General features: G+C 36.9%; 1 protein-coding gene across 1 annotated transcript; it reads right to left on the minus strand.

The window, feature by feature from the left end:
* Positions 1–1,628: 1,628 nt before the first annotated feature.
* TER94 (Transitional endoplasmic reticulum ATPase TER94) lies at positions 1,629–36,675 on the minus strand. Its single transcript, XM_083132177.1, has 15 exons — positions 36,538–36,675; positions 32,760–32,865; positions 24,656–24,909; positions 22,962–23,154; positions 21,408–21,642; positions 20,061–20,194; positions 19,242–19,490; positions 13,400–13,564; positions 12,649–12,771; positions 10,366–10,578; positions 9,515–9,698; positions 8,643–8,767; positions 5,932–6,093; positions 4,718–4,872; positions 1,629–2,407 (listed from the first exon to the last, which is right to left on the minus strand). The coding sequence occupies exons 1-15, from the start codon at positions 36,552–36,554 to the stop codon at positions 2,308–2,310; spliced, it is 2,415 nt and encodes an 804-aa protein (XP_082988303.1). The 5' UTR covers positions 36,555–36,675; the 3' UTR covers positions 1,629–2,307.
* Between the last annotated feature and the right edge of the window lie 13,876 nt (positions 36,676–50,551).

Genomic DNA, 50,551 nt, shown 5'->3' on the forward strand with positions numbered 1-50,551 from the left:
TCCGTCAGTGCCGCCCGCCACGCTTCTCCCGATCTCTCGGCTGCAGATCGAAATGGACGCACGGTATTTAGAGAATGAAACATTCGTTTTACACAACATTGAGGTGTTCAAAATAAATTTCTTCATTCCTATTGTTTTTAACCAAGAGATGACACTGATCAACTATGATCTTGCAAATTTGGAAGCCATGTTTACACACACACTATTTGCAACTTGATGCAGTTGTCATGGAAGATGGGGGCAAAGAAAGTGAGACTTTCCAATATATGATGTTGTCAACACAGTGTACATACTTTCAATTTCTCCCCCCTCCAGCCTTTCAGTATTTAAAAGAAAATTAAGTATGATCAAGAATGCCAACTTCAAAACTAATGTAAAGGCCTCTAGAAAGAATGAATATCAAGGCTTGCATTCTTGAGATAACTTATACTTTATAAATATGGAGAATACTAATACTCCATTTATCAGCGAAACTGTTTTTTTCCCTTCATTCTATGCCACCATCCTCATTGGAACTTGTTGTACTGTTGCTTGGTTACCTACATCCTTACTTGCCCGATTTTCGAAAATTTAGCATTTTATTACTCGCACACTTTCAAACTCCTTTTTTGTTTTAAAAATTCACTACCAAAATGAATTATTAGTTAGTTTCAATGTGAGGAGGATGCTGAAACAAACTTTTAGTGACTTTAAAACCCAAGAATGTCTTCGAAAGAGACAGAAAGCATCCTTGTCCATTAAGATGGAAGAGTTTCATGGCACTTGAAAGCTTATTTTGGTGTGGAAGTATGGTTCAATGTCTTCATTCAAAGCTTGATGGTTTCACAGTTTGCAGCAGCAGCTCCAACAGTGAAGGCAAAATAAAGAATTAAATAGATCAGAACATGGGCCATTTTCACCTTTCGTAACATCCTATACTTCATTGTCAAATTCATTTATATAATCTCATATTTGCGGTTATCAAAAAGGTGACCTTAATTATAACTTATTAAAATGTGAAAATGTTTAACCTGGGATCAAACCAGAGTCTAGATTTACTGTGCAAATGGTCCACCACTGGGCTACCATGCCAAATCTAGATTGCTATGCACATTATCTTCCCGGAACACACTACATTTTTTCAATGCATTAACTATACATCAAGCATAACCTATTTCATATGATTAAGTTACCTAGATATTTTATTACATTAAGATTGGGCACACACAGGAGATGCACTACGTAAAAATTTCAGTGAAAAATGCAGGCTCGACTAGGATGAGCCTGCTATTTATTGCTGATATTTCTCCGTAGTACGTTTCCTGTGTGCCAAATTTTATTGTAATGTACATCTCTACGCTGGGAGGAACCAGGCGATGTCTAGCGTTTCAAAGGCAACAGATCCTGTTGCAGTAGCACTGAAGACTATTCCACTCGGGTAATATAGCGATAGCGAAAAATCAGGTGAAGCCAGGCCAGCTTGGTATGCCAGAGACCTGGGTTAGTATCCTGGTCGAGCCTGTATTTTTTGCTGACATTTCTACGTAATACATATTTTATATTTTTAGTATTGATATGAATGGACATCATCATTTTCAGGTTTTACAAATGACAGCAGTCTGGGAAAAAGTAATTTGCTTTATATTCCATTCCTTTCTAGCAACAAACTCAATTTATTTATCATTTCAATACAAGCAGTAGAAATATTAGTAACCGTAAAACACAACACATCTACTTATACTTCAAAAACTGTTGCACAATTTTACCTGCACAGTATCACTTTTGTTTTTTAAATATTATATATATATAGATTACTCACTGTTACAAACGTAAACAAAATAAGTTAAGTATCTAACATGGCCATGTATAATGAACTCTGAGATAAAAACATAATTTTTTGTGTAAATTTATTTGACAGAAGTGCAATACAGAACCATTCCATTCTTGAAACCAACTGCAATATATAATTTATGTTCAATGAACAGCAGAACTTGCTTGTTAAAAACTACTCCGACAACTCTTCCCACAACATTGCATGATTATAAATTTAAAAATAAAACTTTCCTTCAATGCAAATATGATGAATTTCGTATTCTTTTTTGTTTCAATATCAGTGCAAACACACACTCTCACACGCATACGTACACTAAGCCAAGTCCTCAACACTAACAGAATCTTGAAGTCTTCAATCGAAAAATTTACATGCCTCCTCTTCACTTATTCGCAATGAATCTTAAAGAAAAAAAAACCTCTCGAGGCATTCCTTTATCTTACTTCTTCTTTTTCAACTTGAATTTTGTAGAAAGCCATGTTATGTACTTGCAGAAATTAGCTATAAAGATCATCATCCCCATCATCTTGGAAGTTCCCCTGATCTGCTCCGCCACCACCCTGAGACGAACCACCTCCTACTCCAGCATTAGGGAATCTGTAAGTTGTAAATAGAAAATTGTAAAGAATAACAAAAATATGGATACTCCACAATACACCTCTTAAAAACCAGATTCAACTAGACACTTCCTTGACATTGACAATTTAAAGTCTCAGCTCTGTAACAATAGTCACTAAACTCGTGGAGCAATTCTAAATTTTCCCATATTCTAAGTATACAACCCTTTATGTTCACCAATTGTAAAATTGAAAAAAATGTTCAAAAATAAAGATAAAATTATACCTATGCAATTTACCATATCATCGTTAAGTCTAGTACTTTTTATTTATGAAGTAAAAATATTTATTGTATAAACTAAGTATGATAATTAATACTACCATGAAAAAGCAATCAACAATAGAGTAGAATGCTAATGCCAATAAATTTCCCCCCTAGATCCTGTTATCAGCATGGCCAAATTTTAATTTGAGTTTTGGAAGGCAGGGATATTATTTTTGTTTAGAGTAGTAGTACACATGGTAACACTGTTTCAAGCTACAGTGAGTGACAATGTGCTTTGGAGGAATCTTGTTTGATTCGATTACAAATACTTTTCTTCTGAAACCTAGGTCAGTATATTGTTTTCACTAACATCAACTAAGTATAATTAAGCAGATTAATAAAATTATAACAATATTAGAATTTACTTGATGAGCATGATTTAAAATCAGAAGCTCAAAGCTGGTGGCAATTCAACCAACATTCTAAAGGATAAAATATTAGCATCGAGCATGATATTTTAAATAATTAAATAAAAAGTTATTTATGAAAATTCAATTGCCTACGTAGCATCAAAGTATTACACATCTAGTAGCAAGAAAATAAAATTCCCAACTTTTTCATATCCCTAATTTTTTCCCCTAAGCCAAAAGTAGAACCACCCAAATGGCTGAGAATTGTGCAGATGTCATAGGGAAGGTTTAAAACAGTGTAGTGGCAATCCCCAACTTTCCTATTTTAACTTTTTGAACTTTTTACCTTTCTGTTTTCAAACTTGTCATTTTTATATGTTTTCAACTCCTGGAAAAAAGACCAAAAGAAAGAAAGAAATTTCAGTTCAGAACAGTAACCATTTAAATTGATTGAAATGGGAAGCGCAGCAACTGAATCCAAAGTTAACCCAATTTTGAGCAACGAGAGTTACAAGTTATGCATATAGAGGAGGGTGAACCTGTCCAAATTTTTCCAGGCTTGTTCTTGCATAAAGGCACTCTGGGGCTCACCCAGCCTCAAATAAATGGGTACCTGGGGGGCAAAGGCAGAGTGCGTAGTGCTGATCACATCACCTCCAAAATGGCAGAGATTGAGAATGTGAGGGGCTGTACCTCACATCCCCTAAATGTACCTTCATGGCATTACCATTGTATAGGAGTGTAATATAAAGCTAACAGCATTAAACCATTCTGCTTCACATTCTCATCCAAACATACAGGAGCATTCCACAATCGGAATTTGGGACTCGCAGAAAAAAAGTGTTCAAAAAACAGATTTTAGCTTATTCAATTCTGTGTTAATATATGGAATTGTTTTCGAGTATGTCTCCAATTTTTTATCATTGTGTGAACAAAAAAAGGAGCGGTTATTTTATTTTCCAAATGACAACTCTCTCTTTGAAATTCTATAAACGGAAAACACGTGGACTGATCATGATGAAATTTAAATACAGTGAAAGTAGAAAGGTAATTGGCCAAAAAAATGTTACCAATTTTGTGAAACAACTTATCAGCAGTGGATAACCCTACAAATATAATCTTGGTCTTGTCATGAAGCTCTTTGCAGCTGCTTTTAAAAAGGGTTTTAAAAACCCATTCATTACCACTGTAAACACATTGTGAAATGGATTTCATACAGATTAATATTCAACGGAGTAGCATTGTAAGTTGAACTATGGAATATGCATATGTCTCCTCCCTCCTGAGTGTTTAAGTCCCCCACTTTAGCATGTTAATCAAATGAATCAAGTTTATTCAACACTGTTGAAAATGAATGAACTATGGATTTTATGTGAAATATTCATGCAAAAGAAACCAGTTGGGAGGAAAACATAAAATGTGTTGAGATTCTAATCTTGGTAAAGAAAACTTAACTTTCCTCACTTTTCCAGGATTTCAAGTCTGTGAGCCACGAGCTATATTTGCATTATTCACTGAATATGTTAGGTTCTTGTTACTACATCATCTACATTGTTAATGGCTGAAGTGAACTAATATGCAGGAATAATTCATCCAGTAAGAGCAGAGACTGCAATTCTACACAAATTATTGTAAGCCTTAACAAACACAGGCCATACTGCAGAGAAACACTTACCTAAAGTTTGTGCCGAATCCTCTCGATTGTTGTAGCGTCTGAGCAAACATTTCATACTTTCGAATGTCATTATCTGAAACTGACCTACGAGCAAATCTCATTGCTTCCTCAAAATGTGCTCGTGTGATTTCAGGAACTGGATCTTCTTCGTCCATCTGCGAAGTAAGAGAAGACAGTCACATATTTGTATATGCTGACCCATCATACAAAACAGAATTCTTTCATTCATTCAAAAATGTGTACAATTTGTAATATAAAGCTACATATACATAATTTTGCACTCAATTTCAGAAATAATGAATCATTAAAATTTTAATATATACATGAAATGTGCTTGACAGTGTTCACCGAAATTAAACAAGTTAAATAAAAAGGTAGGAATGGGACAGACTAATCGGTACTCTATCTACTATTCACAGACCAATTGGAATTTTATATTGGATTGATAAAACGTTGGCTTTCAATATCGGTATATTTTATATCGGCACTTTATCAGTATATTTTAGGGATGGGTTGATATGAAATTTTGGCAGATACCGATAAAGTACAGATATAAAATTAGAAATGGGTCCTTAATAAATGTGTTTCAAGGTTACTTCAGTGCAAAAGAAATTACATATTTAGATATTTACTTTCTTTTAGAAAGTAGGGCATGGAGATTATCTATAAAAATTACAACAAAATGGCAGAATTTTGCTTGGTCCCATCCCTAGTATATTTTATATCAGCACTTATCGGTATTAGCCAAATTTCATATAGTTTCAACCCTACAAACACGTACTTGGATACACAAGCACATTTCGTGTATACAGTGGAACCCTGATTTTACGTTCCCAAATTTTACATTTTCCCCCATTATACATTCAATCTTCAGTCATAGTTCCAACATATAGCAAAATGTTATAAAATTTTCCCAGATTTTACATTTTCCCGCATTTTAAGTTCTTCAGCTTGGTCCCCTGAAAAACATAAAATCGAGGTTCCACTGTATATTAATGTCTTACTGTGTCTAAATTCCTGTAACATTAACAGGAAAATTTTATTTTTCATTCATAACTTGGTCCAACATGACAAAGATGAATGAAGATTTGATGAAAGTGCACAAAGCAACATTCAGCCCAGGCAGACTTGAACCCAAAAACTATAGTGACAGAATGATTCATAAGCCCCCTTTCCCCTAACCTAAGAACGACTACAGGCAATTCCGTACATACCTCCATTGCCTGATACTGATTGTTCGCTCTCTCTCTTTCACGGTGAAGCTCGGCCTCGATGGACTGCCTGATTGCAAGTTTGCAAGCTCGCTGGCAGACTTCAGTGAGATCAGCACCAGAGAAACCATGGGTGACTTTGGCAATGTATGTCAAATCAACATCCTGAAAAATAAGCAAAAATCATATAAAAGCTGACTTTAGAATGAGAATTATACATGCTGTAATGAAGTTGCTTTGAAAAAAATGGGTATGCAACACCAAGAGACTAGAAATTTTAGGCTGATCCTCCAGAATCATCATTACACAGAGAAAGATCAAGGGATTTAGATTCTGCTGAAATGGGTTTATGATGACTGATGTTCACCTGTAGGACATGGGGGAAGAGAAACTAGTACAATGTTTAATGCACATACATGAAAAATTTACACAAATATTGCACTAATTTGATGATGACTGATGGGTTTCGAGTTAGAAAAAGAAATTAAAAAAAAAAAAAAAAGAGTATGCAATAATTTTGCGTTTTTGTTCGCAAGGTCAGATAAGGCAAGAATATGGAATTAGTGGCTATCTATCTGGCTTGGCGCAAAACCACTTACACTGTATTGCACTGCAGCCATGTCATATCAAAGCAGCAGTTTTTATTTTAAAATAACTTTAATTTAACTTATCAAAATACTTCGGCACACAGTTTGGGTACAAAACACATCCAAGGCACAACTGTGCATTTTACACATTTTCCAGAATATTTGAATAACGTGAACATCGTCAGTCAGCATTTTTTATTCTCTGAAAGATGCTTGAACTATGGAAAAATATCATACATCTGGAAAAATGTGATAAATTTGAATTTATACTTTATGAGACTAACCTCACACACAAATATATTGTGTAACTAAATCCCATCTTCTATCAACCAATACTAATACTGTAGATTAATATTCATACTTCAGGTTTGTGCGATTTACTCACTTCTATATATATATTTTCTTTCGTATTTCTAAAAATTAAAAATACAAAATTATTTATTACTCATGTAAAATGAGTATCAATTTTGTACACCGACAACGTTTTGGGAACCACTGACTTTTCCCTTCTTCAGGTCCTATATTTCAGCTATCCGAAAATCACCATAGCCTCGTCAATTCATACTCTCGTGAGGACTTAACCTTTTGAGTCCCAAGGCCATTTTCACATGTAACCCTGGTCCCGATCCGATTTTGAGCAAAATGCAGAGTTTCAATTAAATGAGTGTAGATCGGAGGCTAATTGCCCTAGACAGATGAGTGATATACGGTTGTACGCGGAATGAACCAGATTCAGACTATATGAAATTTATGCAAATTCGGCGTATATGTGGTAAGGGGAGAGCTAACTCTCAAAATTCCAAAATTTCGGAAAAAAATGGGGCCCCCCTCCCCCCAAAGAAAAAAGTACATGACAGTGTCAACATGAACATGGAAATGATTGCTGACATTTAAGGAGCACAAAAAATATTTGCATTATTATCATATGATCAATGTAACGTGAGTTGTGCCCCCAAAACGGATGGTTGACACGCCACTGATTCAAGCTTCAAAATGCAGCGGTACCTTGAAATTACTTTAGCTCAGAGACTATTTGCCCTGGAGATATGAACGATATACAGTTGTACGCAGAATGAACCACAGATTCAGACGATATATAATTTTTGAACATTCGGCGTACATATGGTGGGGGAAAGGGGAGAAATTCCATGAAAAATAGTTTTTTTTTAAAAAAATGGGATTTCCCCCCCAAAAAAAAGGATATCAAAATGCACAATTTATGCAAATGCAGTGTATATATGGAAGGGGAAGGGAGGAAACCCCCAAAAATAATTTTAGAAAATTATGTCACTTGATTAAAAAAAATATCCTCACACTTGGGCACAAAACTACACACACCTAAGCACAACTTTCTCGTCGAAAAGCTAGAACGGAGTGAAAAATGAACGCCGATTCTTGCAGCTGCTTGAAATTCTATTTTTAGACAATGCGCGGTAACCTGTGTTGCAACTTGTGCTCAAAAATAAAGGTTTCCTTCGGCGTGACTCGAAATTCCATTCTTACAACGCAGATTCAACAACCAGTCTCCCCCCCAACCCCCTGCTTGCGCCAGCACGGAAAACTTTCATTTTGACATCGGATACTAATAAACAAGCTTCCTTCGAATGCAGTTACCAGGCAGGAGTAAAAAGCATTGCTTTAGAACAACACAGCAGGTCTTCCTTTGTCGGCAAAAAATTTCTCTTGAAAAGAGACTCAAAAGAGAAATCCCTTTTCCCCTCCATTTTCATGAAGAAAAAAAGTGCAAGAAAAATTTCTGTTAAATACATGTGTTAGGAACAATATATATAAAAAATCTAAATTCTAGCAAAAAATCAAAAATTTATAACTTAAAAACTACGAACTTGACACAGCGTCTCGATCGAGATGCTTGGGACCGCGAGGGTTACATTTGGGTACCTCGACTGAGATGCTTGGGACCCAAAAGGTTAATATAGCATTGTTTAGTTTTATGTTATTCTTATTATTTTTACATTCTAGAAACAATTCTAGTACCTCTGATAAAAGGAATTTACCTTCTGCACTAATATTAAACATTTCTCATTAAATTATATTTAAAAAGTTATTTAACACTGCATATAGTTAATAAAACTTGCACATGAACTTTCTTATTACGTTCATACTTACCCTAGACACTGGAGATTTTCGGAGATTTGCTCTCAAAATAGCTTCGCGGGACTTTTCATCAGGTAGAGGAATGTAAATCAACTGATCCAATCGACCAGGTCTGAGAATAGCTGGATCAATTATATCTGTAGGAAACAATGAAATTAAATGTGTTAAGAAATATGTACCTATTTACAAATATAAACGTTGCAAACTTTACTAAAGCTATCAGACTGAAAATGATTCAGAGTATTGCACATCTTCATTGTGATAATTAGAAAAGATGGTAAAAATGGATAGGAGAATGACCATGACCACAGGATGATTTGAATTTCGAACCCTTGCAAAGCATTGATATACCTACTACACAACCGTCAGTGGCAAAGTGGTGTGCATGAATTTCCTGGAGAGAGTGTTCCCTGCTTTGATTTGATGCAAGACATTAATAAAAATAACAAATATTCTAAGCACTAATAAATGCTGGTAATATAAAATCTACTACATTCATATACACCTCTAATGTTGCACATAAATTACAGATATCGATAAATCAAGGCACATAAATTACAGCTATCGATAAATCAAGGCACATAAATTACAGATATCAATAAATCAAGGCACATAAATTACAGATATCGATAAATCAAGGCATCTTTTTTTATTTTAAAACTACATGGTCATTAAATGCATTTGAAATGTGCACACTTAGTAATATCCTTTTCATGTTTACACTCAAGAAAAAATACATTCAATCAGGAAGACTGATGGGTGTAAGATCAGTCTCATGATTTTCTTTCTTTGCAAATTAATTTTAAATCTTGGATGTATATGTGCATAAAGGTACACTCAACATGATATCTCAACAGAATAAACAATAAGAATGCTATGCTTACCTGGGCGGTTTGTTGCTCCAATGATGAAAACGTTCTTTTTTGTTCCCATGCCATCCATTTCAGTTAGAATTTGATTTATCACTCTGTCGGCTGCTCCACCGGCATCTCCTACATTCCCTCCTCTAGCCTTTGCAATTGAATCTAATTCATCAAAGAATAATACACAGGGGGCAGCAGCACGGGCCTACAAGGAAACAAATTGAATGGATATTAAGGCTGAGCCAATATTACTTTGAAGCGATGGTGATTATTTTACAGATACCGAGAATGGAGAATTGCTGTGTCATATACATAACTGTATTTATGGATTTTTTTTGTACCTCTGGTACATATGAAGAAAAGGCTTAATTTATGTAAGAAATTGTACTTTATAACACAAGTGTACAGTGTGTATGAGGAACATGCCAGAGAGGGGCAAGATAGTCTTTTTGCCCCTCCACCCCTAGTTGCATCCCAAGACATCTTTTTCAATGAGAGAGATTGTGTCTGTCTCCCTCTCTCAAGTTGTTCAAAATATTGATCAATATTGGCATGTAAGTATTGCATTACAATCATCAATATATCAATTGCATCAGTTTTGCTTCAAAACATTTTAAAATTACATCAGAATACAGTTTTTGCTCAATTTTGGTGCAAAATAAACTAAAACTACGAATTTTACATGATTGACACGATAATTAATACAGCACAAAAATATTGTGCAGAAATTTTGCACACCCTGAGCAAGACCAAAAGGGTGAAAAAGTATTAGCTCCGCCCTATTCTTGCATACTACAAATTCTAAAATATATTACTGGGAACAGTTACTTTGGCTAATGTACAGTATACACACAACTTGCACATACACTTACCTTATCAAATACATCTCTAACATTGGCTTCAGATTCACCGAACCACATTGTCAGCAGTTCCGGACCTTTGACTGATATGAAATTTGCCTGGCATTCATTTGCAATGGCCTTTGCTAGCAAGGTTTTACCACAGCCAGGCGGACCATAGAACAGAACTCCCCTTGAAGGTTGCATACCGAACTTCAGGAATTTATCTGGATGTTCCACTGGGTACTGCAAAGAAGAAGAAAAATTAACTATCAACCTCTAGGGATGAGCCTAAATGAGATAAAAAGGCTCGGAACTGTCTTGTATTGTGTAAGTACATTTTCTTTGTCCTTAACCTGTAAAATACCATAATCCTTTCAGAGTTCTTTAAATCTACCTTACTAAATTCAAAATTGTCTCAAAATGACCTGTAATAACAAATCCAAAATTCTTGACTTTTCCTTAATCTTTCTAGTTTCTTTTGAAACTTTATTTAATCATCCTCTAATTACATAAAATTGGAAATTAGCAATTAAGATTTTTTTATTGACATTTAATGAAAAACCCCTACCAAACTGAAGCTGTATTTTAACGTGTGTGTTAGACTTGGTTTATCTATGAATGTATGTAAAAATTAAGGCTTCAGACTTCATCCTGGATGGGGAATGGCCATATTACAGTGGAATCATGATTTTACATTCCCGGATTACATTTTCCCACATTACACATTCAATCTTAATGGTCCCAACATAACAAAATGCTAGAAAATTTTCCTCGATTTTCATTTTCCCGCATTGTAAGTTTTTCCGGCTGGGTCCCCTGAAAAACGTAGAATCGAGGTTCCACTGACCCGGCGTTGCCCGGGTATTTATTTATCTCAATCTTCTATTAGACAGGAAAATAATGAATTCTAACTACAGTGTAAAATGAACTTGTAGAGTTGAACAGCATTGGGAGTGTCACTATTGATCTTAGCGACCCAGAAAACTATGGATTCCACACTAATATTGGGTCGTTTTAGATTACTTTTACGTAACCCCATTCCCACCTCCCCCCTAGTGGTGCCAGGGGTGTCTTACCCCCCCCCCCCCTCCAGTATTTCTTTCCAGATTGTAAGTCATATGTGTACCAAGTTTGGTCATCATGAATGTCACCAATTAGCTTAGCAACTCCGGAAACTATGGATTCGACACTAATGTAGGTCATTTTTCACCCCCTCTCACCCTCCCCCCTTGCCAATAGGTGAACTTGGGAGCTGGACGGCATTGGGAGTGTCACTTCATCTTAGCGACCCCGAAAACTATGTATTCGACACTAATATTGGTTGTTTTAGATTATTTTTACATGTCACCCCTTCCCACACCTACCCCTAGGGGTGACAGGGGTGTCTTACCCCCACAGTATTTCATTGCAGATAGTAAGTGATATGTGTACCAAGTTTGGTTGAAATTGCTCCAGGCGTTCGAAAGTTATGCCGGAACAAACATACATACATCCATATGTATATATTTAAAACTAAATACAATTTTACATTTCCAAATATTGATAAAAAAAAATTCTGGGAAAGCTTGCATAAAATAGGATTGGTGCGAATTTGAAAATAATAAGGCAAGGACATCACTCAGTACACTGCTCAAATTATCTTCATAAATTAAGAATAAGAACAATTCAGCTGGTCATTATTGTAATAGTGGGGATTAGGGGGTGACCCCTTCCAGACACACAAATGTCAGCCTTGCTTACACCCTGGACTGCATTTGGCAGACTAGAAAGGCTTTGGCATCTGGACCTAGAGAGAGTATAAACTTCTCTGGGGCTCGTATTGCATCCCATGTTTGAGTTGCGTCGTAAGTCCACTTTATGCACAATAAGGCTAATCGGGACTGGACCTACAGTTTTAAGTGGGATCCGAACCACTTGTGCCTCCACTGGGTATCAAACCCGGGACCCCTTGATTACAAGGCAATGACTACCAATGCACCATGGGGGAGGCCCTTGCACTGTCCCTTCATATACCGGGTGAGGCAAATAAAAGTGGCCCAGAGAACACAGTTCCATGGTACAATCTCCGGGTCACTTTTTTTTTGCCCCACCCGGTATATATAATCTCATGACCATTAATAGTCATCTTCGCAATGAGCCAAAAGGGGCAGGAAAGTAAAGAACATACACTAAATCAATCATACACCCTGCATCATTAACATTAAATACAATATGTTACTTCTTGTCTTCTATATATACACAATGTCTTTGAAGTATGCCATATGCAAGTCCTACAATAAGTATTGTATACAGATTTACTTATGCAAAACTCACCTGAACCAATTCTTGCAGTTCTCTCTTGACATTCTCCAAACCTCCAATATCATGCCATGTGACGTTGGGTACCTCGACAACTGTCTCACGAAGAGCACTTGGGCTGCTCTTGCTCATTGCATACTGAAATATAGAAGTAACAATTGTCAGTCAACTAATATTTAAATTCATTCACTTCAGTGCACTATTAAGATGATACAATTACAATAGAACCCCCACTATACATCCAATGTTGATGGTCCCAACATAGCAAAATATTATAAAATTTTCCTCAATTTTACATTTTCCCACATTAAAACGTAAAATCGAGGTTCTACTGTAATGAGTTTTTAATTTCTATACATTTGAATAAAGTTACATGTTTGAACAACATACATTTTTTTTTGACAGTGTAAAATACGGAATGTAAAATTGAGGTTTACTTTATTTGTTTTTATTCACTAGTTTCTGAGAAATGCATCGCTGCAAAACTCCAAGAAAAAAATTGATATGGTTGTGCAGTACTGTGGCACGAATGTTTTCATTATCCTGTGCATTGTAACCATGATTGGTGACCTAGCAGTGTATTAGGACCTGAAATTAAGCTAGCAATAGAAAATATTTTGTATTTTTTAAAAAAAATATCAGTGTACAACTGAGAATATTTAGTTGTGTTTACACTAACTTTTGAACCACCTCTTTTAATTATGTAACCTGCAAGTGAAATTAAAGCAGATTTTAAGTAACTAGTGAAATATGTTGCAATTCTTACTCTAAAGTTATCCATAGTAACAGCCAGCGAACTCAGCACTTCAGCATCAATCTGATCATCTTCCAAATCAATCAAATCCATCTTCTCACGAATCTGTTGGAGAGCTGCTTCTGAGCACAGTGAGGCCAAGTCAGCTCCTACGTGACCATGCGTTTCAGCTGCAATCTGAGAAGAAAGAAAAACACTAACATTAAAACCAAAACACTGAAATAACAAAAAGTAAGCCAAACACAGGAAAAATAAATCAGAATATTAATACCAAAATACAGTGAAATTGCAATTATGCATTTCGTGATAGTACGTTTTACGCATTTTTTTCTGGCGGTCCCTGCTAATTCCCAGAAGGTTCCGTACTATTATATTTCAGTTATACGATTTTTCCACTTACACGTTCGACGAGTTAAGTCCCAACAAAAAATTAGACTTCAGTTATACGATTTGAACTCTACTTGCTCGAAAGAATGCTGCTCTTGGAGTTCAAGATTTCCGTGATGATAACATCTGCCGCCTGTTCTCATACAGGTTTTCGTATCAGCTGCAACCATGGAACCAGACTCTCGACTTGGAATTCTATTTTTGTCGCTTGCATCGGAGAGAAGGGGAGGAGCTGTGCACCGTTCAACAAGATTGGCCTGTGCTTAATAATCCAGCTTTCGTTCTTTTGCGTTGCCGTATCTGCTTGAAGCAGATCGAAGATTGATATCGTTCAAGCTGTCAGACAAGTGTCACTGGCGCCACACTTCCCAGCCTGTGGTAAACATTACAAACAAGCTGTAGAAAGGGAGGGGGAGTCAACAGCGGCCTGCAGCAAGGGGGAGTTCCGTTGGGTCTTATTAAAGACGTATTTGAAGATAATACGGTTCTTGAAGACAGAAGTTGCAGTACTTTTTATTATGCAAAACGAAATCGCAGATAAAAGAATTATTGAACACTGCGACTTATTTTTAACATGTGAATGTCTTTGAACTAAAGCAACTATCATACACTGTGTCTTTTTCTTTCTGCAAGCACCATTTGAAATTAGCACTTTCTCCCTTTTGTTACTATGGCATAAATTGAAGATAAAAGGCTATAACTGCTATAACATCTTTTTAAAAAAATTAAATTCTTAATGTAAGAAGGAACAAAAAGGAATATTTTAAGTAACTTCCGACAATTAAGAGTCCAGGGGGGAAGTGGGAGCAAAATCCCAAAGTTCGAATTTTTCTGTAATCTAGCAAAATTTCTGAACGCCGTAATTTTCATCTTTTTTTCAAAGTTGCGACGGGAGCATTGCATATCCTCATAGAGTGGTCTTTTGTTGTGCTTCCCTCAAAATTTGGTCCATCCAGCGTCCGTCCATAGGGCCGACATTAGAAGTGAAATTCCGTAATTACGCCAAATTTGCGTGTGACACGATCATTACATATCTTCATAGAGTGGTTTTTTATTGTGTCCCCCTCAAAATTTGGTCCATCCAGTGTCCATAGGGTCAACGCTAGAACAGAAATTCCGTAATGAAGCAAAATTTCCGAATGCCATGATTTCAGTTTTATTATTATTTATTTTCAAAGTTGCAACATGAGCATTACGTACTGTATCCTTATAGAGTGGTACTTTTATTGTGTGTCACTCAAAATTTGGTCCATCCAGCGTACATAGGGTCAACGCTAGAACCGAAATTCTGTAATTACGCAAAATTTCCGAACATCGTAATTTCAGTTTTTTTCCCCCAAAGTTGCCACATGAGCATTACAGATCCTCATAGTGTTATTTTATTGTGTCCCTCAAAATTTGGTCCATCCAGCATCTATAGGACCGACATTAGTAGTGAAATTCCGAAATTACGCAAAATTTCCGAATGTATAAATTTTACCTCCACTAAAAGCCACGTGTTTAAGAAAACAAATTTCCTTCTCCCTATGACAATTAGTTCTCGAGCTACGATTTTTTTGTACTAGCAGCAAGTTTGAAAAAGGCACGCTTACAAAGGTGTCTGCTTCAACGGGAAATAGGCACGTGAGGCTCCGTCCACTAAAGATTTTTAAGTCCATTTTATGCACAGAAGGCTAATCGGAACTGGACTTACAGTTTAAAGTGGGATCCAAACCACTATGTGCCTCCACCGGGTATCAAACCTGGAATCCCTTGATTACAAAACTACAACGTTACCAAGATGCCATTGGGGAGGAAAAAAAATGTTTATGTACTGTTTTGGCTGAATGGATTAAGCGGGTAAACCTTGCATGTGCTCCTTTCACCTCCCCCCCAGCTTTTTCAATGTCTATTTCTCGTGCATTTGTGAATTTACAATAAAGATTTAGAACAGATTAGTGCAATACAACAAACTTTGACGTATATGTAGTACTCCTTTTCTTTCTTTGTGTACTTAATTTTACCATTTTAATTACATTTCAATAACATGTTTTTCTCAGTTATAAGTTTTTACCCTTCTGTCCCCCTTAAAACGTATAACTGAGATTTCAATGTACAGTCAATTCTCGATTCTACGACCCCCTCGAAGTAACGACCCTTTTCCCGGGAACCGTGAAAAATTTAGAAAAAAGTTGAAAAATTTCGAAAAAAAAGTTGAAAAATTGAAGGAAATCGGCCGAAAAATGCGTTTTTTCCCCAATCATTCCCTTCACGAGCGCGCTACTGCTCACAATTGGATCTGAACTAAAAATAGACACCACCACACCATGCTTGAGTGATATCCAATAGCACTTGACCTCTGCCCCCCCCCTCCCTAAAACACACCAATGTTACACCGCACCCGACGGCCGCTACCCAAGGCACCAGGCTTGTTTTGCCATGCTTTCTCTTGGATACGCGAGAAGAGAAGATCGAATGTGCTTGGATGTTATTTTAAATCGACCTTGACTTGTTTCCTTGTCCTAAGAGCTGCTGAAAACTCGCAGGTGAGGGGGTGGGGGAGAAGCCCGAAATGACTGCTGGACTTGCAGTCTTTGCCAATGTGTATGGCAGGTCAAGCTCTTTCATCGATAAATACACCACCTTGAGAGATAAGATCGCAGGAATGTTCCAAAATACAGATGCGTGGCACCTGGAAGTCTGGCCCATCTGTCCAGCTCTGACCTAGATTTCAGTAGGTTCCTGTGAGTGAGCGACTCTCAACCTTGTAGCCGACAACTTCCAGTAACCGCTTTCATTCAAAACGTGTTCTTTGTTCCCTGCAACACTTCATAAAAAAGCGAAACTGTTAGAGATAATCAAAGCCACAATGGCGAACTAAAGATCGTCAACCCGCTTAATGCGTTGTCATCCAGGTTTCCACAAAAGTTTACTGCGATCTTACGTGCATCATAACTCCCGTTTCCCACTTCATACGTTTTCCTAATTGTGTCGTAATATCTGCCCAAAAAGTGTTCCATTGGCTGACTTCTCCCCCTTTTTCCTGTCAGCAAAGGGGGGAGGGGCGAATTTCTTGCTCGTGTGCGCACACGGGCTGATTACAGGCGAGGGTGGAAGTGGACCCACCCCTCTTCCTTTAACGTCTAAAATGGGGCAACCAGTTCTGGATATATTCTTGAAAACGAACAAAAACAGAATAAAAAAATTAACCCTCCCCCCCTTTTCCCAGCTTATTCTCCGCCACTGGTGTGCACGGCAATGTTGATAATTGCAGAATTCAGGTCTTTTATTATGCTGTTGTCTGCATAGGAAATATTACCCGTATTATTTATTGTCTGTTGCATGGTAAAACGTACAGCAAGGGGCATTTCTTTCCTCTTTACACTACTGTTAAAAGTTCCATCTTCGACAGTTGCGTTATATTTAAAATGCTGGGATTTTTCTCTTCCGCCACCTGTTGCTCGAACTTCCAGCCGGTCTCCTTTGTTTTTACGATGCAGCTGGCGCCAGTGTTTTGTCTAGCGTCTGCAAAGCTCTTGCTTGCTGATAACAGCAATGACTCATCCAGCGCAAAGGAAAAAGTTATTGTTTTGAATCTCGCAAAGCTGTTATCATTTGACGATAACGAAATTCGATCTCCAGAAAGGAAAACAAGAGTTAAAACAACTTCATGTTCTGCGCCTTCTGATAAGCAAAACTGTAAATTTAATTCACATCCGCTTTTCTTCAGAACCATTCATGTGAAGAAAAAAAAGTGGTCAATGTAAAAATGGTCGCTGAGATCGATTAAAAAGACATTATTCAAGGGGAAAACTTTTGGAGGAGTGGGTGTTTGACATTGGGAATACTCCTATATCCAACATTAAATCATCGATTAACGTGAGAGAAAATAACGATCTACCATTTTCATATGTAAAAGTGCGCAGTTTCATAAAGCTTATTCATTTTATGCTGATGGGTTAATCGGGACTAAATATACAGTTTAAAGTGAAATTCAATTCCAAACCTAAATGACTTTCGACTGGGACGCTGTTTAATTACGTGTCCTAGAATACGCATTGGGTGAAGACAGATCGCAAGTTCCTTTTTCACACTGGATTACAATGCAAGTCAAGGAAGGAGTTTGGACTGCTCCCTTGAATGGGGAAGGGGGGGAGGGTGAATGAAGTTGGTTGAAGCAAAGAAAACGTGTTTTTTTTTTGCGATGTATTTTACACAGCCGAGCCAGAAGGAAAATTACAGCCCCGCCTTTTTTTTTTGTCTGGTGCCTATAAAGGTTGTGTTGTTTCTCCCGAGAGATCTAATCTTACCAGTTAATCTTGTAACAGACAATGCTCCACTAGACACGTATAAAATCCAACATTCTGCCCGATTATCTCCCGACTTTTGCTGGCGCCAGTGTAACTGGTGTCAAGATTCTTCGAGTTTCGCTTGCAATAAGCGAGAGATTGTTTTCCTTTCCATAGGTCTCGGTGCAAACGGCTTTCTCATGAACTATAATTGTAAGAATTTCCAGGAAAAGCAACGACTGTGCACAATTGAAAGAAAGTAACATTATTTTCTGTGAAAACGTTTTCATGTTCTATTTTCCTTCTCACAACACTCGCCCTGTGCATAACAGGTTGTATAACTAGCAGGATAAATTGTGTTACCATCTCCTATGCATCTTTGTGTCCGTTTGAGCTCCGTTTAAGCAGAAAATTGGGGCAAATTCCAATAACGACCCTTTTCCCAGGAACTGTGAAAGGTCGTTGAATCGAGAGTTGACTGTAATTATTACTAGCACCCAATTCAGTTAATACTACGATTGGGTTGGTATCAATGCCAATATGTCTGTAGAAGCTGCGTTTCTAATTGGAACCCCTTTCCCAGAGTAAAATTATGCAATAAATTGTACATGTGTAATTTGTAATTAATTTAACAACACTGTGTGGTAAAAGTAGATTTCATAAAAGATGGAAATAAATTATCACAGGTATTTGTTAGAATACCTGTATAATAAAATTTTAATGCATTCTGAACTATTTTAATGTGTAATATCGTTTAAGCATCAGTATGAGTATCGATTCACAGTGGTATCGACTCTGCCATAGTTGTCACCTTGTGGACCTATTTACCTATTCTAGTAAATGGGAAAAGGGCATTCTGATCTCTCATGGAGAAACTGGTCTAAAGTGAAATGTTGCAAAGAAAAAAAAAAGATGACAATTTGTCATGTGAGAACAAGAGGAATGTTAACTCCAAAATGCGGTTTTCGATTGTGTTTAAGATATCTTCCCTGAAGAGCTCCATTTGGAGTCTGATCGATGTACCTCCTCCACCTAAATTGGGAGTCACATCTGCAATTTACTGCCTCCTTTTAAGTCTGAATTATTTTCGCTCGTGCAAATTTCATAAATTGGAGTTACATCTATCTGTCTGGTTCTCACACGATGTTTTTTTTTCGAAGTAAATTACCACTACACTGAACAATATGAAAACAATTTACCTGTTCCAAGTCAACATCATCAGCAAGCTTCATGTTCTTGGTGTGAATTCGAAGAATTTCTAACCTCCCGGTAGCATCAGGGATTCCAATGTCTATTTCACGATCAAATCGACCGAATCTTCGTAAGGCAGGATCAATGGAATTTGGTCGATTTGTAGCAGCCATGACAATTACATGAGAGCTCTGTTTCAATCCGTCCATCAAAGTGAGGAGCTGGGATACAATTCTTCTCTCCACTTCACCATGTGTCTGTCATAAATAAAGAATTGTGACCACTTTAAAGAAATTAAATCACATATAATTATGAAATTGTCTTAAGATGCTGTTCTCTACACAATGTTTGACAAATATGTCTAAATCCTACAACTTTTCATGTCTGAAAAAAATGAAAAATATTTCAAGACAACAGTGAGTTATTTTTTTCTAAATAATGACAATGTGAATTTGAACATGTTCATACAGAAAAATTGCGCAAGATGCATGCCCATCTTGCAAAAATGTCTGTTCACAAGAAAACAGCTTGCAATATCCAATTGTGGAATGGAACAGGCACCCAACACACATTTCCCTTTTCATGTTAGAACTAAAGCAAGGGTAAAATAGCAAACAATTTCAACCTCCGATCTCAAGCTTCACACGTCCACTTCCGACTCTTTCTATGGCTTCCAGAAAAATCCACCAATCTTATGCGTACTCAAAACAAATACATAACTTAAATTCATTTCTAAGAACACAAAGCAGCAGACCTGCTGCCAATTAAGTGACTGCCTCAACAGTGTTAGAACAAAACTTTAATGATTTACAATGAACACTACGTACCTTCTCTCGCTTTGGGGCAATTGCATCCAGTTCATCTATAAAAATAATAGCTGGTGCGTTTTTGTCTGCTTCTTCAAATGCTTTCCTCAAATTACTTTCAGACTCGCCAGCAAGTTTGCTCATTATCTCAGGACCTGTAAAAAATATTACATGAGTAACAGGTTGGTATGCAATATTATTGGATTAAAACTACATATTCAGATCATGGGGGAACAATTGGTTTTGAATCTTGAATGCTCTCAGCCTGCAAGAATTAATTATTTAGTGGCTACCAAAATGCATGCAAATAATATTGCTATATATTACCACATCTTTCATTCCCTAAAACATAATTTTTAAATAAAAGTTCCAAGGAACCAAAAATTTAGCTATACATTAACATAGCAAAGTACCTACATAACAATATTTTTCTCAGGAGGAGAATAAACAACTGGTGGTGGAATGTTGTTACTTTAGTGCATCACAGGTTTCCCATTTCTACCATTCACATGGAAAGTACATTGAAGCACATGTACCTTGATTTTTTTCTCAAATTGTGTGTGCGACACTTTTTTAAAAATTATATGGTTGTACTTCAATAGCTTGGCCAATCTATACCGCGTTTGGTAGAACCTGCCCCGCTTCCCGCGCTAGGGAGCGCTCAACAGTTTCCGTGCTGGGGAAAGTCAAAGCCAGGCAGCCAATTAAAATACGCAACGTCGCAACAGCGTCTACGTAAACGCCTCTCTTCTGGCTTTCATTCGCTCCTCGCTGCCCAGCAGACGATTTTTTCCTCGTTTCTCATTGACACCGAAAAACTGTTGAGCGCTCCCTAGCGCAGGAAGCGGGACAGGTTCTACCAAACGCGGTATAATTGGGGTGCAATTTTTTTTAGCATCCACAATGTGTTGCATTCATTATCAAATGAATCACATGAACCACCATATCTATTTCGTATTTTACATGTATGTTGTGTGTATTCATATTAAGCATCATACCACCATGGGATATCAAGGGAGTGAGGAAGTATTATTTGTACTTGCAGAATTTATTGTATATTTTAGTAGTTTGTGCACTATATTCATATTGAATGGCTACTAAGTTTTCACTAGGCAATTGGAAGTGCACTTGTAAAGCAACAAATTTGATTAGCAAAAAATAAGACAATTAGCACTACACAAAACTTTTTGTACTGAAGTAACTAAAAAAAAAACATTATTGAGAGAAAAATTTGGGTCGGAATGTTTAATATATTCTATCACAATTTGAATGGAATAATAAAGTATTCAATTAGTAAAAACTAGCTTTATATGCTAATTTAAAAAGGTTTACAAGAACAAGCACACAATAATGGGGAAGAACAATTACCGTTGATAAGGAAAAAGAAGGCTCCAGTTTCATTAGCGACTGCTCGAGCTATTAAGGTTTTCCCAGTTCCTGGTGGTCCATACAACAGGATTCCTCTTGGAGGCTTCACACCAATAGCTTTGAATAAACTAGGATGACGCAACGGAAGTTCAACCATCTCTTTGATCTGAGCCAACTGCTTCCTGCATCCTCCGATGTCGTCATAGCCAACAGCATGGAGAGCTTCTTCCTCTTCCTGGAATTGAAAAGTATTAGCTTGATTGCATTATCACTAATAATACCAAAGTAATGTACATTTCATGGTTTTCAGAGCAAGTGAAGTTTTAGTATTGCACAGGTGAAGTTCAATATTTCCATTGTTTTTGTTATTCGATTAATTTTGAAGGATCATTGCCTTTATTAACAAATGTCCCTTCATTGCATTATTTGTTTCGCAAAGCAGTGATCCTTCAAAATTAACGGATAACTAGTGCCACATATTTAGGGCGAATAAAAGATCACGATTTCGGTATAAAAACTAGCATCAAAAGCAGCATATAAAATGGCAATTGTGTTAAAATTATGAATAAAACCATAAATATGACTTAAAAACTACACTTATTACATAATAAACATTTCCCTTGCAATAGCACATATATGTAGTTTTCAAGAGTATTTAGTTTATTCCTGTGTAAAAGAAAATTTTGCTTCTCAAATATTAACAGCAGAATGAATATTTTTTTTGATTTGCATAACACAGGATAATCGAGACTTCAGAAAAAGTGACAACAAACACCAGTAAAAAATCATGTTCAAGAGTTTAGTTCACATAATTTTGTGACAAAACATGGTGGGTAAATGCACCTCACACCTTTGAAAAAGATGAAAAATGAACGTTACAGAGTGTTATTTCATATTTCTTGTTTTTGTCAAAAACAAAATATGCATGCCTCTACCATATGCATACCAATGCAAAATTGCAACGTGGAAATACAGAACTTCTTATTTTAATTCAGGTACTCACGTTTTCTGCGAAGCTGTTTTAAGTAATTTTCTATTAATTTCGGTAGCCACAGTCACCATTCTCGTTGGAATTAGTTGTATCGTAGCTTGGCACGTTTACGTGGTTTTTCTGAAACTTTTCAGCATATGGTGTCAACAAATATGCATGACTAGCACTGAGACTGCAAAATCAGTATTATTAGGGATTCAAAATCATTTGGCTAACTGGTATACAAAGGTTGGAACATTTTAAATTAATAAATGACGAACATGCAGAACTAAGGCTCAAAATCGAATATGCAAAAAAAAAACACAAATCATACATTCCATTTTAATTTTCTTTTTAAACACACAACTTTTTCCTTTCAGTAATATTTCACACACAGTCATTATTTACTTAATCCTGCATAACACAATTGAGCTAACTGGTGCCAATCAAATACACTGTAATGCTTTCTCATACATTTTTATAATGTGGCAAGTCACAAATATATAAACATGGCTTCAATTTCTCTCTTTCGTTATATTGCAAAATTTATTGAATTCCAGAGTAAAACTACATTCAGACCATACCTCTCTTTTAATGGGCTCTCCGTCACAATGAATAACAGTATCTGGTGCAACAATGCAGTACGGAGAGGGATCAGTCTCCACAACTTTAAATTCAATAGCTCTCATGCCACCTCTCACTACAAATGTGTCATCCTTGTGTATTGGTCTATAGGCTTCCAAAAAGTATGGTTTTAGATAAACTTCAAACAGATTTCTGAAAACATGAGATAGACAATAAATTAACTCTTACAGAAAAGGTAATATTCACAAAGGTACATATTCCAAACACACACAGACAATGTAAGGACACTGCAAAGTTGGGATGACCCAATAAGTAATTTTGGCCGATACTGATAAAGTACTGATATAAAATTTACTGATCCTGATATCTTGCCGATCGGATATGAAATTCCAAATGGTTCGTTGATCTCCTTAATAAATGTATGTTACCAGATGAACCAAGATTTGTAATGCAAAAGAAGCTGCATATTTACATAAAAATGTACAGTATATCCATAAAAACTAACAAAATGACAATATTGGACTAAATTATAATTTACGCATGTATAGTGCATGTGCATGTATAATGCACACACTGGTTTTGGATGGGTAAAAGTGACAAAAAATTATATCTCGTATATAAAGCACAGTACAATCCTGTTTCAAGAAATGGCTTTCTTAGTTGTAGGTTGTAAATCTGTTGCGATGCTGATCAAGAGTGAATGACGTCATATCCATTCAATTGCTCATTACATATTTTTCAAAATATATACTTTTTCTTTCTGTGACTAATGTAACATTTATACGAGGCACATTCAGGACCTTTAAAATAGCAGTTAGCAGCACAAGACTTCTTCCATTAAGGAATTTACACTCTCCATATATATATATTATTATTATTGGTGAGTCATACATTTTTTCATTTTCTTTTTCCTTACGTTTTTTTCCATCCAAAGCACCATAGAAATCAGAATGTTTCTTCATTTTTTGATGAACTTATTTCAACCGTATTTCACATTAGTGTCGTTATCTTGTATGGAATACGGTTTTCATATTCAGAAACTGCAGGATTCAAGCTTTACAACGATATGTAACATGATAGGGTTCCGTAAACATGAAAAAGCAATGCAAGTGTCCCAAAATCATGGAATGAGCCTGTACGGTTTCATGTTTGGTGTCTGAATTATTCCATGCATAATACGCACCACAGTTTTTGGGGGCAAAAATTTTGGAAAAAAAGTGTGCACTATACACGAGTATACGGTATTTATAGATATATTGGAATAGCAAAATTATTGGTAATTTTACTGATAAATCAAAACACTGATATGCCTATATAGGCTGATACCGGTAGAGTATCGATTAATCTGTCCAATCCCTAATATAAAGCTGGTTGAACTGACAGTATTATGTTATTCAGAAACAGACAGTGCCACTCATACTACACATAAGCTACTATTGTTTACTCAAATTGCAAGTATGAGGTCTTTACAGTATTGAAATTACTGAACATGAACACTACACTAGGTCATAGTAAGTTAAAAATGACAATGAAAGAAATATTCCAGCATTCTTATCAAGATTGAAGAAAAAACAGTGGACTTAGAGAAACAAAAATTATACAATGGACATGCAACAAATTATTTTACAATTGGATAAACTCATATGGAATGACTCTTAAGGTGATCTGTAAACTATATCCATTGTAAACTTACCCTGTTAGACCTTCAACGGTATCATCAATGGGCAGCACATGTATTCTCTTTCCGTATTTCACATCAGGGCATGGCTGAACAGCCACAATATCACTAAGGCGCACCCTGAGATTGTTTCGGACGACTCTATTCATTCGTATCTTCTCATCAGAACATGTGTCATCTGAAAGGACGATGCACACAGTTTCCTTCCTTCTCTTGCCCTTCAGGAGCACAGTATCACCCCGGAAAAGTTGTAATTCGTCCATTTTTGTCTGAAAGTAATAGGTTCCATTATATACAAACAGAACAAAGTATTATTTGTAATACTACTTTCACTTTCAAAAAGGTATTAAACACAAGACACTGTACCATGTGCAGATGAGTTGAAACTAATGCTGTGCCAACATGGACTTTGTGACAATGATTATTGCCTGTAATATTATGGTTAGTTTAAATCAAAACACTTGTTACATTGTTATGTTATGGTTTCAATGGAAATGAAAATTAAGGAGTAAAAATGAAGAGGAAAGTGGCAGAGACACAGCACATAAGCATAAACAGTTTTTGTTAGAGTAAGGTAATTGTTGACCTGTGTCTTATTCAACGGAAGCAAAGGTGATAACTGGAATCAATATTAGAGAAAGCAAAGTGATTCATAGTAAAGAAATTATCTTACGTGCATAAGTTTATGAAGAAGCTGACAGTGGTCTTGCACTGAACGTGAAACAAGAACAAAAGTGTGTTTCCGCATCTACTGATATGTCAGTAAGTACTTTGAAACTAAAATGATCGCTACAAAGTAACTGGGAAGGGATTAGTAACACCTAACAAACCACGCAGAAGAATGAATTTAAGAGTGATGTGCACGAATTTGACAAGTGTGTTATTCGAAGAACAATTGACGAATTTCACGATCATGAAAAACCAGAGTGCTACTTTAGATTCGTATTTTTTTTCTATAACACAACAGCGTATAGCCTTTGCCAGTGTCATGTCTAGTAGAATTGTAACTTCCACGTGTTGCAACACTGCTCCTATGAGTCACGTGACTTCTTCTGGAGACTACAAACATTTCCAGCTTTGCGCATGACAGCTCAGGCTAAACCGAATGAGCTGGATGTGTAGCTTGAATAATTTCTGGGAAACCAGAATGAAAAACGGTCGCAGAAAAAATAAAAAAAACACTAAAAATAACTGTTACATTATTTTGCAGGTTTCAATGGAATGTATTAAAACTTACCATTGAAAGGCTCAGGAGTAAAACTTTGTAACCAACACTCATTACAAATGAGTTACCATTGGATTCAGCTGCAGCAAAGTCTCCAGCTACTGTACAATAGTGAATTAAGTTCCTTCAGCAGCCGGTGATGGTCAGAAGCACATGGGAACATCTGGGTAACCCATAAGCCACAATGCAATGGATGAATTTTTGAATTTGAATTTAAAATTTTGGGAGCGTCAGCACTTAGGCTAATTTGCTCCCGTCACATTATACGGAGTCCAGCCCCTTACCATTACAAATAACAACTCTAACGTTGCATAACTAAAAATTTTAAAACCTTAAAATGTTCTGACTTCTGTTAAAAACTGAGGCTGTAAACGGGCACTCAGCACACGCAAGGACATAAAACAGGACAACACACACAAAATTATACTGGCCATAGTGCCAGTCGCCAGAGCCTCGTTAGTCTCTTGTCCAGGGTGCACTACGTGGAAGTGAGGTTGACTTTTGGGCTCCTACGTGGAAGGTACCCCTTGCACCCCACAATGCAATGGATGAACTTTCATCTGTGTTTGTATTGGTGGGTTATTAAATTTTACCTGCAAGCCACTCAATTATTCTGAATTACTTTGAAATGTTAGTTTTTCACGTGTAGTATTGGTGGGAATCAGTGAAAGTATGGGAATTTGAATCAGCATCTGTTTAAAGTGATATTGACTCAGCCCTACCCCAAATTATAGCCAATAGTTCTGAAGATTGGTACAGTATATAATTTAGATCTCAACTTTATGAATATCAGCTACATCAAAAGCACACCAGTAGCAAAACATATAGTTCCAGCTTACTGAAAACATTTCAGGTTGACAAATCGTCTAGTTTGAAATTACATTCACAGCACTGGACATTTTGTTGTGTGTGTGTGTGTGATCTTTCTTCCAAAACAAATCTGTTCATAACTACCATAAACTGAAATTTCAAAAAATGCAATTTAAGGCAGTGATGGAAATTAATAGTAGCGCAATAAAGGAAAATAGAAATTAGACTCAGTACCTTTCTCATTTATTAAATTGCTTTTTTAGGTGACTTAAGAAATTTTTATCCCGATGAACATTTTAAATATTATTAAATACATCTGATCCTTTTAAAGCAGCATCACAAAATATTTCCAGTTTTCAGGTAATTTAAGAATTTTAAATTTACCCAAATTCCTTTGGTTAATTCCTATAGCTTAATAGTATCAAGAAGTAGTATCCATCAAAATGTGATTGAAATACTAAGTCCACTTAATGTTTAGATATGACAATTGGAATTGGGTCTGCAATTTAAAGTGGACAGACGCCACTGTGCTGGCTTACTCAAAATCGAGAACCTTTGGCAGAAACATCACCACACACAACCACTGGGCCAACATGACACAAACGTTTCAACTTACAGGGAACTGACAATGTGAAACTGCGAAAGGACACATTTTATAAATATAATGAACTCTACTGATGTTCTTACTTACTGTGTATTTATCTACTACCATGTCCCTCATTTCCTAATTATGAATTACTGTGATCAGATCTAAAAAGCACAATATAATTTCCTTGTGCATACACAATAGTTCTGGCATATTAGTATTTCTTTTTTTAAAATAACTTTCTTTGGCAGTCTCTCTTATAGGTGGAAGAAAAACCGGACGAAACATTTCACTTCGAGTCATGTTGCGACAAAACGATGTATGTATGCATAAGCCCAGTCACTTCAGTTAACAGACCTCTAATTAAAGACAGGAAACCGGGAAAAAAATCAATTTGAATAGCCCCTGTGGACACTGCAATAAACATCACTGTAGTGCAAGGACAGTAGCAGTATTATATAGATTCAATTCAAAACAAATTGATAAACTAATTCTACACATACATGGATTTTGATGCATGGACGAAATCTGTTTGAACGAACAAACAAAATGAATGACTTCTTGTGTTGCAGCATGTCAGATCTGGCCTTAATTTGATTACTCTATCGCATTCCTACTAATCATGAAACCAGTTATGTCAACCAAGAGGCACAATTTACAGTAGACCTAACAAACCATGTGCGGTCATGTGCTTGCTATGTTATATGCAGCATCTTTCTTTTCCATCTCTTGGTCGCATCTTGCAAGTTATTATGCACAGAAGAAACAAGAAACGTGTAGAACACCATTACTCCAAACAAATACAGCTAACTGAAATACCCAGTGTTTAAAAATGATTTGAATGATTTTAAGTCTTGTTATATTTTATTCCTAAATTGTCAGAATAAGGTACAATTTCACACATATGTAATGTATTCATGATGAAAGTTGTGCAAATTACTCACAATTATAATAATAAAATATATTAAAAACTTACGTTTTGCGAGTATCTATACTGCTTCTGCTACGTTTCGGGACGCCACTGCTCCCTTCTAGGTTATACTCAATTCATAACCTCGTCGACCTTTTATTAGGTATAGGATATGGGATTGGTTAAGTGTGTGTGGTTAAACAGTACACACTTAACACCCATAACAGGTGTGCGTCAATTTTACCATGCTGTTTTCCTGATTAAAACTGCCCCTTGTAACGTTAAAACTTTAAAACTAAATAGCCACGGCCCGCGTGTGCTGCAATTGCAATACTTCAAGTTTTCCTTGTAGAGCGTGAGGCCGGGCGCCTCCCCTCTCCTTCCCCTCCAGTCTTTCCCCTCTCTCCCCCTCCTTTCCAGTTCACGCAAAGTCAAGTGAGAATTCCTCTTCCATTTGAGCTTGGCGTGCTACTTCCGGGTTACGTTAAAACCTATTTTTACGTATTCCTTCCCATCCCACTTTTTGAACATTTTCCCCCACATCTCGTCGATATTCCCATCGTCTCTGTTTAATTTATTCTCTCTTCCCTTACAAATATATGACCCTTCATATACATTCCTTCTTAAAGGTTTTTCTTCTTCCCTAAGCACTTTCCGTTTGGTGATAATGTGGCCTTCGTCAAGGATATGTTCGGAGAGCCCCGTTTTGGGAACCCCCTCTCTTATATCTTTGTCATGTTCTCCCCACCGTACATTCATGCTTCTTCCTGTTTGACCCACATATTCCTTCCCGCATTGGCAAACTATTCCGTACACCCCCTTCATCCCTCCCTCATTTATTTCTTCCTCTTGTCCATCTTTCTTATACCCGGTGAAATGCTTTTCCAAAGTTTTTGGAGCTCGCATCCCACACCTTACACCATACCCTCTTACAAGTCTTTCAATTTTTTCTGATATTCCGGGAAAGTATGGAATGCCTACATATTTATATTCCTCCTCTTCGTCTCTAACTACTTCTTCTTTTCCTTTATTGTCTTTCTTCCTTTTATTCCTTTCTAATTCTTTCCCGTATGTGACTTTAGCTTTACCTAAATTCCCCTTTAACTCTTCTTCTCTGTACCCGTTCCTCTTTCCTATTTTCATTACCCATTCTATCTCTTTACGCAAATCTGCTTGGTTGTTACATAATCTGTGAGCTCGTAAGAAGAAGTTTTGAAATACGTTATTCTTTGTTCTGTTGGCGTGTGCCGATTCTTTGTTGATGTATAGATCTCCCGATAATGCCTTATGGTGAACCCCTGTGTAAATTTTCTTTCCTTCTAAACGAATTGCCAGGTCTAAGAAACTAATCTTACGGTCACCAATCTCCTCTTTAGTAAATTTTATTCTTTCCTCTTGCTCCCCTAAGTTTACGAATAGTTTATCTACTTCCTCCTCCTCACCAATGACAAGGATGTCGTCTACGTATCTGCCGTAAAACTTAATTCCCCTATTTATTAGGCTAAGTGCTATCTTTTCGATAAAATGCATAAATATACTGGAGACTATTCCTGAGACTGGGTTTCCCATTGCTAGCCCTTCTTTTTGAATGTACATTTTCCTGTTTCCCCAAAAATAGTTAAACCCCGTACACAGGTTAAACCATCTAACATATTCCCATGCCTCGACGACATCTATACCCCTACTCATCAACCATCTGTGCAATGCGTCGGCAGCTTTATCTCTAGGAACACTGGGGTATAAATTTACGACGTCAAAGCTCACCACGCGATCAGAGTTACTAATTTCTAGTTTTTCAATCTCCTCTTTGACGTCCATGGAGTTCTTAATACTAAATTCTGTTTTTCCCCCACTCTTTTAATCCTTTTAACTAGGGTTTTAGCAAGCCCGTAACCCGGCTGGCTATACATAGGAATGATAGGTCTAAGAGGAATCCCTTCTTTATGTGTTTTTGGAATTCCGAAAGCGGTTGGGATTTCCCCCTTTTTACACCCCTCTTTTAACTTTTTTTTTTCTACTCTTGCTATTGTTATACTGGTTTCTATGCCTTTATTAATTTCTCGTCTTACTCTTTTTATCGGGTTCGAATCTACAATCTTAAAATCGTTGTTGTCAAAACATTCATCCAATTTCCTCCTATATTCTCCTTTATCTATAACAACAATCTTATTTTCCTTGTCAGATCGTATAATGTGCACATTACTGTCTTTTGCCCATTTTTTAACCTTATTCCACTTTTTTATGTCTTCCTTATGCATTCTTGCCTTGTTAACGTTCCCCCTCCCGTTCTTTACCCGCTTGTTATTCTCTTTTCTAATCTGGTTTTCTATGACGTCATGAATTTTGCGTCTTACCTCTTTCTTATCTTCCTTGTCGTCAATTACTGATATTATCCCTTCCGCTGCTATAATAAATTCTTCCATTTCAATACTACTTTCCCCTATAGCGTATTTTCGCCCTTTTCCCATAATTATCCTCATTTCCTTGGGAAGTTTCTTCTCTGTTAAATTCATTATGCAACCATCGGTTTTTTCTCCACTTTCTCTTCCCTCCCATCCCTAGGGAAATAGGAATGAAAGATCGGGGTAGGATTGAAATGGAAGAATTTATTATAGCAGTCTCAGGAATCGTCTCCAGTATATTTATGCATTTTATCGAAAAGATAGCACTTAGCCTAATAAATAGGGGAATTAAGTTTTACGGCAGATACGTAGACGACATCCTTGTCATTGGTGAGGAGGAGGAAGTAGATAAACTATTCGTAAACTTAGGGGAGCAAGAGGAAAGAATAAAATTTACTAAAGAGGAGATTGGTGACCGTAAGATTAGTTTCTTACACCTGGCAATTCGTTTAGAAGGAAAGAAAATTTACACAGGAGTTCACCATAAGGCATTATCGGGAGATCTATACATCAACAAAGAATCGGCACACGCCAACAGAACAAAGAATAACGTATTTCAAAACTTCTTCTTACGAGCTCACAGATTATGTAACAACCAAGCAGATTTGCGTAAAGAGATAGAATGGGTAATGAAAATAGGAAAGAGGAACGGGTACAGAGAAGAAGAGTTAAAGGGGAATTTAGGTAAAGCTAAAGTCACATACGGGAAAGAATTAGAAAGGAATAAAAGGAAGAAAGACAATAAAGGAAAAGAAGAAGAAGTTAGGGACGAATAGGAGGAATATAAATATGTAGGCATTCCATACTTTCCCGGAATATCAGAAAAAATTGAAAGACTTGTAAGAGGGTATGGTGTAAGGTGTGGGATGCGAGCTCCAAAAACTTTGGAAAAGCATTTCACCGGGTATAAGAAAGATGGACAAGAGGAAGAAATAAATGAGGGAGGGATGAAGGGGGTGTACGGAATAGTTTGCCAATGCGGGAAGGAATATGTGGGTCAAACAGGAAGAAGCATGAATGTACGGTGGGGAGAACATGACAAAGATATAAGAGAGGGGGTTCCCAAAACGGGGCTCTCCGAACATATCCTTGACGAAGGCCGCATTATCACCAAACGGAAAGTGCTTAGGGAAGAAGAAAAACCTTTAAGAAGGAATGTATATGAAGGGTCATATATTTGTAAGGGAAGAGAGAATAAATTAAACAGAGACGATGGGAATATCGACGAGATGTGGGGGGAAAATGTTCAAAAAGTGGGATGGGAAGGAATACGTAAAAATAGGTTTTAACGTAACCCCGGAAGTAGCACGCCAAGCTCAAATGGAAGAGGAATTCTCACTTGACTTCGCGTGAACTGGAAAGGAGGGGGAGAGAGGGGAAAGACTGGAGGGGAAGGAGAGGGGAGGCGCCCGGCCTCACGCTCTACAAGGAAAACTTGAAGTATTGCAATTGCAGCACACGCGGGCCGTGGCTATTTAGTTTTAAAGTTTTAACGTTACAAGGGGCAGTTTTAATCAGGAAAACAGCATGGTAAAATTGACGCACACCTGTTATGGGTGTTAAGTGTGTACTGTTTAACCACACACACTTAACCAATCCCATATCCTATACCTAATAAAAGGTCGACGAGGTTATGAATTGAGTATAACCTAAAAGTGAACAGCCTGAAGAAGGGAGCAGTGGCGTCCCGAAACGTAGCAGAAGCAGTATAGATACTCGCAAAACGTAAGTTTTTAATATATTTTATTATTATAAGTAATGTAACGGTCCAAGTTTAATTGCCAATGGTCATCGCGAAGTTAAGTCACATATGCAAAATGTGAGCACTGTTCGTTACTCGGCACATGTCAATACAATAATCTAACTCCATCCAGACACGTTCCAACATGTTCTCATAAACGGTTTGCACCGAAGTGCTATTGCAAAAGAGTTCTTTGCTGGTGGATCTTTATGAAATTATGTACGAAACTAACCTTGCACACTCACACAATGTTTTGTCCTCACCACTGGCAGCAGAATTTAGAACTACCCCCCCCCCCAAAATTGTTCAAATGTATTTCACGGGATATTCCATCAGTGATTATATTGTGTTGGTCATGGAACGTTTTTATCGAACGAAACCCTGTATATTTTCCCTCTGCATGCTTGATGAGCTTACCTACATACAAGCAGACATACAAACTTACCTGTGACAATGCAACCACAGAATTATCATCGTTGACAGCCTCATCCACAACAAGCCTATTAGGACGATCCTTCCTTCGCAGAATGGCTGTAGCCAAATCATCAGGGCTGAAATTTTAAAATAGAAATAATATAAATTTAGAAATAGTAAAACCTTTATTTTCAGTTATTGTTTCCAGACCAAACAACTGCAATTACTTAAAATCACTTTAGGTGGTGCAATTTGTTAATATTGCTTTGACAAGGAAAAATGTAACATTCTAAAGTCAATATTTAATAACAAAACTGAAACTAATGTTTGTAATACAAATATTTTGTAACATTTGATGGATGGTAAATATGTTATGTTGGGAGCCTCTACTGTTGAAATCTACATGGTTTTGACAGAAATGTCCACAGCCTCTCTACATACACTGATGTATTGCTATTGGCTACTGCTATTTCCACCAAGAAAATACTGCTACCCTTGTGCAGTCATGGTCTCTGGATTCTTAATTACTATAGTGGGGTCAAACACATGGAGGAGAGATAGCAAGTTTGCCCGTAAGCAATGCACATCTTCAAGTTATTTGTGCAATGATCATATATATGTGTCATAGGTGTTAAGTCATTTTTTTAAACCTGAAAACGCCTTTTAAACCTTTTGCATAAGTTTAAAAATAACTTTTATTAAGAGGGCCTCCCCAATGGCACAGTGGTAGCGTCCTCGCCTTGTAAGCAAGGGGTCCCGGGTTCGATACCCGGTGGAGGCACAAGTGGTTCGGATTCCACTTTAAACTGTAGGTCCAGTCCCGATTAGCCTTACTGTGCATAAAGTGGACTTAAAACACCCACTCAAACCAAAACTTTTATTAAGAACGATCCTTACTTATCACCACAAAGGTATGATGAGAACATTCAACGAATCCAAGTGTCAGAAGACACAATGCAACAGAAAGAGTTGTCAGCATCCTTGCAAATATATGCCACCTTCCAGCCTGCATCACGAAATTGGAAAAGTGCAGAGTGAACTGACTAGGTGGGGCATTCTCAGTTGTTGAACGCTGTACCTAGTCATATCATAAACTCTGTTACAAAGTTTAGGGATGGCAACATTGTTTGGCAAGGTAACCCCCAGCAATGTTGCATCAAACAACAACCAGTATCATTGTGTGTTTGGCTGTGGTAGGGGAAACGTAAATTTCACTGCAAGTCGAATGGAGTGGGGTGTATATGAGAACTGTGTGGCAGTAATCGCACTGCACAAAGTTGGCAAATCACCATCGGACATTTTCAACACCCAGAAGATCGTCAAAGCAGTGGCAGTGCGGATTCGACGAAATCCTGTCAGGAAACAAGCAGTGATGGCTCGAGAGCTGAACATTTCGAAAATGTCTTTGTCGCTTGTGCTCCGAAGTGACCTAGGACTCCACTCTTATCGGCAAAGTATTGGTCACTTCCTCACTCCACAGATTAAGGTCCAGAGGGAGCAGAAAACAAAAAGACTCCTTCAGCGTTATGCAAATGGTGGCCACCGGAGGATCCTTTTCATGGATGAAAAAATCTTCACGATTGAAGTGTCTTACATTCGTCAAAAGGACCGTGTTTATGCCTCGACATCCCAGGAAGCTCGTGAAAACTTGTCACGGATCCTCAGAGGCCATCATCCCGCCTCAGTGTTGGTTTGGTGGGGGGTTTCGTACGATGGCACAACTGACTTTCACTTCTGTGAACATGGTGTGAAAACATCTGCACGCGACAGTGTTGGAGCAACTTGTGTAATCGTTGACCAGCACCATGTTCAACAATGAGCCTGTAGTATTATATGGGTGTGAAACATTGAAAGAGGAACATAAATTGAGAGTATTTGAAAATAAGATCCTTTGGAAAATATTTGGACCTAAAAGGGATGAGGAGACAGGTGAGTGGAGAAGGTTACATAATTTAGAACTACATAATTTGTATTCATGTCCAGATATTATTACAATAATTAAATCAAGAAGACTTAGGTGGGCAGGCCATGTGGCACGAATGGGAGAGGAAAGAGGGGTTTACAGGATTCTTGTTGGGAAACCCGATGGTAAGAGACCTTTAGGAAGGCCAAGACGAAGATGGAGGGACAACGATGAGATGGACCTAAAGGAAATCTGTAGGGATGGAAAAGAGTATATAGATCTTGCTCAAGATAGGGACAGATGGAAGGTCTGTGTTACTGCAGACATGAACTTTCAGGTTTAAGAAGGCTACAGAGTTAGTTAATTGTGGAATGTCATGTAGGGTACTACATTTAAAGGTAACACTTTACTATACCGGAGACGGATTTCTTCAAATTTACAGGAGAAAGTACTTACACAAATCATTTTCTGTAGTGTTGTTTATGTTCGGGAATGTAGTTTTGATCCATTTTAATGCGGAAGCATGTGGTTTTCTACGAAAATCTATGTCTGACGCGCTATTACTGCTGCCACCACGTGCGGTCTGCACGAGAGCACAATACGCTCTCGTATTGTCCGTATATGCTAAATTGAACGAAAGGATTGCTAATGGAACCTAACCTAACCTAGTAGGCATACCTCGTCCCTGTGATGGTTCGTGGGGCTATCGTGATTTTCTAGGCTAACGTCAATGGATTTTGGGGCTACCCGTGGATGGTTTGTTGGAAATAATGAACAAAAGTAAGTACTCGTTAATGAAAGAAATACACATTATTTTCGTTAGAAATTCTTTATTTCATCTAAAGAAATGTTCCGCAATGCAGAATAGTACATTAGCAATGTAAAAAATTGTGAAATAAATCATTGATAGGTGTCTCCGGTATAATAAAGTAGTACCAAGACTTTGGTCTGTTCTGCTTCACACTAACATACAAGATGGCGTTTCAGCTAAGAATACTGCACAGAGTGGTGTGTAAGGTAGAATGGATCTGGCAAGAAAAGAGCAAGGAAATTATGGTACCTGTCGTTTCAGGAATAGAATGTGCATTGTAATGAAGTGATAATGGTGACATTGAAAGGTATTCAAGAGGGGTGGGCTCTAGCATGACAGGACATTAATCAGAGAAAGTTTTCATGGTCTAGAGTTAATGATCTCGAATTAATGCCTTAGTTTCCTAGTACTGGTTAATTTCGTATCTTGTTCCTACAAACACTTCAAATGTATTTGAACTGGGCCTCTGCTGCGAGATATTTCGGGTTCTTGTGAGAAAGGGGATCCAAAAAGTTTTCAGAACTAGTTATGAAGGCGAGGTTATGGAAAGCACAGAAACTTAGAGATGAATTATAGCAGATTGAAACGTGTGAGGAAATAAATCTCAGTCTATTAATTCCGAATATTCTTTGGTCGCAAGTGACAGGCAAAGTTGAACGTATCACGTAACATTTTTCAAAAAATCTCACGCCCAAGAAATTATACAATATTATATATAAAAAATACACTACATGCCATTAAACTGGCTCAACAATGGAAAAAGCCAAGTCATGTGCCTCGTGGATGAGACAATGTTCTAAACCAAGTTTTGAAATATTCATGAGATTTACTTAATTTTTCAAGGAAAAATGAAAACACCCATACCAATTCCTTAGATATTTTATTCTTAGCACTTACTAAAAAATAAAACAATTCACTTCGCCTTCGTTCTTCCGTCAAAATGAAAAACAAATGAAACTCGGGAAGGATGACAAACCGATTTGGACATCCGAACTATCTTAAAACTTGAAAAGTACGCAAATTAATAACTTTCACATAACATTTTACACATCTTTCGAAAAGCCTACAACAGTAAAGTAAGAAAATTATACTTACTTCCTTCCTTCAGCCATTGTAAAATGGAAAATGTATCACAACTAGCCGACACGGTTTCACTGAACTCTTCGCTACTGGAAGTTCCCTTCTCGTTGTGTGACGTCACTAGCAACTAGTTTTCAATTGTTTCCAACATGGCAGGCATCAAAGGTAGTGTCATCGATTTTTTCGCATATATATTATGTTTTTACACTTTAATATTACGACAGTTTGATTTTCTATAAAATATTAAAACATAAATTGCGGTAGTATTTTGCAACTTAGTAATTCAGAGTTGGAAATGAGGTGTACAATGTTTTTAAACATTCCAGTTACCTCCCTGCATTAAACTATATCTTACTTGGTCCTTTTGCATTGGTTGAAATGGATCAGGTATTGCCTAATTTTTACAAATGTCTTTAAGTACGCAATAAGCATGAATGTTCCAAATATTATGTGATGCAAGAAAATTACAAGCCAACATATTGCGTTTTTCATGAAGTGTGTTCGCAATCAAGGAATTGGATTAAATTATAAATGACATTTGACAGCATGTCATCTTTCTTGTTAGTAGGTGTGGGTAATCTGGGTAAAAATGCTAATTTGTGTTGAACTCATTTGCGTAACGTGTAATTGGCTGTTGGCATCATGCGTAGGACGTTGTCATGTCAGTGATGTGATGATGTTGCTGTTTTCATAGTTCCAAGTAGGAATACAAATGTATCTGTGTTTGCACATAGCCTAGTGTCAAAAAGACAAAGGCCTAATGAACTACTATACATCCTTAACATAACTTGATCATAAATAGCTTTAGTATTTTATCACTAAAACTTGTACCACAATCCTTTTGTAATCTACATTAAAAACAGGACACCATCCTCTGTCATATCCTCTCTCCGGGTCCATGTCGAAATCTTACATCCTCGATTTCGCAGGGGATTTTTTTTGGTAACAGTTAGATATAGTGAAAACACATTTCTTCAAATTTACAGGAGAAATGATGGGAAAGTACTTACGGAATTGAGTTTGTGTGGACTTTTGGAAGCTGGGAATAGTGTTTTTTCCATTCGTCAACTTACTCGTCCGGTAAATAATATCATTTTCGACATTAATGTATCTCCGTTGCACGATAGCTCATGCCACCATTACCGCCGACTACGTGAATCAAATGTTCTTTGCGTTCGAATATGTAACCCCATGCCAGTGTAGAAACCACGAGGTAGTGTTACCACATGGTGTGTGAGTGGTTTTTTTTCCAATTTAATTTTCTATGATTGCCTAACCTAACGGAACCTAACCTTCCGTGAATGGTTTGTGGATCAATTTGCTTAAAAACCTTTTGTGAATAGTTTGTGCGGCATTTTTCGGATCATAATTTTGGAAACACTGCATATCAGCTGACGATAACAACGTGAGTCAATATTTGCCCGCCATATAGCAACGACCAATAAATACTTGTAATGTGAAAAATTACGCTTTTTTCAGTGAAAAAAACATAATCCCAAGTTGAAAAATGTTCCGCTATGCACATAAGGTAAGTACAAATGTAAATAATTTGGAAATAAAAGAGTTAAATGTGTTTTCACTATATCTAACTGGTATCTTTTTTATATATATAAAGAGTATGTTCTGCTAATTGTGAATAATAAAATTCTGGATCGCGGAAATAAGTATTTACAACTGTACAGCCCTTTGAAGTTGAGATGTAGCCGTTTGAAGTTGCAAGGTGGTTGCTGTGTTGAAATTTCCCACCGAGTTTGGGCTCCGCTCCTGGGGTAATTAACCTACCACCTCCTACTGCTACCGCGGCCCTGCCTTTCTATATAGAGTCCCTTTTGAAGGTATGTTAAAAACTGGCCAGAGCCACCTGTCCATAATACTGTTTTTTTCGCACTCACACATTTAGGTACCAAAGAAATAAGGCTAAAATTAAACCTCAAAAGGTAACTTAACTCTTTATCTCAGGCAGCCTGAATTGTGGACCGAAGGACCGATGGTCCTTGGTGTTCTTTATGAGTGCCTTTCATCATGTCACCACCCATCTTCCTTGTTGCAATTAGTCAAAAGTAGCAGAAAAGTTCTGACAAACAAAAATACAAATAATATAGAAGTTATTCACAATCCGAATGTAGGAGCATTTGCATATTAAAATTGGGTTTTTTCAAAAGTAGGAAACATGTTTTCGTGTTAATTTTACATATTGAAAATAAGCGAATCTAAGAATTCTGTCCCTGACAAGATAGCCATTAGTTCTGTCTAGTTGGCTGCATGTTTTGACACTCGGTGCAGTGCAGGTGTATCCAGTGTCAGAGTGGTGCAAGGAAATTACGTTTAACCAAAGCGGTGTTCAAGTTCAGAAGTTGCTTTAAACGGTCATTTGATTAGTTAGCATGCATCACGTGATCATACACCGGTCTGGAAGGTAGTGCAGACACCAAATACACTACTTGACTCCAAATCAACGAACTAGACAACTCGGTGTTGCACCATGCAACCAACTAGACGCTTTGGTGCAAAGAGAGTCAAATCGAGTCAAAAAGTGCAGCGAACTAGATGTGATCTTGTGATTCAACAATCTAATTACAGATGACTACCAGCTGAGCATCTTCTCTCAGTGATATGATATCAATTCATTTGCAGTTGTATGCCCAGGAATCTCATGAAGGAGGAATATGAACATAAAGTACTCTTACGACATTTTTTTTAAAAAAAACATTCATCCTCATATTTCACCTTCAGCTGATGTTTTTCATAAAATATAACTGCTACAGCAGGTTGGCTACCAGTCAAGAAAAAGTAATGAAGACAACAAGAAGGTCATGCTTGTGGTCAATAATGTTTCCTACCACAATGACTGATTGATTTAGTTTATTTTGCTTCACTTTTCTGCCGCTTTGTCTAATTGCAAAGATGGTAAGATGGATGAAGGACAATCACAAATATATAGAGACAATAAGAGCCCCACATATGATTTACTGCCTGTGAGTCCAGATGACAGAGCCTTGCTAGTCTGCCAAATGCAGTCCTGGATGCAGTAATAGATAAAGCAAGTCTAATTCTAATGTTAAATACAGCTTCAGTTTTCATCTTAACTGGCCTTTTGGTAGGGATTTTTAAATATATTTATTTTCTTAATTGCTGATTTCCAACTTTACCTAAATAGGTGTTGAATAAATAAAGGTTAAGAAAAACGAGGAAAAAGTCAAGAATTTTGATAGACACCAGACTGATTCCATGTCAAATCAACCAGGTCATGACACCCACGGACTCAGTTGATTTCAATTAAACTTGGTGTATTTAATACTACCAAGATATTTTCTTCTATAAGCCTCATAGTTACTGAGATTCATGAGGCTAAGTTTCAGAATTTTGCATGGATTCATTATTGCCAAGGCTATGGTGGTAGCCTGCAGTGCTTTACTGAAAAAGTTATATCTCGGAGTCAAATCAATATGTCATGTAGATTTTTTTCTAGAGTTCATAAGTATGAGTATATTCCATTTATAAAGTTTTCACCAAGATTCCTTTGCACGCATAGAAAAAATTGTTTTATATAGGCTAATGTTGATTTTTGTGCCAACATCTCGCATTACTAAATTTGTATCATCACTCTAAATCAGAGCAGTTATCATGCCATTTTTTTTTCAAATTGAAGCTTAAAGTATGCTCTGAAAGGCTATGAAAAAAGTTAGTGTGGTTTCCATTGCTTCTATTAATAAATCTGGCCGCGGTGGCTCAGTCGGTAACGCGTCTGACTACCATGCTAAAGGTCCCGGGTTCGATCCCCAGCCGGTTCAAATCCGGGAACTTTTCTAACGGTGGAAGTGGCCCCGGCGCCTACCCAGGGTCGAATAACATGGGTACCTGGGGGAAACCCTGGGGGGTAAAGGCGGTCAGGGGTGTGATGCTGATCACATCACCCCCACTCACGACCGGATCAAGAAAGTGTGGGGCGTTACCCCCACACCCCCTATACGCCTTCATGGTGTGGTGCTATGCACAGGGGAACACTTTACCTTTAGTTTACTCACTTTTTTTTACCTTTTTAGAATATATATATGCATAATTTTAGCCCTCAGTGATACACAATATTCATACATCAAGGTTGCCAACATATTAAAAAATGTAAAATGTATGCTTACATGGTCAAGTTAAACAATTCATAACTTTGCTTCTAAGTGTGGTATAACTTTCATCTTGTTTTGAAGCTGAGCCGGCATAGTTTTCATAAAAAAAATCTTTATATGAAAATATTGAAATTTTCACTTTGAATATCTACAAAAGGGAATGTTCAATTTTTTTTGGGGGGGGGGAATAAGGTTTGTTATACAGTTAAATGCAGTCTCTCTCTACTTGGTTTAATTTTAGAATGGCTTTGGAAATATAAATAATGACGAGTCTGGCAGTACTATATGCCTCATTCAATGAAACACCTGATATCCCAGTCAGTGAAGGGTAAAAAAAAAATCCAATGTTGGGACTAGTTCTGTAAAGAACTTGGTTGGATTGTCACACAATTTAAGATATTTTCAGTTGAGTAACCAATTGCTCTCTGCAAGCTGATGGCCGCCATCTTGGATATTTTTTGATTTGATATTTGCCAGTAACGGTGGCACCTATCAACCTCTGGGTTTCTCGAAAACTCCAGATAGAGTAAACTTTACTGTTTATCCTCATTCTGGACATGTAGTACACATGCACATGTTATGGACTCATAGCGAGTACTTACTGCATCTTTCTGCAGGAAGGATGTTTTTTGCTCTTATATTTCCATATTTATGTTGTACACACAAGCTGAGCTGACATTCATCAGTTTTTGCAGAGATAAGAGACTGAATATTTAGGGAGATGGTACCTAAATATACCCTTAAAAATTTTAACCTTATTTTATTTAATTGTAATGGAACATAATAATCATTTCAAGAGTTATGTTCTAAGTTCACTTATGAACCAGGTATTGTACGCGGGGCCTCCTGATTAAAAGGTGACAATGTTGCCTCTATATTATCGAGACGTAAAATTAAAGAAGAACAAACTAACAAAAATGTAGATTCTAACAGAATTAAACCTAATGCTCTTAAATTTATTTGTATGTACCAGGGTAATTCAGAAAAAAAGGAACGTTTTGGTGGAGAACACATACAACAAATGATGTGTGCAAAAAAAATTATGGTACAGAAACTACATGCCTTACTCTACTTTTCTACATATTCGCCATACCCATTAAAGCACTTACCATAGCGTGATACCGCTGGCTCCCGTGACGGAGTGGTTATCACATCATGCTGTGACGCCAGGGTCCCGGGTTCAAATCCTGGCCTGAGCATGGATGTTTGTGAGTGTCCGTCCGTTCATCAATTTCATCCCCATCTTCGCAAATTAGCCAAAATTGGCACAAAAAGTGAAGTAAAATAAAGCAAATCAATCAATCATATCGTGATACCAGTTTGTTGAGTTTGGGGGAACACACGCTCCCTTCATGAGATATCGCATTAACTGTCAAATGTTTTTTCCAAAATTGCATTTTATCTGCTTGTAAGAACCGTAAACTAAAAGAGAAATAATTCCCTTTGTAACCTAACAGAAACATAAAATTACTATCAACAATGATGTCACGACAACATGATTAATAGTGCCATATAAAGCCATCCATTACTTCACTTTAACAAGCCTTCGTGAGCTAAAAGCAACAGAAAACATTCATATTAAACACAATCTTCATAAACAATGTAAAATTCTTTACTTTTGTGGGTGTGTAGAGGGTCAGCAGCTCCGCATTTAACACCACGTGCAAGTCTGCATTTTCTGACTCAGTTTCATATTCCATGCAACTGTGTTACTTTTAACAGATACAGTTAAAATACCATAGTATTTTTGTACTTTCTTCTTCCATTTTATATGTGTGACATTTTAGTTTGGTATTTCAACATATTATTTTGTTCTCAATTTTATCAATTGCATAATACAATAAAATTGTTTAAGCTTAATTAACTTTGTTATTTACATACTTTATACAATTATAATTAAGGAGTAATTTTTCTTGTGGTAATTGTTGGCATTGTAAACGTGTTCCAGTCATTAATATTTGAATGCATAGTTTGATCTTGCAAAATATGTAAAAAATATTATTTGCATTTCCTTAAATTACTGTAAAATAAATTTAATAATAATATTTAAGGCAGCTCATATATATAACTTAACTAATTTGTATTTTGTGCCTTTTCTTCTTTTTCATGTCCTGATTTGGAACATGTAGCGTAAGTTATATTTTTCTATATTTTAGTGCTTACCCATGTCCATAATTGTTACTTTCAAGAATATTATTAAAGATAAAGTTGAGAACTTACGAGTAGCATACAAGGTTCTTGTTAAAACCGACGTTTTGAGCTCATCGCCAGATGCTTCACCTGCGAAGCAGAGTAAGTCCAGTGCGGCAGGTGGTGGGCAGTGACCTGTGTTGTCAATTAATGCAAGTCGGCTCACAGTGACCTGATTCTTTTATCCATTTGTCTTTCTGCTTTTAACCTTTTTACTTTTTAATGTGATTTTATTGGAGACCCCCTGAAGAAGGATCCAGTAACAGACCCTAAATGTCTGTTTTGACAAGAACCTTGTAGGCCACACGTAAGTAAGATCTGTATTTTTTTATCTTTAACAATTAGCAACTGCTGTTATGCAAACATTTCAAAAAATTACTTGACCTTTCAAGAATAACTGTATTGTGAATGTGCGTCATTCCATATCAAGTGGTTTAAAATATTAAAAATAATCCTCAGATTTTGGTCAAATTTTGTCTGCAGCACCATTAAGGTTTTAAAATAAATATGTTAAAATTTTTCATTTCGACCTGTGTTGGTGAGACGGGCCCTTTCCTCCCTGATTCAAAGGCAGGGTCAGTTGCAATAGACCCAACAAAGAAATATGTCTTTATCAGGTGCTGATGAAATTGATACAAGATTCTAAGAAAAATAAAATTAACATTCTGTATACAAGAGACGACCAGAAATCTTTGCTCTAAGTGTGCTTAAAATTTTTTCAATGTCCAAACAAGATTTTGACCTGAACTTAGGGGTTAACAACATGTAGAATAGCAAACATAGGCTTGGTAGTTTCGCCATGCGAAAACCAAAGGATCATAACTGCAAAACTGTGGTTTTTGGTTCCGTTTAAGGTATCTCTTCTTAAGAGCTCTCTCTGGAGTCAGATTGATGTATCTCCCTCCATCTCTTGTCGTTAGTGGTAAAGTCAGTGCTGTAGTCTGAAAATTTTCAGAGGGTATACACTAAGTTTTGTGAAACGTTAAAGAGACCATGTTTCCATTACATATATAGATGAAAGTATTTTAACTTACACAAAAAAATGTCATTCATGGCAGAATGCTGGTGATGATGATATACCCATAATTAGCACATTGATGACATTGATCCCTGGATTTTCAGTTTGGCGGAAAGACAGAAAACACAAAAATGCCAGTGGGCTCCTATTATATGTACGTTCTGAACTGCAAGCTGAAGAGATTTCATATATTTCGGAAGAACAAACAAATATTGAATATATAATAGTGAAGAAAGAAACTGTCGGGATCTGTGGGATTTATAGACACGGAGATATACCCTATTCTAAGCTATCAATCCTAGAAGATATTATTTCCAATATTAACCATAAAGTCCATCATCTACTGGTTTTAGACGACTTTAATGTAGATTTCTTGAAACCAAATGAACCCGACACTTCCTATCTTCAATCACTTGTTAATCAGTTTAACCTCTCTCAAATTTTAAATGAACCGACGCAAATAACAGCCTCTACTAGAACGCTCATTGATCCAATATTTGTGAATAATGTAAGTGATATCAATTCTGGTGTTACAGTACCAGTCAGTAATTATGATCACTCTTTAGCGTATCTCTCTTTACGTTATGGCAAATCTCAAAGTAAGGGCAAAACAATCACATACAGGGACTACAGTGCGATAGTGAAGGATGCTCTGAATGAAGATCTAGAGAGCATCGACTGGAATGCTTTGACGCACTACAAAAACATTGACGACAAGGTGCGTTTCTTTACAGAGAAATTGATTAAAGTGTTTGATAAACATCCCCCCCCCTGAAAACAGATCATGCAACAAAACGAAAATTACCCTGGATTACAGATAATGTTAAATTAATTATGAGATTACGCGACAACATTCTGTTAAAATTTAAACGAACAAGTAATCCTGACCATGGGAACGAATACAAAAGATTGCGTAACTTCGCTACTTCAGTCGTAAGACAAGAAAAAAAGGCGTATTTTGAATACATCATAAATTCATCCAACGATTGGAAACACATTTGGCAACATTTGTGAAGCTTGGGATATGGCAGGAAAAACAAAATGGAGAACCTTCTACCTGCATTAAATGACGCAAACGCACTGAGCTACCATTTCGTAAACTTATCCTCCAAAATGGAAATTAATCAAGAGCTAGTCTCGCAGCAATGTGAGAAATGTTACGCCAGCAGTTTCGACCACAGTGCAGAGGCGTTCAGTTTCTGCGAGATGGATGGTTCTTGTGTCAGGAAGGCAATATTCAAAATCCAATCAAATGCATCTGGATCGGATGACATATCAATAAAAATGTTAAGGCTCTCTCTTCATCATATCCTCTTACCGCTAACGCACATAATCAACTACTCACTCTTCACCGGCAGTTTCCCTGTTTCTTGGAAGGAGGCACTAAAAAGTAGAACCCGGTTTTTGTGAATGACTTGCGGCCCATCAGCATTCTGCCGGTGCTTTCAAAAATCATCGAAAAAATTGCAAATTATCAAATTCAAAAGCATATTGACTAATTTCATATCCTTCCCGGCCAGCAATCCAATTTTCGCCCTTACCACAGGACATAAACGGCACTCTTAAAAGTAACTGACGACATTTTTAACTCTATGGATCAATCTAACGTAACACTACTGGTGTTGCTCGACATTAGCAACACTCTACTGCATAAGCTTCTTCTGGCCAAGCTTCATTATTATAAATTCTCGCCGACAGCACTCAAGTGGTTGGAAACTCAGCGGAAGAAAACAGCGGGTTAAGACAGGTGAGCTATCTTCTCCACTTCACGTACGAGCTGGGGTGCCTCAGGACTCGATCCTTGGTCCACTGCAATTCACGCTCTTGGCCGCTGATTTAGTCACGTCACTGAAAATATGCAACGTTCACTGTTATGCTGACGACACTCAATTGTATATATCCACACGTATATCAAAATTACAGGACGCGGTCGCACTTTTAAACCAAGATTTGAAAAACATAAGCGATTGATGCGCTTCAAATGGATTAGTAACATAAGCGATTGGTGCGCTTCAAATGGATTAGTAATAAATTCAAACAAATCAATATTTACCATCATCGGAACAGGCAGTCTCTTGAAACATATTGACACCAATGAATGGGAAATAATTCTTCACACACAGCGTATTTAATTTTCTCAAACAGTAAAAAACCTAGGACTGACCATGAACCAGCGGCTCGACTGGTCTGAGCACGTGATCCAACAATGTGGCAAGGTGTATTCAATATTTAAAAGCCTCTATCTTCTGGTAGACTTCCTCTCGCCTAAGATAAAGTTAAAAACTAGTGCAGTCTCTTGTCTTCCCACTATTTGACTATTGTGATGTCATTTATGGGCTAAGAATAACAAAAAAGCTTGCAACAAAAATACAGAAAGTTCAAAACATATGCATTAGATATGTATATAGAACAAAAAAAGTATGAACACATTCTCCCTGTGCTTAATGAGCACGGAATCCTCTCCATGGCACGACAGAGGAAACTGCACTTGTTTTGTACACTACACAACATAATTAATAGCAAGAGTCCAAACTACCTCTTTTCGAAATTAAACTTCTGAAGCAAAAGTCATTTGCATTCAACCAGAAACGCTGCCAGTTTCTGCCTACTTCGTTGCAGAACTTTAACTTATCAGGCCTCTTTCAGCCCAAGGCCTGGAATGCATTACCAAATCTTACCAAAAGTCAAAATTTCAAATGTTTTCACGATATGCTCCGTGAATCACTGATCAACGACCAGAAGCAGGGTAAATCAACATATGAATAATGACAAATACTGTGAGTTGCCAGAATTTATTTTTTTCTTACTATTCAACTTTCTCGACTTCAATTACTTTATCATCTAATTCACTGCTAATATTGTTCCATTGTATGGGATTTTATTCCATTTTTAATTTTTTTGTACTTTCTTGTTCAATTTCTTTGTAATCTTTAATTTAATTTTAATTTTTATTTGAATCTGTTCTATTTTATGGGATTTTATTTCATTTGTATTCTATTGTACTTTCTTGTTTAATTGCTTTGTAATCTTGAATTTTATTTTAATTTTTATTTTAATATGTTCTATTGTATGGGATTTTATTCCATTTGTATTTTATTGTACTTTCTTGTTCAATTTCTTTGTAATCTTGAATTTTATTTCATTTTATTTTAATCTGTACTTTTTGGGATTAGGTGGTAGACCAGCAACAGCTGAACCTCACCCAGCAATAAAGTAAATTCAATTCAATTCAAAAGAACCACATTATAATAGGGAAGGCATTTTTAACATAAAAAATATGAAACATGTTACTGTATTTTATTTCCTAGTTGATATTGTTTTTTTTAATTATCAGGCTGTATTTTTTTAATAATACTATTAATTACGCTAAAGATGAAAAACTCGGAAAAAATACTTATGTAAAAAAAATGAACAGAAAAAGTAATAAATCTCTCTCTTTTTCCTCCGTGTTTAAAACTGAAATCAACAGACCTCAATTGTCGCTTTTAACTATTGTATTGTTGCGGAAAAGAGAGAGAACATTCTTAAGACTTTCGCATGGGACTGACTTACTTGATACTTCAAAATCTCAGTCATGTAAAGTCAAGCTTCTACATTGATTTTCATAAAAAGCCATAGTTATGGCCAAATAACATAAATGAAACGAAAGTAGAAGGTATGCGTGAATGAGTAGTTAACCACAGGGTACACGACGTATACCCTCTACTAAAGCCCTGGATAAAGTAGAGCCACGGACGTTGAGAAGAAATGAAGAGAAACGACTCGAAGCTTTTGAAATGTGGACATGGCGAAAAATGGAGCGTGTAAAATGGACGGACAAGGTAAGAAACGAAGCCGTACTGAAAAGAGTTGGTGAAAAAAGATCTATACTGGAGACCATCAAGAAGAGGAAAAGAAACTGGTTAGGACACTGTCTAAGAAGAAACTGCCTTCTAAGAGATGCCTTGGAGGGAATGGTTGAAGGAAGAAAAGTCCGTGGAAGAAAGAGATATCAGCTTATGGATGATATTAAATTAACTGGGTCGTATGCTATTACGAAGCGTAAGGCAGAGAACAGGGAAAGCTGGAGATTGCAGTGAAAAACCTGCCAATTAGGCAGAAAACAATGAATGAATGAAAACGTATCTCAAAATTTACTGATTTTTGTTTTTTTCGTCATCTTAAGAATACATTTTCCCTCTCTCATGTAAATTTGATAAATTGGAGTTATGTCCATCAGGCTGTCACATGACACATCATACTTATACTTGATGCTATCATGGTAAATTTTGGACTTTTGAATGTACAAGGTAGCTTCTCAACATTTCTTCAAAGCAGGCATCTTTAATGTAGTAAAATTCACTACTTTTCGAGGTTACTTTGAAGAGAAAGAAAGTGTCGCCCTGAATGTTCAGGCAATCCATATCATCTGAAAGAGAAAAGCTTTCTCTACAACATGGATACATTTTCATTTTGCAATGCCACCATTATCCTAGGTTTAGATGTACTTCGAAGTACATGACACTGCATGCGTGGCATGTGAATAAGTGCTATGCAACTGGCACACACATATTTTATTCTTGTTTTGTAGGCATTGGCAGCGATTAGTGGGGTGAGGGGTCAGTTGCCCCCACTTGTTCACCACGTTTGCACCCCCCGCACTATGCTAAACCTTATCTGAAAAGGGAAATATTCTGTCTTGCCCCCCCCCCCCCCCCATCAGGTTTTGGAACCCATTAGCCGCCACTGCTTGTAGGCATTTAATATAAACAGTAACTGTTATTATTAATGGATTATAAATTCATTTTTGGCTCTAGCCACTAGAGTTGTAGCCACCTGATCATCAATTTGGTGTTGATATATTTTTCACATGGAATTTTAAGTTGTTTTTCTATTCGTTAACTGGAAACATGAATAATTTTGTTGACAAGAATACATAAAAACAGTATGTTAACCAGTCTTGTTGGACAAATTGAAAAAGCTCATTTCTTCTAATGGATAATATTCAGCGAACAACTTCCCCCACAATTCATTGTGCCATATTGTGAGTAACCAGGTCAGATCCTGCATTGAAAACATGCCAGGTAAGCAATGTACATATGGTCTTTGTCAAAGTGGTTCAAGGTATGATTATCATGATCAGATGAGGAATGTGTACTTTCTACAGAATTCGTGTAAAGTGGTGAAATGCAACTTTTCTTGGTATAAGAAAGCTTGTCATACATTTCCTCAACACGTGAATATGTTTGGCTGATTTCTCCCAGAGTACACAGTGTGATGACGTCAAGTTGATTATCATCCATTGAAACAAGTATGTTGAGACTATTATGTCATCCAATAGAAAATTTGGTACGTGAGTGGACAGTCAAGAATGTCAAGGAAGTCAAGAAATTTAGCTATTTTTTTTTTATATAGTGAACTTGCATTGTTATAGTTGTCGTCCCCAAAGAAACCTCACTTTAGTTCAAAGAAAGTTCCGAAATATCAGTTTTCCTCCAAACAACCACATGTCAGGTCCACGTGCAGTGCAATAAATCGTCTCCTGTCCTGAAACCTTTCCCACCAATAGCGTCCGTCTAAGAAATGACAGCTCTTGTCAACTCCACGTGGACTAAATGAGATGTTGCTAATTCAGTTTCTTTAGAGATTTCTAAACGCGAGGTTGAGGTTCTCTATCTCTGCTAGGTTGTGTTATTGTGCCTTGCTATTTTTTTAATGCAATATAAAGACCTTGGGAGTAAAACGTCACAGCGAATGAATGGATGTCTAAACACTGCAAGCAAAAGTGACAACAGCGCTTTGCCGAAAAACAGGTGGTGGCTCGAAACCAGATATGGGTCCGGTCGGCTTCCTCTGGGGTTGGGTCAAAGATGCCGAACGGGTGATACATTCAGGACCAACAGTATATATACCTGTACTGGGATTTGATAAAATTGAATATTTCGAAATTTAAAATTGTATTGAGCTGTGGTTAAGATTTGTTCAGTTTGTTTCTTAAGAATTACATTCTTTTACGTGTGAAGCTTTTTAGAGTAATATGGCCATTCCCCATCCAGGATGAAGTCTGAATGGATTTCTACATGCATTAAGTCTAAGTAAGTAAGAAACACAGTCTAACTCTCTTGTTAAAATGCAGCTTCAATTTTCATTTTAAGTGGCCTTGGGTTTATTCTTAATTTCCAACTATACCTGAGTATGAGACTATTAAAGAAATATTAAGAAAAAGGAAAAAAAAAAGGGTCAAGAAAAAGTCAAGAATTTTCAATTTGTTATTTTGATAGACACCCTGGTGGATAAATGAATAGTTATGGAGGTGCAGAGTAATGTTCCTCTATATTATAATTTTTGAGAAAAAATGTATAGACCATCACATAAACTTAACACAAGTTCTTCTAAATGTTATTCAATGAGTGCAATCTTAACATGATTCAATGAGTGCAATCTTAACAGGATGACAGCATGTTTTGTTCCACATATCGGAATGTTTTGCATTGCCCATTTTTTCTTACTTGTACTAAAGACCCATACACATTTAACATTCAAAGCTTGTTTTCTTTCACATGTCCTTGCTGAAAATTTTGCTGTGTTTATTAAATGAGTTAGGACTAGCGAGGTTTTGGTGTCTGCACTCACAGCCAGTATAATCTGTGGGCTCATATGTGTTCCATATATGTTTGTGAGGACTGTCGCTTTATTCAGCTCAACTTATTATTATTGATCC

Source organism: Lepisma saccharinum, chromosome 1 (assembly GCF_977018435.1).
Source record: "Lepisma saccharinum chromosome 1, izLepSacc3.1, whole genome shotgun sequence".
Taxonomy (NCBI): domain Eukaryota; kingdom Metazoa; phylum Arthropoda; class Insecta; order Zygentoma; family Lepismatidae; genus Lepisma; species Lepisma saccharinum.

Excerpts from the sequence above, each read along its gene's own strand:
- TER94 (XM_083132177.1), bottom strand. Across the intron at positions 20,195-21,407 it reads CTTCTTTTTCCTTATCAACG|GTCCTGAGATAATGAGCAAA; the intron begins GTAATTGTTCTT and ends TATTTTTTACAG. Across the intron at positions 6,094-8,642 it reads GAAAATCTCCAGTGTCTAGG|GATGTTGATTTGACATACAT; the intron begins GTAAGTATGAAC and ends CTTATTTTTCAG.